The following is a 72089-nucleotide window of genomic DNA, read 5'->3' as shown; positions in this document are numbered from 1 at the left end:
ACAAAGAAAAGAGCACTCTCGAGGAATAAAGTAAAGCAGGAAGTATATAAAGATAAGGAAGGCAAAGTGCTGAAAGACAGGAGAAAGATGAAGAGGAATAGGAAAGAAAAGAATAAAAGGCAACGAAATGAGAAGATTGAAAGAAGAGAGATAGACAGAACCAGAGTTAGAAAAATCACTACCCATATATGAACAAGAAATGTGAATCCTTAGAAGAGGAGTACAAACCAAAAAGAGGAAAACAAGAAGAAGACTAGGGAAAAACATACGTATACAAGAAGAAAACGAGAAGGAAACGGGGGAGGATGGAACCACATGGGTGAGGCAGAACATCCAGGGTCAGCCAGGCAGGGAACCGGGAAGACATTATCAGACAAGAGAAAGTTCCTGTGAGGGCGGGGGAGAGAACATATGATTAAATTACGGACATAAGTCAGAAGAAGGGTAATAAGGACAATAAACAACAATGCAAGTCAAAGAGAACAACAACAAGAAATAGAAAAATCCATAAAGAGAAAAAAGGAGCAAAATGCAGCAGTGCTGTAAGAATACAGAAAAAGAGAAAAAACCAACAGCTCAGCCAGGAGCATCTCAACCAGGAGCAGAAGAAGAAGGACCCCTAAAGTCCATGGTTGAAGTCTTATGAGTATTAATAAAGCTCTGCAGACGAACCGGATCCTCGTAGGTAGTGGTTTTGTTGTTATAGGTGACTTTGAAGAGACAAGGATGGAATAAACCATACCTTGCACCCATTAAGCGAAGGTCCTCTCTCATGTTCAAGAAGGCTTTCCGACGGTTTGCTGTAGCCTTTGCATAGTCCTGGGCAAAAAATAAAGAAGAGCCTGTCCATGTCAGGTTTGAGGAGGATTTGGCAGCTGTTAAAACCTTAAGGAGATCAGTATATTCAAAAAAATAGAGAATTACACCTCGCGGCCTCTGGGATGATGAAGAAGAAGTAGAGGGGCGACCAAGTCGATGGGCACGTTGGATATTAAGAGTCGTACCTTCTGGCAGATGAAGCAACTTAGGAAGAAAAGATCTAAAAAAAGCAATCGGATCCGAACCCTCAAGATTTTCCGCCAAGCCGTAAATGCGGAGATCATTCCGCCTATTCCTGTTCTCCAACTCCTCCACCTGTCTCTGGAGAGTGGACACTTGCGAAGCCAGGTGCGGAACTTTGGAGCATGTTTCCTGAATGGATGAGACTGCATGTTCAACAGAAGAAACTCTCGTATCAAGGTGGGACCAGTTATCAGTGAGAGTTTGGAGCTTGACATTAGTTACCTCCATGAAAGGGTGCAAAGCTATGATTTCCTCCAAGAAAGGGCGAAACGATCTTATTTCCTCTAACAAGAGCTCCATTGAAACAGGTGCGGGCTGGTTGGGAGGTGAGGGAGGATCTTTCCTGTGTCTCTTAGTGTTGGCTTTCTCTGGTAGAAGTTGAGAGGATTCCATAGTGGTATCTGACCCAGAAGAAGCAGGAGGATCGTCGGGTTTAGATAAGGCAAAAAAGACTTTGGAGTTTTTCAGAAAGGCAGTAAGGCAGTCTTCGTAGTAGTGTTAGACGAATGCGCCATCCTCGTAAGTCTGCCCATAAAGCGAAGGCAAACAAAAACAACACTATGCAGAGAGCACTGTATGCAGGTAAGAATAGCGTGTAACAAGGAGATGGCCACAGCACAGTCCCAGATAAATTCAGAATAGAGAGGAGAGCTCCAAATAAACGTATTAAATACTTTGCAGATGAAGCACCAGTGCAATTGCTAAACAAGAGCAAGACATGCTCAAAAAATGAGAAAAAATGAGAAACAATGCAGTCATCTCCTACGCTATAACAGTAAGCTGTGTGAGGAGACGTCTGAAGACTCACAAAATGGCGGTCGGGAGAGCAGTGACACGGCAGCAGTGCAAAAGCATTCCCTCCTAAGCTGAAATGCAGAACCCCAAGTCAGAAAGAAGTGTCATATAGGGTCCCAAGGTAACAAAAATGAGTCAGTCAAAAGGTGGAGGTTACAGCAGGGAGAGCTCCGTGCGCTGGCAAGGAAAGTCGGGTCCGCGCTTTATCTCAAAATGGCGGCTGCGACGGCATCCAAGGCCAAGCAACTTACTATGAGGAGGCGCTCCGTCCCCAAGCCGTTTAGCCGCGCTTCAAGCGCCACAGGAGAGTCCAGGGATGTTCCGACGTCAAACCATGTCCGCCGACCAGGAAAATGCAGGCTGCAAACAGTAAGTCTCCCGTTGTCTCTACAGAGCCTTACGTGGGCGCCGCCATCGCCGCCGGGCACCAAGCCACGCCCCAGAAATATTTCTTTTAATCTCAAGGTGCTCTATCAATCACAGCTTCACCTCTCGATCATAAGCAACTGGTGTATTTCACTGTGCCTCTTTATCTTTTATGATCACATTTGATTTGATGTGAAGATAAAGGATAAAGGGGGACAGTGAAATAAGGCAATTGCCTAGGATTACACAATGTAATGATAAAAGGGCATAGAGGTAGAGTCAAATAATGCAATTGCCTAGAAAGACACAATTTGGTTAAGCAAGGAAGCCGGGATTGATGCCAGATTTCCTGGTTTCACAGAGTGCAATTCGGCCACAAGATGGATATTTTCAAATATAAAACAATCATGACCCCTATCTCACAAATGATGATTCCAGTAATAAATGGATAGACGAGTCAGTTATCATGTGCACCTTATATGTCACCTAGATTGTTATCAAACATGAAGCAACAGTATAGTCTCTAGTACAAGATCTACAAGAGAGATTTTTGAATAGTGCACATCTTGAACTGAAGTAGGTCATAGTACTCTCAAATGTGAAGAAAAAGGAGACGGAGGCAGATGTAGAAATAAGTCAATTCTCTGGGATCACACAATTTGGACAAGTCGGAACAATGGGATTGGCCCAGGTTTCCTGATTTCACATTGAGCAATTCTACCATTAGATGCTTTTCTCTGTCTTCTTCACATTTCACCCTAAAGGGGATGATCCCAAACCCTTTTGCCTGGTGATCACACCCTTGGGTAGGTCAAATTAGATTGACAAACTAGAAATTGTATGTAATAGTTCATGAATTTTCCTTTAGAAATGCCTGTAACAACATTTTTTGTCAGTTTTTTATACAAATTGTACTAGAAAATGAATCAATTTACAGCAAGTTTTATGCTTTTTTGTGGTGTGGACACCACTAAACACCCCTCGGAAAAGTCCAGCTCACTCACTAAGCTCACACGTCAAATTTAATGAATTGATCTATGCCTCACCACTTTCAAACTACACCAGCCGCCACTGGTTGCTGGAGTAGGCTTTCATCCCCCTCAACCTGGAACCCAATTTCTCACAACTGCTATAGCCCAAACCTAAAATATTGCAACTTGTATACCGCTCTCTGGGGAACAGTCGCTAATAATAACCAACAGTCATTGATATGGGGTGGGGATTCTACTTATCAGGGCAATCAGCACAGATGTCCTCAGAGGTAGACCAGGCACTGCGAACAGCTTTTACAACATAATGCAGGAACATAAAATATGTGATGTTGGAGATACAAATATCCTCTTGGTAAGGAGGGCACATTTTATTCTGCTATACATAATATGTGGTCTCGGCTGGATTTCTGGCACATTACACTTGACCTGGGCACCTGGGTGATTACAGTACAACATCTGGCCCTCTCCCTCTCGGATTACTCGCCTGTCTTGATGCACTGCCATGCGGAGGACAGTGGAGATTAATCTCGAGCGCCTGGCAGATCACTTATTCTATGAGGAGGAGGGCAAGGCAATACTAGAATATTTTAAGCATAATGTGGGCACAGGGGAACACTGGGGCACCATATGGGACATCTTCAAGGCAACAATAAGGGGGCTCGGCCTAATACATGGAATACGGAGTACAAAGGAGACTCTGACAACATCTAGATAGGCTGGAGGGTGACATTAAGCACTTAGAGGATGAATTGGGTGAACTGAGATTGTACATTTACTGCTGCAGATCAGACAATTGCTCTCAGAATATAACGGTATAACAGAAAGAGAACGGAAATGTCAGGGTAAATATGCCAGAGCCCCCTCCTATGCAGAGAGTGAGCAACAGGGAAGTCACTGGCGATGTTAAAACGCCCATGGGCCACAAACATTACGGAAATGAAAGATAAATAGCTGTCATCACCAGACACCGATCAAATATTAACCACTTTTGCCCTTTATTAAACCGATCTTTATTTCCCCAAAAACACTGGCTACCCAGCCGATATGGCGCATTACCTTGAGGACACTGCTATAGCAAGGCTGGGGCACAAACATAGGGCATTCACCCTGCAACCGTTTGAACTTGCCAAAATACGAGCTACCCTAATGGGCATACAGACTGGTAAGGCCCCAGGAACCAATGGCTTTCCGGATCAATTTTATAAGAGATATAGTAAAATCCTGGCACCCATATTTACCAGAAATATATGAAGACGTTTGTAAGTGGAAAACACCTGCTTCCATCTATGCCGAAGAATACATAATAACTCTCCTAAAACATGGTATATCTCTCCATCAGTGTGCATCCTTTCAGCCGCTCACAAATCAACTGTGATACAAATATTTTACCCACACTTATTGCAAACCATCTCACCTTGCTCTTACCAGACTTGGTTAGAAAGGATCAGTCTGGCTTTGTCCCCGGCTGCACCAAATCCCATAATCTGTGCTCCCTGTTGGCGATGCTTAATGACCTGGATCCTACCACAGGCACCATGGCAGTCTTTCTAGACTGGAGCGACCTCTTCACTATCCTCAAGCGCATGAGACTTCCCAGTCCCTTTGTTGAGTGGATCCAGTTACTGTGTACTGTCCCATCAGCTTGCCTTCGCATTAACAATGCAAAATCTCAGCCCCTGCCAATTACCCAGGGAATTTGCCAGGAGTGCCCGCTATCCCCAATTCTATTTGTCTTAGCCCTCAAGAAGCTTGCTGGGAAAATCCGACATTATAGAGTGTGCACTTTGCTATTGGAACCGTCACATATTAACATTCTTTCATGCGGATGACTTGACACTCTACTTAAGGAACCTGGATAGTAACCTGAACTGGGTGATGCAAGAGTGTGTTTGTTTTGGGCCATTATCTGGAATCAAGATTTATTAAACTGAATTCTGGATCTTCCCACTCACTTTTACGACATAATGATTCACACCTGATTACCAGTTAGTGGTGCAATGACACTGAAACATACCTGGGCATCACAATTGTGACCTACAATCAGTCATTATTGAGAATTATGGGGTAGCAATGTCCCAGATCACTGACCTGGTCACGTGCTGGATCGCCCTTCCACTATCTTGAGTGGGACGGATCAGTCTCGCAAGCATTAATAAACTACCCTGGCTTCCCTACCTCTTCATCAATATTGTCTGCTCCCTAATTTAAAAAAATCCACACACTAAAGATGCAGCTGATACACCTGATGTGAGCGAGTAAACATGGAAAAATAAACTGGGACACATGCTTCCTACCTTTCTACTTAGGTGTCTATGAAGCACCTGATCCTGTATTGTACTCTCTAGGCGCCTAAGCACATTATGCACACTACTGGCTTTCACTCCACCCCTCATGTGGAGCATGCAGCAGTTGAATCAGGCAGTGAAGACCACACTTTCATCATCCCTAATAGGCAAACCGATCACTCAAAATTGCACGTCAAGATCTCCATGGCCGCCTTCAAAATCAGGGCTTGGGAGAGGCTGCAAAAATGAGAGGCATGCAGCATTATCTATTCCCCGAAACTTACCTCACGTAACCACCCACTTTTATGAGCAACACATGCACCTAATGCTTGGTCACAGCTATGCAGGCTGTGGATCACACCATGGGGCGACCTTTACAAAATTAGGAGCTTCCGGTCACTTGCTGAGTGGGGTGACTACCCAACCCCCGCCCAATAGACACATTCCTTTACTTTTATCTGCAGGGAGTGAGTTGGCTCATTGACCCAGAGTTCCCTCAGAACCGAAGTCTATCTTTTACGGGATGTGTGTTGCATGATCTACATTGCAAACGCTTTCAGAGCTTTGCGCAAGCAGTTTGCTAGCCCATCTCTAGCCATGGTAGCTATAGCTCCCACTGTTTAGAGCCTGTATCTCCACAGTAACTGGTCTTAGCCAGGGCAATAGAAGGCACAGTCGGCGGCATACCAGACATCTACTTCCCCACTGGGAACAGCAGAGCAAGCATGATCAGGAGTGATTAGCCGATGGATCTGAACTCAGGAGCCAGGAGTTTTGTTTCAGCAAGCATCATTAACTGCAACACAGAGCAATTATTATGCAGGAATTGTAGCGATTATTTTCCCTCTGGATATATTTATAAATCAGCAGGTAGCGAAGGCTCTGACTGGCCTGCCTATTACATTGGCTAATGCCATTTGATACGAGACATATGTATTTAATAATTTATTTGACTTTCGAAATCAGATGGATTACGTGATGTTTAAAGTGATGACACAAAACTGGTTAATTCAATCAAACACTTTCCCTAGATGGGCTGTTCTAAGGTTTGTCAAGCAACACCTGCGCCTGTCTTTGTTAAACTTGACTCACACTGAAGTTTTGGGCTTAGTTTGGGCTCTTGTATAGTGTTTTGGTAGCTTCAGAGCATTCAAATAAATGAGCCATAAGAAGCCTACTTATGGACCCCACTCCGTTCTTTAAAAACTTCTGTTTCGGACACTCCTCCCGCTGTCACTTGCTCCCTCCTGCGCCCATGTGGCTGCTTGCCCCATACCCCTCCCAGACTCATAGGGTGTTCTTTGATATTTCCCTCCAGCTGCCAGTCGTCGTTTAAACCTGCAACCGTTTTTCAGGTCGAGGACCTAAAGGCTGCGCTTGCGCAGTCTCCGGTCGGAGACTTAATGTCTTTCAGTACGGGGCTTGAACCCGCCTCTCTCCTCCATTGGCTGGCTTCCTAAACGGAGGCCAGCCATTGGAAGAGAAGGGAGTCACTCCAATAAAGCCCCGTCTCTTTCGGATTCGGGGGCGTGTTATTGGCGTTCCTTCGCCCTGTGACGTCACCCGTCACTCAGAACGCCAAAACACGCCCCCGAATCCGAAATGTTCGGAAGCTTGCGGCCGCCATTTTTTTTTCTGCGGCTCAAGCAGGATCCAACGAGGACGCCTCCCTACAGCTTTGCAGCCCAACAGTCGTGTGGAGTCTGACTCGGGTAAGCTCTCCAGAGGTAGGCAGGGCACAGTTGCACGGACCGGAGCAAGATGCTCTCTGATTGTGCCGTATTTCTTGTTAGGTGGGTGCCTTAGAAGCATGCTCTCTGGCCGTCTTCTCGCCTCCCCCCCCTTCCCTCATCACGGTGATTATGAGCCGCAGGACTTAAGGCGTACTATCAGTCAGGACTTAAGGCAGCACTTTCCCTCTTCGCCGTTCTCTTCCCTCTCCCGTCTTCTTGCCCCCCCCGCCCCCCCTTCCCTCGTCACAGTGATTATGAGCCGGAGGCTCTTCTCCATTGGTGACTGCTCGCTACTTTCAGTGCCACTATTTGTATACATTGAGACTGCATGCACAATAACACCACAAATTGTTACAGAAAGTGTGTTGGATAAATTGTTCCTGATTCTGCGGTCATGTATTTAGGTCTCGCATGGTGTACTATCAGTCATGACTTAAGGCAGCGCTTTCCCTCTCTTTGCCGTTCTCTTCCCTCTCCCGTCTTCTCGCCTCCCCCCCCCTTCCCTCGTCACAGTGATTATGAGCCGGAGGCTCTTCTCCATTGGTGAGTGCTCGCTACTTTCGGTGCCACAATTTGTATACATTGAGACCGCATGCACAATAACACCACAAATTGTTACAGAAAGTGTGTTGGATAAATTGTTCCTGATTCTGCTGTCATGTATTTAGGTCTCGAGTGGCGTACTATCAGTCAGCACTTAAGGCAGCGCTTTCCCTCTCTTCGCCGTTCTCTTCCCTCTCCCGTCTTCTCGCCTCCCACCCCCCTCCCCCATCACAGGGATTATGAGCCGGAGGCTTCGGCTGTTCGCTCTGAGGCTCTGAAGGCTTCTCAAGCCTTCTCCCAATGTTCTGCTTTCTGTGAAATGCTGCCTAGTGCCTACAGGCTAACCTCTTCCAAGGCATACATTTTCAATGTATGGCCTTACTTTGTACGCTTTTGTAACCTGCACACATATCACTTTTTCCTTCTGTAATGTACCGATTGCTACCTCTTATATTTTGGTTGCTCGCTATTGTCACTTTTGTCTCATGTAACTTAACGTTTGCTTTTGTAATTTGTTCACTTGTAATTTTTTCCTCATGTATCATTACTGTTCCTATTGCGATTCGCTCTGACACCTTCGGGTAAAGTCCGTGCTATATAAAATCGCTTAAATAAAATAAAATAACAAAATGACCTCGCGAGAGTAGCTTACTGCATAACTAGCCATGTTTTTTTTTTTATGTTCATTTTGACGTAATGCTTTGCTTTTGGTGCCACTTAAACCAGGCCTCTGTGGAATTGCAGCTGGTCACTACCGTTATCTATTGCTCTTATGTTTGTCCTTTGTATGTCGCTGCTGCTCCGGAAATACAACTGTTATTAGTGTGAATGATTATATTGAAGGTCCTGTGGCCAGTTAAACAGTGTGCATGCAGGTCACAACGCCTTCCCCCTGCGTCTCACTGGTCGGGTTACTGCTGCTCCATGGCAACCAAAGAGGCGCGTGCTAGAACCTCGTGCTTTTATACTGAAACCCTGCAGTTTCACTTGCAAGTCACCAAGGGCACGTGCTACTCAACCATGCATCATGAGCACGTGCTACTCAACCATGCACACCCCAGTGCAAGCCCCGCTGCATGACACGGAAGCGCGTGCTGCTCCCCATGCACGTCATACTGCCAGCTTAACTGTTTTCCTTGCACGTTGCTGCCCTGTACCTGACAGTAAAAGCCCTAGCTTTTTGGTTTCAGGAACCTCCCTGTACAGCGTTACTGCTATTGCTGTCATAAAGTGCGAAGGCCTTGTGTTCAGCACTGACTGTGGCGCACCTCCCTGCAGTACTTGTCTTCACTGAGTAAGTGCTTCACAAGACCAGGAAGCCCCTTACCCGCCCCAACGCCCCCCCTCCCGGATAACTTGAGGGCCTGTTTATTCTCACCCCCCCACCCCGTGAACCAGTGTTATACTACATGCCCTTACGCTTTGACTGCACTGTGCACCCTCGTTAGAGGCTCTGGTACCCCGTGCAGCCACCGCTGAGCCTACGGTTCTCTTTGGCCCTGGCTCTCCCATGCTCCTGCCTGCCCCATACCACCAGAAAATAAAAGGGGTCAGCTTTCTTTTAATAACTTTTCCATGTGTATTATGTGCGTTCCCGTACCACATGCATGACGCTCACAGCACACACAAACACTCTATTTCCCACCATTATTCATGTTTACGTGTCCATCAGACCTGAAATAAAGCTTACAATTCCATCCTAATCTTTGGTATGTACTTCTATTGGGGCCGCAGAGCATAAACAAATATAAATCCTATATCCAAACATCTACACAACACTATCCATGCTAGATCGTACATCCTAATGTCCACAGAATATTGGCAAAGTCGTCAGCACTACCAGACGATGCATATTTTTATAGAATTTACGTAGCTCAGTCCCTGCTCCCAGGCAGCAGCAGCACGTTATGTTTACAGAGTCTGCAAAAATGGAATGCATGAACCACTGGGGTGGCTTAAGTCATATAGTGAAGCATGAGAAATAGTTTGCAATTATGCCCAAAATAAACCCCAGCTGTGTGTGTGTGGCTCTGTGTCTGTGTGTGTGGCTCTGTCTGTGTGTGTGTGGTTCTGTCTGTGTGTGTGTGGTTCTGTCTGTGTGTGCGTGGTTCTGTCTGTGTGTGCGTGGTTCTGTCTGTGTGTGTGTGGTTCTGTCTGTGTGTGTGTGGTTCTGTCTGTGTGTGGGTGCATGTGGCTGTGTGTTGCTCTGTGTGGGTGCAAATGCAATAGGTCTCGCATTTGCGAGAGATTAAGCTATTGGCATTGTAAATGACAATGCCATTTATTTAATGATTAAGCTATTGGCAATGTAAATGACAATGCTATTTATTTATGATTTAAAAAAAAGAAAAAAATGTCATGAGCAATGCCAATAGCTCTACCTTTAATAATGCAGACCCCATTGCATTGTAAATGCTTGTTTCTCCTTACTGTCTGCCAGCCAACTGTGGTGACGCAGTTTCCAGTTGTGCTTTAATATTCTACCGCATTAACTGCCATTTGTGAAACACATTTCAACCTTCCTTTCATCCGAACAGACGGCGCTTACCTGTTGTGCCATTTTTGGTACGGGCTATAGGCGAGGGCATGCAATCAGTGAAAGCTAGCCATAATTGTTGTCCAGCATTCCCTGTAAAGACAAGATCACAATACTGGCCAAGAGGGTTCTACGGCGGCAAGCGGCACTGACCTTCCCCTCAACCAGAAAGGAACCCCCATGCCTTTCGCAACAAAGCATTACATCAGTCCCCACCGGTACAGCTGAGCATTCTCCCCCTTTTACAGAGCCGTGTCACAAAAGATTGAAGAGGGCAGGAGCCATCCTTGTGCGGCCACCATTCTACAAATGGTACCGCTATTCTGCAAAACGGTATAAAAGAGTGTATTGGAATTTTCAAAAATGCTCTAGTAAAAAACATTTTAAAAAGACTGCGACAGTAAAGAATTCTAAAAACCATCGTACACATTTTGGACACTGATGGTCAAATGTATAACCTTTTTAAATGTTTTTCAACTCCACTCTATTCAATACCATATAAATACAACCCACATACATCTACTCTATGCCACATAGCCACAATGCACATAAATACAGTCCACACCATGCTATATAATTCTTCTCTCCACACAGTTCCATGTCACACAATTCAACTCCACACATTTACATCCCACACCACATAATTCTACAAACCACATCATTCCACAACACAATTTCACTACATACCACATACATCCAATCCACACGACAGAATTCCACATCATTCCACACCACACCATATAATTCCACAACACATGCCATTCCACATAATTATACTCCATGACAAACCACTCCACATAACGCCTGTACTTAATACCACATAATTACTATCCACATATTTCAACTGCATACCATGCATTGCACCACTAGCGAGGCGGCTGGCGTGGTGCGATGCAGGAGGTGCCTTTTATCAAGCTTATGTGAGTATTCCTAGGAAGTAATGACTCCGATATAAGAGAAGGCGCATTTAGGAAGCACTTTGCCCCGAAAACAATATATTTAAGACAAGCACATCTAAAAATCCCTGTTGGCCTACCGTTCCAAGTATCATCTCCAGAGTGAAAGTTCACCTAGGCGGCTTTTGAGTCCTTTTAATTAGGAAAGGCCCTTAGTCTATGGATACACCATACCATCTGTATAACGTCTAAAGGCTGTTACCAAACCTTTTTCAATTCAATCGTGTAGGCTGTCTACATCTGTCCCAGAGACCTATGACAAAGCAGTACATTCATAGATCCCCTATCACTCACCTGCAAAAGATATACTACAGTGGTCCTGATGAAGGTGGATGAAAGTTGAAATCCCCATCGAAACGTACGTCGACCAGAGTGAATGTTATCCCAGTTGGCAACACATTCACGGATGGTCACGATATATCATCCTTTGTGATCACATCAGTGTGTGCTGTTGAAGGCTGGGTTATGAGTGTATGTATGTGAGTTGTGTGATAGTGAGCATTAGCGTGATAGGTGAGGATTTGAGAGTGGTTTAATCATGGGGAAATGGTAATGATTTCTATGTACATGTAAAATGTAATTAAAACAAAGGAAGCAGAGAATACATTTATTTGAATTGTCTGCGCTAGTAAAATGTTTGGTGATTTCATGTTTTTAATATTTGTATAATGAAAGGATATATTTTTTTGATATGTTTCTAATTGTAAAAAAGAAAAAAATGAATTAATAAAAAAGTACTAAATGGACTAGAATTTGAATTAAAGACTGAATGAGCAAGTATGGCAGAGGTTGGCCTAATGAGCTTATTTGAGCCCATGGAAAAGAAATTTAGGTCAGTGGGAGATTGTCAATTTATTGGATAGACGAAATTACCACACTGAAGTTCATGCTCGCTTGCGTCATTGCACTAGATCCTAGGGTGGCCCTGCTTGACTGGACCGAGTAAATTATCATCACTCTTAAGAAACTTCTCGCGCTAGCATTACCGCAGGTAAAATACTTAGCTGCCTGCTACTGGAGCAGGGGTAGTGTCCCACAATACAACGGCTAAACGCACTGATTTACTACAACTTCAACTATATGAAGAATTCCTGCCCCAGAGATATACTAGGCCCACTTAAACTCTGCCTCTTCAAACATTAAGATGAGGACGAGGGGACACGTAGGAGCATTGCCCGAGCACAATATTGGTGAATGGGCTGTCTTAAACAGGATGTATACTGTCAAAAGAATATGCATTAATGCATGGGCGAGGCGGTAGAACGGGTACTCCAGGCAGAGTTTGTTTGCTTCTTTAAACGCTACACGTGTTCCGCTTAGTAGTTTTGTTACTTGCCATCAAGTGTTTCTTTTTCCTGCTACCAGTGACGACATGTGCTGCCTGTGCTCCGCAGGATGCTTAGTGTGCTCACTGTTTCTCCCCGCATTATTTTTCCACAGGCATCTTGTTGGCTGTGATTTGCCTTCTGGTTGAGCCTTAGTTTGTTATGAAGCATACTTTTCTTTGAATTATATGTAAAACAATTTAAAAAATGAATGATATGTAGAGTACAAGTGTGGGGAGAAATAAGTCAACAGTACTTGAAATGGAATAAAGGACCGTATTAATGTCCACAAATCACGGTTACAAAAATATCTGGGTAATCAATGCCAAATGTGAGTTTGCAGCACAATATGGCTGGGTCCAAATTGGGATTGCAAGATGAGCAAAAAAAACAATAGATTTAACCTAGATCTGTAACTGGGGGTAAATGTTGGACAATGTTCAGCATTCTGTCCATCATCTTTTTATGTTGCTGAACACAACAAAATGGCAGTGAGCTAGGTGGTAAACCAGCTATGCTCCACGTGAGGACAGTCTAAAACAAATAAAGACAGAAAGCAAGGATATGAGTTACAAAAAAAGACAATGGGTGGAATGCACTCCTAGGGAAGCTTTCATTAGGTCTTTGCATCCATACTGCTGTGCAGTTTGGTAGCCTTGACCTACTAATGTATGTGGGTACTTCTGGGAACCTTCTCCTCATTGAAGTCAGGAAGCGGAAGAATGATGGGTAGGTAAGTAGGGTTTTTTGATCATACAAGGTCCCAAGAGACAGGGGTAGTGCTTGTGTGAAAACAAATGTGTGCTAACTGAACTCCAGATATACATAAACAATAACAGAATTGTCTTGTGTTGGGCACGCACGAGTTAACAGAAGAGTGCTTTGAAATTAAACAATATAAAGTCCCTACTAAAAGGACACTATGCAAATAATGGCTAATTGCAACAATTGTGTCTTTTTCAGCTTGCAAAAATGTGTTGGGTGAAACAAAACTGACAATCTTAACATTTGCGGTGAATAAAAAGTAGTCTTGAACGAACAATTCCATAAATTCACGCCTGTAATCCAGATTTCAGTCCATCTAATTCTGCATGCAATCCTAATGGCCAAAGTTGAAGTGCTCTGTACAAGAACTATCAACAACTGCTCAATGTCTGGTGGCAGCGTCCTGGCTTTGTGCCAGCCAGCACGAATTACATACACTAATGGCGAGGAAAAAAGAGGGGTAACTACCGCTTAGTACTTCAGTTCGTGGCACAAAACGTGTACAGCTAGATCGAAGATGTTTAACATAAGAATACAATACTTAAAAACAATTGAAAATAGTTTTTCCAATACGGAAATGACATATTCAAAACAACCGAAATTTTAAGTGAGACTCATTACTGGTTCAAGAAAACATTCACACATATCCCCTGACTTAAAATCCCTGGAATGGCTGCCTATTGAAGCCAGAATACAGCTGAAAATTGCCATCATGACACACTCGGCCGTACACCACAAGTCACCCAACTACCTCAATCAGAAGTTGACTATATCAGGAGGTTCGAGATCCAATAGAAGTACAAAAAATCTACTCCTGAAACCTCGTAGATTCCGGAAGGAAAAAACATACAAACTCTCCTTCTCGGGAATGGCACCCAGGATCTGGAATGCACTCCCTCCTGAAACTAGGCTTATCTCCTCCACTGCATTGTTCAAGAAAGAGGTAAAAGCCATCCTTATGGCCAAGTTCACCTGAACTCTTTTGTTGCTGGATCAGAGACTCTGCACCGCTTTTGTATCAATTGGATACATGATTGTTTATTGTTATTATATTTTTACATGATTGCGATCCTATTATACTACTCACTTCTACTGACTACTATATTGTACCCAATAGCTTGTTTAACCACCCTCTTGATGCCCCTACCCCGTATTTTTTCTGTAATTTTTAAGAAAGAGGTATAAGCCATCCTTATAGCCAGAGTTCACCTGAACTCTATTGTTGCTGGATCAAAGACTTTGCACCGTTTTTGTACTATTGGTTACCTGACTGTTTTCTTTGGTATTATATCTTTACATGACTGCTATCCTATTATGCTATTCACTTATTACTGACTACTATATTGTACCCAATAATCTGTTTAATCACCCTCCTGTTTCAGTAAAGCGCTCTGATATCTGCAAAGATCTTGGTCGCTCTATATAAAACTTTAAAATAAATAAATATAGACCCCATTTTCATTTAACCTCAAATCATTAGTTTTACGATTATGTAATCTAGTTCAAGTGTGTTTACGTGCTAATGTAGATGTTTTTTATCCATTTAAAAGAATGTATATTGATGCCTTAGAAACCCAAGCCTGCACTTCTTCTGTCAGCTTTATTGGCTCTATTTAAAAAATAAAACACACTATTGCTGAAAGAGAGCCTGAAGCCTAAAGCACTGGTTGAACCGCTCCGGTCTTTTCTCCCAGCACGTATATGTAGATAGCTGGAAATCGACGTGCAACAGTACAAAGGAAACAGTAGGAGACGGGAGTTTCTATCATTTGTTTCTGACGTACATAGAATCCGAGCCTCCTGCATACTGTTAAAAGGCTGGGGAGGGGCTAGTGCACCTAGTGACATCAAACACCAAGGCTGGTAAATGAAGGATTTTCAACAGACCCTGTGTGTTCAAACATTAACTCAAGTAGACATAGGGACAAAAATGTTTCAATACGCAGGCAGAAGTGAGTGAATCTTCTCCATTGCCGCTACAAACATCACATTAATAAGGCGGCGCACTTACACAATAATTGATTGATGTGAAATGTACATGTTTCGCTGTTCATTAGCCTGCTCATCGAATGTTATGGTAGTTCAACTCTTTAGCACAAAAGGAACTGGGCAGAAAACAACTTAACTCAAATGTTGTGAAGTGAGAGATGCACTAAAAAAGCAAACTACTCCCCAACATGTACATACGTCCACACCTGTGGCCAAGTGAAAAACAATTGCAAATAAAGGCTGTATCTAGATCCTCCCAGTATGGGCAATTTAGGATCGAAGGCCCAGCAAGATCAAGAAATCTTCAAGGATCACAGTTTGGGAAAGTTGGGAAGCCATGATTATAACGCAGGTCTCCAACTCTAGAGCAAATAGCGGCTAATTACAATAATTGTGTGTAGCAAAAAACGATTTGAGCGAAATAAAACTGACCTCTTTCATACATTTGCGATGAATAAAATGTGGTCTTGAACTAACACTTACAATTCCATGAATTCATGTCGTAATCCAGATTTCAGTCCATCTAATTCTGCATGCAATCCAAATGGTCAACATTGAAGTGCGCTGTACAAGAACTATTAACTAGATCACTCAGAGAAGTATTTCAACAGATGCTGCATTATAACACCACACAACAGCAGGTTGCATAACCAACACATAAAAGCACTTGATCACTTTATTGATAGAATAGGGTCTATGTTTAAATGTATGCAAAGCAAATCTGCTTTGACAATTAAATATGATAGCGACAGCAGTGTACAATAAACTCACACAGTCAGATAATTAAATATTTGCAATTCTAGCTAATATAAAATTAAAAAAGGTTGCATGTTCCCCAAACAGCCTGACATAAACACAGCAAGGTAGATGGCCCCTGGAGCGAGTCCACTTTTGCACTGGAAACACAGCCCCAAGCCATTTCTGCATTACACACTTGCATAGCACTGAATCTGTACTATATTAAGAGTGATTTTTCGAAATTTTTAAATACGTTGATTAAAGGCTAAGAGCAATAATAATAAAAAAAATACAGAAATGAAGAAAAAACAAATAAATGCTTTGAAAATATGAATCTATGTTCTGCTAGTAAAAATGCATGAAATGCAATAATCTGCATAGTGCAAAGTTATAGTCCAGGGGTGGCATCAAAAATGCTTGAGCTGGTTGCCATGTGTGACTCAACGACAAGATGTGTATCATACAACCTTCCTGTATACCCAATAAGCAAGTTGCGAGTGGAAGAGCTACATTTACCACCTAGTTGAAGAACGCACTCTTTGGAAAACACTCATACAGCTTCTGTTGGAATGAGTCACGGGGATAGACTGAGGATGTGACTTCGAGTACCAAGCTATCCAGGACGCATGGTTCTACAGAGGCTCTGCCATTACAAATGATGATAATGGTTTGTTTCGAGGCTGCTTAGCCAACATTTCCTTGTTTTGGCTGGACAGAAATGCTTTAAATAAAAAAAAACTGAAAATGAAGGCCCTACCGGAAAAATAATGATCATCACCACCAGGATTCTTAATTTCTCTTTTATCTGAGGAAGCCCCCAGCAGCTTTACAGATGTTGTATTCGCTGATGTTTTTGTATCAGTTATGGATGCCGCTTCCAGATCCCAAAGTAAAGAGTCACAGAGGAAGGCCCAACCCCTGCACTGGCACTCTAGAATCCCAGACACAGACATCACCGCTCGAGAATGAATAGGTTCGTTTTTTCAGAGATCTATGAAGTCTTTAACATTAAACAACAGGTAAGGCAGGATATTGTTTTAATTCAGTAAGAAATGTCAGATATTCGTTTTTTAAAAAGAGTAATAAACATTAATCCCAATGATCACCAACATCGGGATTAATATGTTACTAAATGATCCATGAACTACAAGCTTTATTTGCCAAATTCAACATTCAAGTACTTGATGAGATGAAAGCCAGTGTTTCTATAGTCCGGTTGTATCAGTAGTCTGCCCAGCATCTGAGTAAGGGCTTCACCCAGTAACTGTTGACCCTGTAATTACATTTCATATGAATACAGCAAGACAGTGCTACTAGGCTCAAAAGATGGGTTTCCTGGGCAGATCTCCAAAGAAGTGTCTCTGTAAAATAAATATTTTTGACAAACAAGATGAAATTATGCTCTACAAATACGACATCCATTCTAATATCTGCACATGACAAACATGATACAGGTAACAGACTCTCACCACCATCCACTTATGGTAGCTAGGGTGATATTTGTGAAGAATATAGTTTCGCCTTTTGTGTCTTCACATGAATACTTTAAGTGCTGTTAGAAATCATTTTCCAGCTCATGACAGTGAGAACAGATAACCCACCAAGTATGATACACCTTTAAAGTGGGTATTAATCAGAAGTTTTCATGATCACTCTAAGTGAGCAATCCTTAGCACAGGAAGCCTGGTTTAAGAATTGACATATTCCTTGGCAAAGGAGTGTTAGCAATTAATAAAAAATTCAACTACATTTGAAGGAAAATATATTGTAGGACTTTAGGAGGTTTACAAAAGGCCCCAAAAATGTCTGCACTGAAAAGCAGCACGTTAAATTGACGTTTACCGATTCTAGAGGGATACATATGGATAGCTCAACATATGAATACAAAATAAAACACTTTATTGCTATGATGCATATACAAGTCAAACATGGGAATCAAGGCATCATGTGGTCACTATCTAACCCCTAGTGATGTATGGGGGTACCGTCCGTAGTGACATATCACCAGCACAAGAACTTTAGTTTCCAGTGCTTCGTAACAAGCATTGCTCCCCACACTGGTCTTCTATCAAGTGGATCGTTTCTGACCTAAAGAGTTCGGAGTGATATCACAGCAGCCTTGGGGTCATTTTCGCACCTCAAAGTTTAAGTGAGTGTCGTTAGCACATCAGCTTCTTCATCCATCTCGATGTTACCCTGAGCATAATATATTTTATCTGATCTTTGCAACCTAAATACATACAGGCGCATTTAGATATAAAAAGATTAAAAGTAGTCTCAATCTAAAATAGGTATTCCTGTGTTGAAAAAGGCAGGAAAAAGCACAGAAATTCAAACTTCAAAAAGAAGGAAAAGAATTTAACAAGCTGAGGTATGAACAAGGAAGAAGCAATAATCTGCACACTGGTTGAAATACAGTACATATTTCAAAACCCAGCTTACTGTTGGGAGGTTTCTCATATCATTTTGTCCCATAATAGAGCTGAACAGAGAGGCCAATACACAGGACAGACACGAAGAACAGGACTGTGAGATGTAAACTGAAAAGCAAGTAAGAGAGGAGACCATTCACCAGCATGGAACAAGAAATGATGAAGAGCCGGGTAATGTTGCTGCCATGCTTCATAACGGCAGACATGATTAGCCCATTCACAGCCTGGCTAACTACAATCACAACTAGCCACACAGAGAAGCCTTCGAAGAACTCACGGCTCTGGCCACTCGTCATGTGCATCACCAGGTTCATTGCGATTCCAAAAGAGTAAAGGAAAATGTTCTGCAAGTTGAGGGGCAGCGGCTGAGTCTTCAGAATGAGCTCTGTGTAAACAGCTGACAGCCCAGATATCAAACAGTAAAGGAGCATCATCCCCAAGCCAGGCAGGGTTATGTGGAGCTGGCTCTCTGGAGCGGGATTTTGTTGGTCCTGCATACCTCCATATGTGTACATTATACCAGCAATCATGAGCAAACACAGTGCCATCCATTTGCGGAGAGAAAGTCTTTGGTGCAGGAAGATGCTGTAGAAGAAGGCAGTGCTGCCAATCTTCAAGTTGCTCAACACTTGATAGGTGCTGGGGTCCATAAAGTGCTGCATGTGGACGACCAAGTTATTGTTTGCACCATAGAGCAAAGCAGAAATTGCGAAAGGAGCAGCAAGGTGCCAGGATAGTGAGACTGCGGGAGACCTCTGGTCCCAGATCAGCAAAAGCACAAGTGAAGTGAGAAGCTTCACCAATTCTATGAACAGCACCACAGAGGAGGAACTGAAGGGAATTTCTCCATCAACTTTGCATAGGTTTATGAGTGGGGCATGGGAGCCATAAATCACAACAGACAACATAAGCATAAACACCCAGAGAACTCTACGTAAGCTGTGACCCACTGAGCGGGGCGGGGAGCTATCGGAATCAACATGGTCAATTACAATCATTTTTAAAGAAACTGAGGCAAATCAAGCTGCCTTATCTTTTCATTTAAGATCTAAGCCTTAAAGTCAGCTTCCAGCAAGTTCTCTACATAATTTATTAAGCTGAGTAAGAAAAGAACAGCACATTTTATTGCAAATTCAGACCTGTGGTACAATACGCTTTGTTTTGTAAGCATGCAGACAGTTGTGATAATTCTCGGCCAAACTTAATACAGTCAGTCCTAAACCTTAAAGACTTCAAACTGAAGACCTTGAAATTCGACCCAAAACTTCAATGCTACAATAACGGAAAGGCACCAAACCACTTGGCCAGTACAGAGCAGGAGGGATTCTTATTTGCAGCTTCTTACAGAACCATATTCTCATGAAACTAGGCGACAGAAGTTATGTTCCCAAACAAAAACACTGAAGCATAGACGTCATAGCATTGAGAAGCAGAGTGCAAACCTGGCTGAAGTAGACCCACAATCACCTGTTTCGCAATTCAGAGCTACTTGAGAATTTAAGAAAAAGCATCAACAACTTGACCTTTGGAAACCAGTTAAAGTAATGTACACTTTCTATTATGAGAGATTCCTGCTGAAATAAATCCAACTTGTTCTTTATACATCAACTATTAAAATAGTACAACTATATCTTAAGAGTCTTCAGGTAAGAAAAGGAAATGAAAAGGCTCCTTAGTTCCAGTTTTGACCCCCAAACTAAGTGTCCTAAATCATAGTGTGTGAGCAGACCGGCTGAGTTATTAAACATCTTTCCAAGTCAACAGTAAAACAGCATATCATTCTCTCATTAAGAAGGTGTGCACATATTTCACTGTGCTGATTGTTTAAGGTTTGCAGCATGAGAGCTGCAATATCTGGGGTGCTTTGCTAGTCTGGCCGCCCTTTCTTGAAAGAGCTAAGGTAATCACGGATAGTTTGCTCGACGTTTGGAACAGCATAGTTCTGAGCTGCATAGATCCCGGTGCAGGCACCAATAGCAAAACCTAGGACAGCTGAGGCACGGAGCTTGGCCACCACATACCCCGCGAGGAAGCCCTTCAGAAATGGAGAACTTAGCAACGAGCCTTCCTGCAAAGAAAAGAAAACAGAAAGAGTCAGATTACTATCACATAACACGTTCTCAATAAAGAAAAGAATTAAGTATTTTGAAGATCTGGTATCTAGCATTTTGTTCTAGGTTTCATGCGAAAGTGGCATGAGCTTATCACTCAAACTGTGCACCTTTAAAGGGGAAAGAAGATTGAACATGCAGTTCTTCCCGACTAAGGGGCCTATTAGGATGGCGGACAGACCGGCGTCCGTCCGCCATCCCCGAGGTGGAGGGACCGTCCGCAGGGGCAGCGGCGGTCACTCCGGTGCAATTAGGATGTGACCGCCACCCTGGTGGTCACATTCTGTATTTTTAACTTTGCGGCAGGTGCTGCTTGAAGCAGCACCTGCCGCAAGGTTAAAAATGCATGTTTTACATTTACATGCACAAAGCGGCAGGCACCGCTTTGTGCCTGCCGCTTTGTGCATGTAAATTCTGGGGGTACCATAGGTACCCCCCATGTGCACCCCGATACCCTGGGGGCTCGCAATGGGCCCCCAAACACCAAAGACCATATGCTTTTCCACGGCAGCATGTTTCCATGCACATCCTAATTTGGCTGACTGTGTCTTGCAGACACCCCCACCAAATAGCCCTCCACACCCCGCGGATCAGCGGCGGACGGACCTGCCATCCGCCGCTGGTCCCACCGCAATCCCACCACCACCCTAATCTGGCGGTGGGTGATGTCTGTGGCCGCGGCGGTGAATCCGCATCCTCCAGGCCGGCGGTGGCTTCCGCCGGCCCGGGGGATGCGGATTCACCGCCATCCTAACCGGCCCTAAGTTTGACAGATCTCTATTGTTAGCATGGAGTTGAGCTAACACTCACAAACTTTGATCAACGTGAGTTTCAAAGAAGAAACATTGCTGATTTCGCAAATCGCTCACATATCATTTTACAAATTAAAGTGCATCATGTTCAATGCTTGACTGTATCACTTGTTTAAAAGCTTTCCTATCAAACAAGTGATACAGTCAAGCATTGAACATGATGCACTTTAATTTGTAAAAAAAAGCTTTCCTATCGGTTGACTTCCGAACGACGGAAAGGGAAAACATGGCGGCCGCTAGCTGAGGCGGCGCGCTCGTTCCAGACGAAGCTCCCGTTGAACATGCCCCAGAGCTAGCTGAGCCGGTCTCTGCAGTTCACTGAGCGGAAAGGAGCGGAAAGAAAAGGAAGGTCTGCCGTGCGGTGAGGTGAGGTCAGCCTGAGCCTTCTGAGAGGCGGGTGTCGGGCAGCGAGAGGTGAGCGGGCTCAGGCTCCGGAGGAGGAGGAGGGGAGGAGAGCGCGAGCAGCCGTGCTGACGGAGCACCGCCGGTCCGCAGTGTGTTGTGGTCTCTCAGGCTGATCTTGAAGCTGGGCCGGCGGCGGAGCAGTGGTGGTGTCGGCTGCGACGTTCAGAGGTGTGTGCTGCGTACCGTTTGCCGAGCGGAGAGGCAGCAGTAAAACAAAAGCAAAGCGGGATCAGGCAGGGTCGGGCCTCGGAGTGGGAGTAAGTGCAGTCCTCCGCAGTCTGTCCACAGTTGCAGCCCGTCCCAAAGAAAAACATAAAAAAAAAAATAAACACAGAGCGCCCCGAAAACATCAGTAAGAGTCGCTGATATCCGTAAAGGGCCACCGTCTGGTATCAAACTTAAAAACAGTTTGGTCTCTTTAGCAACCACCAATCGCTCTGCTCGAGTATAAGGGGGGTAGAGCTGCTAAGGTTTTAGGGGGACCCAGAGACCGCGAGAAAAGCAGAAGAAAGTGAGAAAGCTGAGAAGAGAAGTGAAGAGGAAAAGTTACTAGCCCTCTCATGGTAAAAGGTTGAAAAAAAAAAAAAAAAACTCTGTAAGACTTGGCAACATAAGAATAGCCTCAGAGGCAACAGTGCTGTCTGAAAATAAAGGTGGATAGCGTTGCAAATGTGTAGGGGACAGATCTTTATCTCTGTACCTCACCGCTGGGGGGAAGCAGCTGTGGAGCTCCGAAGAAGTAGAAATGCTACGGTATACAACTCCTCTGCAAGAAGAGCAGTAATAACTACTTGGCGCGGTAAAGGGGACCAACAGAGAGGTAGGGTGTCGAGCCCTTCAGGAGGGGAGGGGCGGACTGTTAAAAACCAGGTCTCCACAGATACACCCGACCGCTACTCTCCACAAAAATCAGTCCTTGTGCCTAGAGTCTTCAGATTTAACGCTCGGCTACAGGCTCCTTCTCGGCCACCGAGTGAGACTTTACATCTAACTACTGCTAGAACCCTGGGGAAACGGAAGGCCAAGGGAAAGGGTAAGGGCAACAATAAGGACAAAGAAGTTGCCGCTCCAACGGACCCCTGTGACACAGGTCAAAAACAAGCGGCAGAAAGAAGTTCAGGAGAGTTGTCCTTCATAGAATCCGAGCCGGAATTCGAAGACGAGGCAGCAGCTGAAATACCAAAATCCCCAATCTTAAGGGCCTCAAAAAGGGGGAAGGAACGACAGCTACGGTATACTGCCCCGAAGGACCTACCACATAAGGCTAGTGCGAGTAAGGGGGGTGCTAAAACAAAAGCTAGCTCCACTTCCCGAGTTACACCCTCCTTGAAATCATACTTTAAGGTCCTCCCCCAGGTACTAAACTTAAACCAGGAGACCCAAAAACCTTTTTGCAGTCAAACTACATTCGCATTAGTAGAAGATATTGGTCTTTCAACTAACTCTATTTCTTCCTTTTCTGCCTCCGGGTCTCTTGGTAATCTGGAGGAAAGGGAGGCAGAAATAGTAGGGGCAAGAGACTCACTCTGGGGCATAGAGATGGAGGACCCTGCTGAGCGAACCGCCAATGTAACCACCCCACAAGACCAGCAAACCTTGGCCATAGGATCTGCAAGCAAGAGTGACTTAGATCAAGACACTGGAGGTCGTAGAGATAATAGCAGCGATGACACCATCCAAACTATACTTCTTAGCCTGAGGGAAGAGATCAGAAGCGGGTTTGAGGAATCAAAGAGGTGCTTTGAGGAGTCTAGACACACTCAGAGATCCGCACAATGTGTGAAAGCCTGGAATCTAAGGTAGATAGTCTCTCACTAAGAACTGGAGGAGTAGAAAACTGTGTTGAAGAGCTTAAGGCTAAATTGGAGTCTGCTGAGGGGAGGATTCAGACACTGCGTCGGGAAGGCGATTCAGTTAAGGAGAGAGTCGAGTCTCTCGAAAATTTCTCGAGAAGGAACAACTTGAGACTGTTAAAAATACCTGAGGGAAGAGAAGGAGGAGATCTAAAAAAATTCGTTGTAACCCTATTAAAGGATTCTCTAAACCTGGATGAAACCTTGACTGAGATAGAAACAGATATCCAGAGGGTTCATCGGGATCCGTTCCGTCTTAAACAGGGTAGGGATAAACCAAGGAAGATCCTAGTGAATTTCTTAACATACTCTCTGAAAGAGAAGATCTTGACTGCAGCCCTGAAAGCTAAGACGCTGAAAGCTTCGGATTTTTCCTTTGAAGTGAGATCTGACCTCTCTAGAGCAACGTTGGATAGGCAATGGGAACTAGGGCAAAGAATGGAGAAGTTCAGGAGCCTGGGAGCCACTGTACAGCTGAGATTCCCCGCCTTTCTAAGGATTATGTACAACAATAAAATGTACAATGTTAAGTCCCCTTTGGAAGCCGACGAGCTACTTGCCACCATTAATGTACATTCAAATCCTCCGGGTTGTGGATGAAATCTATTGTCCGTTATTTTTTTGTAAATAGTTAAAAGGGAAAAACTAGATAAAAGAAGGAAAAAAGGGAAAGAAGGGGAAAAAAAAAAAAAAGGGGGAGAGGAAAAAAAAAAATATATATATATATATATATATTTGGGAAGCAAGAGAAGGAGATATAACAAAGAAATAAGGGGAAAAAAAAAAGAAATAGATAAGGAAAAGAAAGGGACGAGGAAAAAAAAAATGGGAGGGGGAAAGGACACATAATTTTGTAATTAAAACATCATCGGGTGATACATTATACATTATAAAAAAGGAAGTCTACATTCTTCACCCCCACACTATCCCCCCAAACCTAGTCTTGTATATCAGTGTAGTATTTACTGAAATTATATTTCACAGAACACTCACTAGATAAGAGACTTATAACTTGCATTCTATGGATCACCATTGTTTATATATTAAACACAGGGACCGGTAAAAAAGATTGATAACACAGACACTAGGGTATGGAACGGGAGCATGTCAGGGACGTTAAACTGGCAATTCATCATGCCAGAGTAAAGTGGGGGGGGGGGTTCTAGGGGAGGGAGGGAGGGAGAGGGAAAGGCAAAACATAAAAGTCCTCATATACTGAGTCTCATAATTACGAATACTATGAATCCAACTGCATCTCCAAGTGACCATCTAGCTAAAACAAAAAGAGAAATAGCTAAGGATAAGCCGCTTTAAAAAAAAAAAATTTGAGTTGAGGGACCAGAAAAAGTGTTAAAGAGTTTTAAAACTAATGTCAGACATTAAATTTTTATCCTGGAACGTAAATGGACTGCGCGTTCGGGCCAGAAGAAATAGAATTTTACAATACTTACGAGATTCACCCGCGCAGATCATTGCGATCCAGGAAACACATTTGAATAGACAAGAGATCACGGACATATTCAAAAAGCATAAATGGGTCGATAAATTTATAACTACGGATCACAATGCTTGCATTCGCGGCAATGCTATATTTTTTTAAAAATCAGCGAAGGCCCAGATAATGAGTTGGAAAACTGACGCTAGCAGCAGATGGTTGTTAGTTAACACTCGATTAAATTCAAAGCTTGTCACCATCATTAGTTATTATGGACCTAATCAGGATGACTCCTCTTATTTGAATACCTTGCAAAATCAGCTGATCTCTTGCTCTGACCCCATCATATGGGTTGGAGACTTCAACCTTGTTTTAGATCCAAAACTAGATAAATCTGCAACTTCTAGAGCCATAGTACATAGTAATATGAGGGATACACTGCTTAGAAGTATGTCGAATCTCGGCTTAATTGATCTATGGAGACAAAGAGCTGGGAACGCTATGGGAGTCTCATACCACAATTATAAGTATGGTCATAAATCTCGCATAGATTATGCCTTATTTAGTCTTTCAATCAAGGATCAGGTTAAATCTATAACTTATCTGCCTCTACATTTGTCAGACACTCCGCGATTTTTTTCTCGATACAATTGGAGCAGAAAACTACTCATCCATCCTGGTCTTTCAACCGGACAATTCTATTAGAGGATGAAGAGAAAGAATATCTGACGCAGGAAACTGTCTCCTTCTTTGAACAAAATTTAGGCTCTGCCTCTCTAGTCATTGTATGGGAGGCTTGGAAGGCCTTCATTAGGGGATGTATCACAGGTAGGGCCTCATTCAGGAGGAAGAAATACGAAGAGGCAATTCGACAGATAGAGTTGGAATTGACTCAGCTAGAATCGTTAAACCAGCTCCCCTCTGACAACCAAGAGGAGAAAAAAGAACTAAAAGCCAAGCTAGACACATTATTACAGGACAGGATAAGTAAAAGATGGCAGGCAAGCAAACTTGCCCATTTTGAATATGGTGAATCCGCTGGGAAACTCCTGGCCTGGAAAATTAAAGCTGACCAATCCAGAAACTATATTAAGGAAATAAGGGTAACAGGGGAAGCCAACATTAGGTCAACAGATATAGCTATTGGGGAAGCCTTTAATGAGTTTTTTCAAAATATTTACATCGATGAACTTAATATAAATCAATATGAAAGAAGTGAATGGCTGAATAATATAACTCTCCCAAAGTTGGTAAGTCACCAAACCGATAATATAGATAAAGCTATAACAGAGTTAGAAATTTCCAATACCATTAAACAAGTAGCACAGGGTAAAGCCACGGGCCCAGACGGTCTCCCCGGAGAACTATATAGGGTACTCAATACTACTCTTACCCCATTTCTTACAAAACTTTTTAACAACATAATGATCAGAGGGGTAACACCACCAAGCTCTTGGGGCGAAGCTAATATAGCCTTAATATTAAAAACAGGAAAGGACCCAGCTGAATGTGGGTCATATCGCCCAATCCCCCTTCTCAATAATGATTACAACATTTTTACTTCAATTCTAGCTGCGAGATTGGGAAGGGAGATTGGGTCAATTATTCACTCTGATCAAAAGGGGTTTATCTGAGACCGGCAGCTGGCTGACCTAACTTATGATTTGGTGGGAGCTGTGGATATTGCTTCAACCTTTGGCCTACCCCTGGCCATTATGACCCTTGACGCAACAAAAGCGTTTGATAGGGTAAACTGGGAATATCTGAATTTAATAATGGAAAAATACCATCTGGGCCCCAAATTTTGTCGAGTCATAGGCTTACTATATAACAACGCTAGAGCATCCATACTAATAAATGGCACGCGAACATCTCCTTTTAAAATTAGCCGAGGAACAAGACAGGGTTGTCCATTATCTCCCCTTCTTTTTAATTTATATGTAGAACCGTTTGCACAATCTATAAGAGAAGATACTAATATCCCACATTTTATTTTTTCGGGCTGGGAAAAGAAGATTGGCCTATACGCCGACGATATAATATTATACACAACGGATCCTGTGTTAGCATTCCCAATTATCATAAAGAAAGCGGAGGATTTTGGAAAATTTACCGGCTATGAAATTAACGCAGAAAAAAACGAAATTATGGTATGGAACATTCACAATCTCCAACTTCCGGTAAAAAACTCATTGAGATACCTGGGAATTACTATTACTATTACCAAAGATCTAGAAAACTTGGCTCAAAATAACCTAGCCCGTATCTCCCGAGAATCTCAAAGCTTGATGAAAGCTTGGTCCTTCCTCCCGCTTACCATCTATGGGAGAACCAGTTTGATGAAAATGAGTATCCTCCCAAAATTTACTTTTATTTTCAACTCTATCCCGTTAGTTTTTGACACTAAACAGCTTGCAAAATGTCAGCAAAATATTAATTAACTTGTCTGGGGGTATAAATCCAGTAGATTAGCCTGGAAAAAACTGAGAAGGAGAAGAGAAAAAGGGGGGCTGGCACTGCCAGATTTGGAATACTACGCTTGGGCTTTCCATCTGACCCATTCCCGGATGTTATTAAAGACCCCCTGGGAAAATGCAAATGGGCTTATGTACAAGGCAATGCTTATGGGTTCGGGCCTCTCAGTCAACGGATTTCTCTTTAAGTTCGGTCACCAAAAGTTCTTTAAAAAAATTAGATTAAAGTCATTATTGAGTATCTTAAAAGAATGGTCCCAAATAAAGTTTAAAACCGGTATAGGATACTTATCTAAATATGCCCCGATTTGGGACTTACCGGGATTAACATTACAAGACACTAACATTATTAAAAGAGTTTTGCTAGACGCTGGAATCACACAGTGGGGCGATCTTCTGGTGGAAAGGTTAATCATAAGTTGGGATATTTTTAAACTTAAGGTGACATCACCACTCTCTTGGTTTGCATATTTGCAATTAAGTAGCTGGCTCCGGATCCAAACTAAGAAGAGAGCAATGATGGGAGATGAGAGTGGGCTGGAAAATATCCTAGTTGGAAGACCCCCTGGGAAAAAGGAAGTAGCACTTTTCTATTGGCATATCATAGAGGCTGGGGAGAGAGACTCCAACCTCCCAGAAAAGCTTTGGGGTGTGGAGGGAGAACCACATATGGAAGACATATGGGAGAAATCTTTCACCCTCCTTTATAAAATCATTAAACCAGCATGGCTGAGGCGCAATCATTTTTTCACACTTCATAGAGCGTATTATTCCCCTAAACGCCTGTCGAAATTCCAACCAGGGAAGTGCTGTTGTAAATGCTCTCTTCCAGCTGCTTCAGACCTCCACATGTTTTGCGAGTGCCCGAACATCGCTATCTTCTGGAATGAAGTGAGAACAACACTTGAATCTATTCTTGGTTTACCTATCCCGCCTTCATGGCCTTTAATTATTTTTGGAATAAGCGACAATATCAAAGGACTAAAGAGAGAATTTTTGTTTTATGCCATTCTATTGGCAAGAAGAGAAATCTGTAAAAACTGGGTCAACATAAATTCTCCAACACATGCAGAATGGATGAGCTCATTATATGCTACGTCAAAACAGGATCTATCAAGAACATGCAGTCCTCGATCTTTGAAATTTTGGGAACTTTTGATTAATTGGAGAAGAGACAGTTAGTCAACCCGGGGTTTTTTTTTTTTTTTTCCCCCGGGTCCGATGATTAGGCCTAAGATCTCTCTGTCCAAATGGTGCCCTCGAAATAGATATTGGACAAGCGGACCGAACTGGTCTGAAGGGAGAATGCTCGTCCAAGCTCTGTCTGCGACGCAGGGACCGACTCTTTGAACACCTGGAGCTTAACATTGGGCTTCTTGGTGTAATAAGGGGGTCTCTCCTCGGGTCTGTGCAGATAGGAGTACAGTTGGATTGATTCAATGGCTAATGAGGACAAAAACACACACACAAAAAAAAAAAAAAAAGCTTTCCTATCTTTCAAACTGAATTTATGCACATGAAAGCCCGAGATTAAACAAAGCTATGTGGATGAGTAGCCTGATAAATATGGATGAGATTCGAGAATGTTAATTTTATTCTGTTAGGCCAAAACGAAAAGCAGACAGTACTAAAAAGTACTGGCAAAGCCAATAGGTCTGGAGTTGACGGACAGCTTTCTAGATCTGTCCCAAAAAAATGTGTTGTCATAGTTTTTGTAAAATGTTGTTAAGGGAGTTGCTGGATCGATCTATCTATTTATATCCTAAATGCAAAAGTCCTGGCAATGAAGGAAACTACTTTATGTGTGGATGTGCTCCTTGTCAAATAGCAGAATGCCGTCACTCAAGCTGAAGATAGCCAATGACTGAAGTGGACTGACCCATGCTGTATGCTATAGTGGGCAGAAGAAAAATGTGAACTACAAACCAACAGACGAATTGATGACAAAGAATAGATCATTTTAGTAAAATCAAGAGGCCTTGGCTAACGCCAGACTTACAAATGTAATTCTTCATTTCGCTATGGAATATGTGCAACAGTAGAGAAAGCTTAGCCAGAACTGCTTTAATGGGTAGCAGATCATGCAGTAGAAGCTCAGCTTCTCAACCAGTCTCCAGTCTTTCAGAGTAGACTACAAGTTAAGGGGTCCATTAGAGATAGTATGCTTTGAGGACCATCAAGTGGACCAATATAATCAAAAATTCTCATGCAGGTCTCCTACCAGAATGCCAATGGCAATGATTCATTGGCAGCAAGCGATCTGTCTAGGAGGGATTCAAGCAGTTTCTCGTGATCGTTATCTGACCCAAGTCCCAACTACCCTTAACTGGAGGTTTTCATCAGCAAATCAAGGCACACATATCTCTTGGTATACACAAAAAAACAAGAAAAGGCTGATTCATTTGTACACAGAGTACCCCCCCCCCCCAAAAAAAAACTCATCAGTGAAAGTTGAAATTTGAATGTATATTCATCTTTCACAAATCTCTGCGAGCGAAATTCATGTAAGTCACTTTGTTTTTCAAAGAAATTACAAATGTTGATTTACGTGGAATAATAAAGACAGGTTACAAACTGTAGACTTTGCTTTACACTAAGTGTTGTGTGAGCTCACATTATATTCACTAAACGCAAGAAGAGACCTATCGAGTCAGTGCTGGCTTCAAAACAATATGTGACTGATAGAAAAAGCCCTAAACTGAGTATTCTAATGCATTTATGACGGACCAAGACATACAATATCCCCCACATTCCTAACATTATCAATGAATATGGAGGCGTTTCCCTCAGCAGTCTGACTCTTGAAGAAGTAAATCTTTGAGTGTTTTAAAGGTGGCAACTATTTTAAAGAAATAGTTGAAACCCCTAAAATCTTACAATCTAGGTCTCATCCACGTTTGAGAGTGTTCTGCTCAGAAATATCCTCAGGTCAGACTCTAACTCTTACATTTAGGAGGGAGAGATTCCACCATACTGACAGATTTGGAAGCGCACTTTCTAGACATCACATTGCACCATTTTTGATGTCATGAATGGGATTGTGAAATGTACAATCTGAAAATGCTGTTTCTATACAGCAAAATTTAAATTAGGCGTACAAAGCCTTTTGTGAATCAGTCTTAATCATACTCTAATAAGTGTGAACTGTGCGAATGAGTATGCTTAGCCACAAAAGGACTTGATGAGTGTCAATACATTTTCTTGAAGGAGCACCCAACATTTTGCTTTAAAATTTCTGAACAACCCAAATTGAAAGGCTCACTAGCCCTGTACTATACTGAAGTATTCATTACTGTCAAAATGGGACCTGCACATCTCAGATTCAACATATAACATTTTACTGCGACTTTTCTGTTTCTCTTTGCTAAGCCCATCACATTTACATGTTCGTGGGCTATTAGACTAACAATAGATACAAAAACAGGTTTCTTGATTTAGGTTTATGTTGCAATTTATAAAAAATGTCAATGAGGCACACACCTGGCATACCCATCTGTGATATTAAAAGGAATAACTGAAATGTTAGGCAAACTGAGATAAAATACAATTACCCCCGTGGTTATGCATGAAAAAGCATAGTGCTTTTAAGTAGCCTATACATGCGGATCCCAACTATCAGCAAGAACATGTGTCTAGAGCCATATGGTCGCACATTCAGAAACAATTTGAAGCCTTTATTACATACAGGGTACTTTGCTCTGAAGAATAGTTAAAAAAGATTACAAGCTTCAATACCAAAGTGACAAGATCATGGAGTGGTTTTATGAAAATGACTTCCCATTGAAGGGAGGACACAATCAACGAAATATAGGAACATAGGCAACAATTACAAGACAGGATAACATTAGAAACCAAATATGGTCTGACTTTGTGGGCCTATTTTTTGATCCAAACAATCTCCTCTGCCTATTCATTCTTCTGTGACTTCATCTCATCTCAGTGCCTAGCTCTGCATCTTATGATTATTATCCCTACAGGCTGCTTCAATCAAACGCTGAAAACGCTTTCTGCTGCATTCATGGTCCTGGCTGAAGTATTCTAGTTTATGCCAGCAAAAAAAGACAAGGCTATTCTCAGAACTTCAACAAAATGTCCACTTACATTTTCTGATGATTGCACCTTGGGGCAATGTCGTTTAACGTAACCACTATGCGAAGTGTGAGGATTTGAAATGGATGCACCCTTAGTAATGCACCAGTTTGTAACAACGTGCAAGATTGTTAAAAGTCATGACGTGCTAGATTAGACAAACTTCTTACTTCAACAATCTCATACTTGCATTCTTCATCAAAGGCAACTTCTCCCACTTTGTTGCAGCTTGGTGCAAAGTCATCGAAACATCCCTTAAATAAGGTTATTTTTCAGAGTACCTAAAAACTTAGCATTGATTTAGCCCCCTACTCACAAACCCCGACTTCAATTCAAAGCTGACAGCACACTAGTGGTACATCTGCAAACTCCCTAGCAAGGAAAGATCATACAAAAATGCATCTCTGTACAGCGGAGTATATCAGTGACAAACATCTACTAATAGGGCTTCAGAGTGGGTCTTGGAATCAAAATTGAATTGTTAAAAATGCTGGCTGATATAGATTGAATGCTGTGTAGCAGCTATTCCCGCCTTCTTGTTCTGTGCATCTTACTGCGGCTTTCAACATAACTGTTTTTTAATCTAAAGCTCTTCCTCCTCGAAAGCCATTTTGAATTTAAGGCCGCTGTTCTCAAATAGTTCACCTATTTTCTCTCACACCATTCTCAAATAGTAACAATTGAAGGCAATATTTCTCAACCAACTCCTATGGTCAATGGGTTTGTGCAAGGTTTCCTTGTGTACCCTACCCTCACCAACTTATACTTGGAAACGCTCTCTGAACTTTGTAAAGGGACAGGTGTCTCTATTTCCCAATACACAGTCGACACTCATCATTCAGACCCAATGAAAGAAAAGTTCCTCACCCTCGGACAGACAATGACTTAGTTAATTCCATTCTTTCCTAAATACAAAATGTTCTTCAGTCCTCACCTGCTGAAGCAACAAAATATTGTCAAATACTCGCTCTCTCATTCACTCATTGTCTCGTTTCTTACTCCTACGCTGGACACTTCCTTTTTTATGATAACCCCACGTAAGGGAAATATTACTTAACCTGTAATTGTCTGTTTGTAGCTTGTACTGTTGTAGAGTCATATGCTCTGTATTTTCATGCCACCTAATGTTGGGTGGGAACTTTTGAAGTTGTTTATGTGAAGACATTTTTGTTCACTAGGTGTTTTGTGGCTCCTTCCCATATAGTCTATGCTTGTGTGTCTTTTGCTTTCTCGCCCTAAGTGCACCAGGTATGAGGTACCAGGTAGTGAGCCCAGACGTGGGTCTGGGCTCACTGTGCCACTGGAATCAAGCTATCCTGGCTGAAGAGGGGTGAAACCCCGAAACCGGTCCTAGGATGCTTGTTTCCAGTCCAGGGAGGACCTGGCTTGGCAATTCGGGCTGGACTGTTCCCATGAGGCACACGGTCAAGACTGATTTGCATAAGGCCAGGTCTCAACTGGGGTGGCATGGTGAGAAAAAGAATGATGGATTTAACCCAGATCTCTTGACTAGGGGGTGAATGTTTTGATTTGTTCTGCATTCCGTCCATCAATTGTCTTTTTCATATAAAGCATATGCCAGTTTTCTTGGCACTGTGTTCACAATGCACCAGGACAAACACTCCACCTCAATCAGTGGAGTGGAGTGAAACTAAGACTACCTGTGCTGTGCATTGTGAAAGGATGGAAAGTGGAGGCGGAAGCGCACGTGAATTTTCAGTAACATTTGCAAGCTACAAACAGATGGTTAGAAGGCAAGATTTTCCATTCGTAGGAAGTATTGCTGTTGAATTTAATGCTCTACATAGACTCAAAAAAAAAAAAATAAGTACCTTCACAAAGCATTGGTTAGCGAGTGGATGACTTGCACCAACAAGACGTGGGCAGTCCTTTTTTGATGTATTTTTATTTTATGAGTCCATCCTGACAACCCTACTGGTTTGTTTTTAGGACAATCACACAAAGAGTTTTCACTTCAGTGGCATGCTTCATCATCAAGTCCTCGCCATGGATACTGCAATCATATCTGGTTGGGCATAACTTTGTACAAGGGAGCTCCGAGTGGAAATTTTCCGGAAGGGGGATGGGGTTAAAGATTCTAAAACTGCCTCATGGTGCCCTTGCACGCAGTAGGGCAAACAGTAGGGGAAACCGCCAGACAAAATCTTTAAAGAAAGTGCAACTACAAGGAACTGCCCTTCCCCGCTGTCCATGGGGCAATTAGCAGGAATCTAGAAAGAACTGGACTGGAGAAGTACCTCAGAAGGTTGTGTAAGTGTGTAGCCTGCAGGAATGAAAGAATGTGTGATGCAGTAATTAGGAACAATACCTCTATTTAGATAGACTATAATAATTAGGGATATGACGAGTTTGATCTTGAAGAAAGCCTAGAGACCAGATTAGGGCACTCTAAGGCAGAAACATGTAGACCAGATTTTGATGCAGAGTATATAGTGAGAACTCTAGAAGCCTCGACAACTTGTTTTTAATCTTGTCAAAAGTATTTGCGGGCACCAAGAGGCAATTTTAGAATATTGGATTCCATTCCCCTTCCAGGCACACAGGGGCAATTCTGTTGATTACCCCAGGGATATAAGAATAGCCCTCAACTGTTTTCAACCAGAGCAACTGAATAACTTCAAAATTTTGATGAAGAGGTATTGTCCTACATTGATGATCTATACCTAAAGGCCAATGAATTAATGGAACACTTGGACAGAGTAGACCGCATAGTTCTGTTGTTTGCTCTCATGGGCTACAAATTTAATTAAACAAAAAAACTAAAATAGCCTATCTTAATGTCCTTTTTAGGATATAATTTGTGGATAAAGACAAAATCTTAGCCACCCATTTAAATCCAACCTCTAATGACTGAAAAAACTACAATCTATTTTATGATTTTTAAATTTTGGCAGAACATACATTTTGGATTGCACAATGTGTAAAGCCACTCCATGACTTGATTAGACCAGACTCTTCAAGCACACATTGGACACAGGAACACACAGATATTTTGAGTTCCATACAGGTGGATAGGATGGCTTTAAAACATTTACACATTCGTGTAAACCCACAAATCTGGCAATCTGCGTAGTCACTAGACCGTCTGAGTACACTTATGTCACATTCACCAAAGATGAAATAGTACCAATAGCATACAAATCACATTTATACACAAATGCATGAATGAATTTTGCATCTACTGAGAAAATACTCATCAATACAGACTGCTGTAGTGAGAGAGGACTAGCACAGGATAAATGCATAATTGTTGTAACCCAACCTATACCGACCTTAGAGGCCATCACCAAAGCGACCGTTCCGAATGCCCAAGCTTTATATTCATGATGTATACAGAAGGGCTTACTCTCTCACTGCAACAGACGTAGACTACTTATTTGACTCTACATTACAACCACAAGCCTTTTTGCAGTATGAACTAGAATATCCTCTGATGAATGAAATAATCCCTCTAGATCAATATGAATATATCATTTATACTAATGGGTCTGCCCAAACTGTCGTAGAGACAAAGCACCAATATTCGGCTGCATGCACAATAGTTAAGGGGCGCATGCATGCTGGGAAATTCCATCCTAAAAAAACATACATTCTGTGGGAGACTGCACAGTGCAGCTGGCAGAACTCAAGACCCTGGTGCTGGAGAATATGGATCATGGATTCCCCACAATTATAGTGTGTGATTTGTATTATTGTGTTGAGTCATAATTAATACCTTCACTAATGGGGCCAAATTTAGATTTGAGATTCTGAGGGTTGCACGATCAAGCATAAGATGTTTTGGGAACAAGTGGCAAAGCTGAATGATTGCTAGCCACGGGCTCATGTAATGTATACCTTGACTGATCTACGTATTGGTGTTTACGGTGTAGGGAATACTTTGGCTGATTAAGCCGCTACAGCAACAGTTTGCTGCAATCACTCGCTCTAGTATGAGGATAGACGGAGACATCTTGGTGGCTGTCCATGCTATGCGCAACAAGACGCACATGCTTAAAGGCATTTCACTCTAGTACTTCTTTAAGTTAATTTTTTTATATACAGATTGAAGTACAGCTGTGCTTCAATCTATATAAAAAAATTGAATAAAGAAGATCCTTTGGACATTACTGGCTCTCCTGAAATAATTGTTGAGTGCACCTCCTTCTTTCTTTGGAACTCTTTGTATTAGTGGCACCTATCTTCGGCAGGTTCTGGGAGTTGTAGCACCTAATTTCTATAACAATACATTTGGATTAAAAGTGCTTAACCTTGGTTAGCCGTTGTGTTCTTTCATGTAAATACGCCTTAAAGTTCGATGCACAGAACATACCATATACTTACATTCCAGTAGGGGGGGGGGGGTAGAATCATACCCAACACTGATTGCAGACTGGGGGTAATACTACTCATGAGGGTCTGGGTTCAGCACACACAGGGATTACTCCTACAGTTTCATTATTGCAGCAGCTCTATTGGCGGCTAGGTCTTACTAAACAGACCAAGGACTTTGTCCTCAAATGTGACATCTGCCAGTAGATGAAGGGCTCCACCATTGCACGTCCACCACAGACACCTCTATTAATTTCCAACAAGCTTTTGTGTCTATTTGGGTCACTACAGCCCATACAATCTGACGGGGCTTACAAGTACATCTTGGTGGCATTCATGCTCTAGATTCCTGTGGGTATGGCTACAGCGGTCGGCTGACGCCCGAACTGTTATCAAAGATTTGCGAGTCTTCACTGGGACAGAATCAATATGCACAATACATTCCAACTGGGGCCCGGCATTTGGCTCTCGGGCTTACAAAGAGGCCATGGGAAGTTTGGGTGGAAACTTGTGGTACTCCTTACCCTATCATCCTGAGGGAAATTCGGCAGTCGACAGGAAAAACCATGGCTTAAAGAAGTCTTTAACAGCAAGGGTACTAGGCTCAGGTCGCAGTTGGGTACATCACCTGTATGGGGTCCAGAGGGCACTCCATATGAAATTCTGTTCACTGTGACACTGTTGGTCACAGGCCTCGATAATGTCGACATAGAATGGCAGAAACACCATTTGACATCAACAAACGTTTGGCTGCTTTACAGGAACGAAATTAATTCCAGGACGAGCAAAGCAATGTCCAAGTAAAACGCACCGCCACTGGTGAAGTAAAGGTTGTCCCACAAGACCCGGTTGCGTCCCGAAGATTGGGGATCTAGTCTGGGAGAAAAATGTAAAATTAAAAAAAAGAGAGTTTGGGCAGTCACACAGAGCGCCTGTACCTGTCCTGGATGTCAAAGGTACCAGAACCGTATTTCTTCTGCCCCTTGACGGCCGAAGAGACAAAAAGATTTTCTCTATTGATCTGATCAAGCCACAATATGTGGCCGATTCTCAGCAGTAAGCCACTTGGGCTCCTGGGCAGCCACTGCTCTCCTCTTGCTACTAATGGAGGTTCAGATCGAAGCTTTGATAACTAAAGAAGATTCCTCTCTCCAATGAGAAACAGTAAACAACAATGAAGTAGTTCTTCTGTCTGTCGCCATAACAATCAACTAGTACAGATAGGCAAATTTTGATTCTACAATGTGATGACAATAAAAGCTACGTCAATATGCCACAGAGTCATCATCTGGTTCTACAAAACCTGCTGAGCTGCCAAAAATAGATCGAACAGCTTCTGGCAACTTCATGGACTACGACAACTTCTCATCGGATTCAAATGATCCTGAGACACTACTGCAGTTGCCTCTCCCTTTCAAGCTACAAGTACATGCTCTCTATCTTTGGCTGAAAAAGACATACTTTGTTACTCCCTGGTTGCACCTCTGAATAACAATTAGATTACTATTTCTGGTCCTCTGGATTGATTAGGTGACTGTCTTTTTCCTACTTCCGAATGGACATTATCGCCCAGAACACACTGCAGTACAACATGTTGAAGTTGGTGTTGAAACCACATGCATCATTGCAATGTGAACAGAGAGACCTGTCACTGGAGAACATTACAGCCATACCAATTCTAGAAGGAATACTTTGGGACAGGGTATCGTATGATGTGTATGGACCTTCTGAACTTTTCCAAATTCCATATTTGTTTAAAATTTCTTTGGATTAGGTCATCACCGCTAGTACTATTTCTGATGATTGGGACATTGATACACTGCATAATTTACTGGCAGATTTAGAACAACTGACTGCATTTTCTTCTGATGAATTGTATGATGGTACACCTAATTACAGTGATATGTTCAGTTATCAACATTATGATTACCAGTTTGTGTATAAAGAAAGTATCCCAGTTCTGAAGGAGTAGTGTGGGACAGGATATCGTATGATGTACATGGTCCTACTTAACTTTTACAAATTCCATATTTGTTTAAAATTTCTTTAAATTATATCATATCCTCTAATACTACTTCTGATGATTGGGACAGCTATACAGTGCATAATTTGCTAGAAGACTTAGAGCAATTGTCGCCATTTTCTTCAGATGTATTGTATGATGATGCATCTAATTATGGTGATATGTTCTGTTATCAACATTATGATCACAATGTTTTGTGTAATGCAAGTATCCCATGTGCCATTTATAATTACACCAAATGGGAACACTGCCCAACTACACAAAAAAGTAGTTTGAAGATATTTGCGCAGAAGTTTGCTTATTTTGACACATCAGACTGGGCCTCATGTTTTTACAGGCTTACACCTACATCTGCTAAGAAAAATATGCTAACAAATAAAAAGCCGATATATTCTGCTTCTTTTCTTTCCCAGCTCACCTGTACAGGGTTTTGACTTTTGGAAAGACACAATAGATGTTACGTTCGTTTGGGGGACAAAACATTGGCAGGTTCATGGAACGGAGGCCTTCCTTAGAGCATGTCTAATACCACATCAAATGATTTTCCTGAATAAGACAGTGCAACAAACATCATGTCTTGGAATAGCTAAGATAAAAGACTTGAACAGACCACAAATTCCCGCATTTGCACGTTTTGAAAATTGGCAACACTTTACCCGCTGTAATGAGGATACACTAGAAGCCATGATACGCAATGGCTCCTACAATTCATCAGACCCCCAATTGGAATGGAAGGTTGGTTTGGGTTTTAGACACTAATTTGTGTCAGTCTTGATTCCTTGGTAACACTGAAGGGTTTAAGATCAATAGACCACACTAATGATATGTACAATCTGAACATTCGGGGTGGTGACATCGTTAAGTGTTGGGAATTTATGCCTAGATTGGCTAAATACCTCAACACTGTCTCAGGTGAAACAACACTTGTCCCTTCTGTCCGATGACCTGGATCTCAGGGACTTCTTGTTAGGTCCCAGAAACACACATCAAAAGCGCTTCTTATATGCCATATACAATGAACTATGGAAAGTTTCTCAAGAGGAAGGTGCTGAGAGGTTACGTGAAATTGACAGGATTCAATTAGAAAGAGCTCTGGCAGTGGGTGACAATGGCATGACCACGTTATCCTCAAGGACATATTCACTGGGAAACATAGTATCACCTGCATTTGACATAGTGCAGCAATACGGGTCTATTTTACAACATTGGACAGTCGCAACTTTGGTCCATTGTGTTATTAAGCTGGACACTTCAAACCTTATGTTCTGGGCACAAAACTATGGCGATTTATTAACACCTCCAATCTGTTTTCTTTATACAATCTAACTGGACGAAAGATATTGATGGCGCAGAGAGTTGCAAAGTATACCATGTTGCACATTGAAAGACTAGACCAATTACCTTTCACCACTGACAAAACACCGCCACGGATTAGATAATCCATGGATATAATACCCAACCAGTCATGACATTCCAATTCCAAAATGGTCTACAACATCAGCAGGTAGGCAGATATGACGCATTAGGGGAAGGATTTGTGCATGAATACTGGGAATTACCTTTTTAGTTTTGATGCAGGAATGGGGACATTTAAGTTTGTATCAGTGGGTCAGACTGGGAGAATGGTTTGAGTGGGTACTTAGTGTGCAAGGAGATTTCGCTTCATGGGCTGTAAACTGGTCTTGTTATCTGAAGGGTTCACCGGCCAAAGTGATTCATCCAGTATTCAGGCTACTCTAATGGGCGTTATTTGATGGTGTACAATCAAGGCTGCTGTGGAATGGAACCAGGCATTTTGGGGAGTTGGCCCACAATTTCTTTAATATGTCTGATACAAAGGGAGTTAAAGACACACAGATGATGGACGGCATGCTGAGCAAATCAAACATTCACCCCAAGTCAAGAGATCTGGGGAAAATCCATTGCTCATTTGCTCACTATGCCACCCCAGTTTAGATCCAGCCATATGCAAATCAGTCTTGACGCTGTGCCTCATGAGAACAGTCCAGCCCGAACTGCCAAGCCAGGTACTCTTTGGCTTGGAAAAAAGGACCCTGGCACCGTTTTCGGGGCATCACCCCTCGTCAACCAGGCTATCTTGACTCCAGTGTCACAGTCAGCCCAGGACCCACGTCTGGGAATACCCGGCGTAATTAGGGCGAGAAAACAAAAAACACACAGATGATGGACGGAATGCAGAGCAAATCAAACATTCATCCCCAGTCAAGGGATCCGGGTTAAATCCATTGTTCTTTCGCTCACCATGCCAACCTAGTTTAGACCCAGCCATATGTAAATCAGTCTTGACCCTGTGCCTCATGGGAACAGTCCAGCCCGAATTGCCAAGCTAGATCCTCCCTGGACCGGAAAAAAGCATCCTGGGATCAGTTTCAGTGAATTACCTTTCATCAGCCAGGCTAGCTTGAATCCAGTGCCACAGTGAGCCTGGGACCCAAGTCTAGGCATATCCGGCGCACTTAGGGCGAGAAAGCATAAGACACACAGGGGTGAATGTTTGACATTGTGCAGCATACTGTCCATCAATTGATCTTTTTGCATTTGTCACCCCAAGTGGGACGGGTATGCCCACAAGAGGGTCCTGTGCTCTCCATGCTAATGGAGTCAAGCTAGCCTGGCTGATGAGGGTTGATGCCAGAAACCGGTCCCAGGATGCTTGTTTCCAGACTAGGGAGGAGTTGGCCTGCAGTTCAGGCTGGACTGTTTCCATGGGGAACAGGGTCAAGACTGATTTGCATATGGATGAGTCTGAATTGGAAAGGCATGGGGAGCGGGAAAAAACTATGGATTTAGGCCCAGATCTCTGTACTAGGGTGAATGTTTGACACTGTGCAGCATTCTGTCCATCAATTGTTCTCGATACAAAGGGAGTAGCACACTTTTTTTTAAATGAATTGGCTCTGTATGTGTTGGTACCTTCGGAGTAATGCTATCGTTTATTCACTTCGTACTGGGAAACATTTTTGGAGGTCTACCGCTTGTCCCGATTCTTGTGGCTCGGATTCTTATTATAATTTTTCTGCTCTGCAATGGATGTCCCAGTTCGAAACGGAAAGGAGGCAGCAATGCAATGCGCATGATACACCACTCGGCACACCTCAGCTTCGAGAACTAAATTAGCATTGTTTCTTATCATTTAGGCCTGTATGGCCTTACTGCTTACAACCTGCATTCCGCTGTCTGCTGTGCACTCATGAATGTGCACTGGATTTCTGCCTTGGATCGCACCAGGTTGCGCAATTGGACATTGAGGTACTGATGGACCCTTTAAAGGCCCATGGGTATAGTTGTCCCTAGCGTATTCCATTGCAGCTAAGCGCATTCCTCTAGGCACCCTGGCATGCTTTGGCTCCTAGTGAACTGGATATCAGCTCTGCGGAACGCTTACATGATGTAGTCCCTCCCTTGGGCAGTTGCTGTGGGGACTGGATGGGAACACCTTTGCTCTTTACACCTGCTTCGAGGTGCGCCTTTGGGAACGTCGTCTGTGGTTGCCAGAAACAGCAATTTAGCGACTACCTCTCTGAACACAAACACGTAGCTATTCCATTTGGTGGGAACTGTTCATTTGGCATGTTTTCGGGGAGGGGGTGGGGTGGGGCGTGGGGAGTAAAAAAGGGAACAAAATCATGGTTTGTTTTTTTCTCTCTCTCTCTCTTCTTTGCCTCTGACACATTGGCTTTCTGTGTGCTTGGAGTTTCAAACTGCCAGAGGGTAATTTTTAAATGATTGTTTTTAATAGTTTTTTTTAGATTACTTAAAGGTGCTTTTTAAAGTGCTTTTACATGTTATAGGTTGTATAATGTTATATGGCCTGCTGTTTTAAACAGTTTTAGGTCGACCCTTAGTATAAGGATTGGGTGTTATGTGCCTGGGTTAGGCCCATATAGCAATGCTGCACATTTTCTTGCATGGTCTTCTTTCTGCAGTATAACATTTTACGATAACTATTTGCATATATTCGCAAGCGTGACAATGTTGGATTAGCTTCTCTGAAGCTGCTTTGCTGACACATTTCGCTTCACGCATCATTATCATGAATCCCTCTAACACAGAGTACAAAGCCTTTGCATATGCTGTACAATATCGTTCTATCTCCATCCACGGGGTGACAGGGCTCTCTGCATACCCCTTAGAATGCTAATTTGTATATATACACATTGCAAGGATGCTTTTTATTATAAATAAATAAGCATTTCGGGGGTTAGCCAGAGGAGACACTTCTGCTGACATCAAGAGGACCCTGCAAGCTGATGCTTTGCCCAGTAGCTGTCTAATACCTCCGTGACGGGAGTCCAGTTCATGACCAAGAGGATTCTTGGCTATACATCCGCACAGACAACCTAGAGACACATAGGATAGGGACTGCATAAGAGGAGTACGCCTAATTCCTATAGTGTTTTATATGCCTGCATACATACACAGTTCCTAGCACCATGGTTGAACTATACCTGCTATTTACTATTGTGGTGCTTGTAATCACTTTCATATGCTTCTGCCTATTGATTATAAAAACACGTGTACTCTATACAAGAATTACTTTGGTTCAATAAATATATTGAAGAATGTTCTATTGCGTATTCTCTGTATATTTCTCTGATAACAAGAGTGAAAGATTGACTGGGCAAAAGGGTTCTGGATCTGTTTCCATGATTCCTGAAGGTCAGGGTGGTCATGTTTAGAGTTTGCCAAAACCCATTCGCTCCCTGTTCAGGTTAGGGGGGCTTATGATGGCACTGTCAGTTAGCTTGTCTATAGGACAACATATACTTTGGGGTGCATGGAATCAGTCTAAGCACCGCACCCAACGTTTATGCTATCCACAAGCGCTCAGGTCCTATGGATTAGTGGGAACTACAAGACACTGGGGCTGCATTTAGGACAAAATCGGAAGGATGATTTCTCTAGAACACCCTCCCTCCTATCAATCTTTTTCGGTAGGACCCAAGTTTGTTCCAGGAAGCTGTGTTAAATCCTACATGGGCACCAATGTGGTAGATGTTCTTTTGTTGCATGAGGTGAATTATTGATAACTAGAACCAAAAGTTCCAGAAAAGATGATGTTGGACCCGAAGCAAAAAAAAAAAAAACCTGAGGTGGAGTCTTGTCCTGATGGATTCTGGACAAGAAAGGAGTCACTAAAGATCATGCCAAAAACTTCTTCTAATAAAAACAACCTGCAAACGTCCATGCCCTACATTAGATGACAAGAGTTTGTAGAGCAGGTGTATCTGCAGTAACTCATGCTACAAACACAAAATTGCCAACATGGCTAACTTTCACATCTACGACTTTGAGAAAAATAATGCCGCTTCTTCCACAGGCTTGTATACAAACCACTGCTCACACACTAATTCTATCATGTGTAGTGATGCCCAGTAACCTACCCCGATGCCTCTTAAATAATGTCTTGCATGGTAATGTATCCCTCTGTCAAGGAAATTTGATCACATCACTTTAACACTAGTTGAGCTACGCAGGCTTCTTATAGAAACCAGAATCAAATTTAAATTGGGTTGTCTACCCTACAATGCAGTCTATTTCATACCCCTTACCCGGCTTATCTGCTCAAACTCTGGCAGCAAAACTACAGAATCTCCCAAGCCTTCTATTAGTCTTTCTCTATAAACGTCTTTTTCCTACATAACTCTTATCCTGCTGAGATCAGGACCAAATTTACAATCTAAAAGCAAATGGTGGAAGGGCTAAAATGTATCTGCCCACTGAGTCATGGTATGGGGGTGTTCTACCCACTCTATTCTACATTACAATTTGGTTACTTGAGACCATACGCACTCACTACTCTTTATCTACCACTAAATACCAACTCATGCTGACCCCTTCACTTACTCAAAACCCTCTTGCTCCCTTATCTTGTCCCTCCCTATTTCTCCTCATCTCTCTTTTTTTCTCTTCACACCTGATCTTGACAGTTCCTACCCGATCTATCCCTTCGCTGCTCACTCTCCTTCCCCACACTCCCTACCTTTCCCTTCCTACTCTATTTACTTGGCTCTTTTCAATGTTACTCATCTTCAGTACCACCTTGCTTTCTCCCACTCTCTTCTCCCTGTTTGCGCCTCTCTCAATCTCTCATCTTCACCTTTTCCTCTTCTTATCCTTCCTGCCTTTCTCGCTCTATCCCTCACCTCCCAAGCGATTCCCCTCACACTCCATGATTTCCTTCTTACCGTGCCCCACTTTCTTGCATGCCGCCCCAATACTTGCTCCTTCTTTTCTTTTTTCAGTACTGTTCTTTAATGTTCTCCTCCTAGTCTCCACTTAACATACGCTGTCCTCTTACCTTTCCCCTCTCTCCTCTCATTCATCTTCTCCATCATGTCTCCTCATCCTTGCCTCCCTGAATCTCTCACCCTACCCTCCCTTCCATGCCATCCCAAACCTTGCTCCTTTCCTCCTCTTCTCTCGTATGCCACGCTCTACTGCACTTGTCTCCTCCTATTATGACACATTTTCCCCGTTCCTCCTCTTGTTTATTACTCATCTTGCTCAATGTGCTACGGTTACTATGTCAAGCGCAACTATACTTCTCTGTGACCATGCACAGCAAAAAACTGCTAAAAAATAAGTTGCCTGATACTGCAATGTAAATCAATATATGTTTTTAATGTTTTTATTAAGTTTCTATGCAAGCAAAAACATTCACGTCCGTGAGGCAAAGAAACAGTGACAGAGCAAAGCATGAACCCTATCAATATAGCTATTAAGGACTGTAAAGCCTAATACTTTCATTCCTTGAAAACTCAGGCAACGTGCAGAATTTCTGTGTGAGAGGCAAGGTCTAACTCATGATATATCTGCTAGCAGCCCCAATTCTTTGAAACATTTCAGAGGAAACCGGGAATCTACATAAACCACCTTCTCAAATGCAGTTCTCAACAAGCAGTTCGTACCCATAATGTCTCAATTCTAGGATGCATATCATTTCCCCATTTCAGGGCTACGTCAAACTGCATGACCATGAGCCCCATATATTTTTTATGATGCCATATCACATCTTGCTCAATCCAGGTCACCCAGCAGCACAGGAATCTGTGCATCAGGCTTCAAATGCTACCCAACATGAGAAAAAACATCACCCACGTTCTTTTTTAACAGAAGGCCTATATTTCATCACATGCCCAAATTGTGTGAATAAAAATACCCTCTTCTGCTAATAAATATGGTTTGCCACAATGCCTCAGGACATATTTGAAGCAGGGGCACTAAGTAGGGGGTACTTTGTATGGCTTACAGTACCTTGGGCACTGTGATCGTTTTAAACAAGGCAGTGCACTCCAATAATGAGATTGGTATCTTCCTTTAAGGATGTGGTATCTTCCTTCAAGGATGAACATCACTTTCAAAACTTGAAAAAAACGGTTACATTCCATCAACTGTGCTATCATATTACTGATTTCCAACCCAAGATATGGCAAGCCTTCTGCTCACTCAACCGAAAACAGCATAAAGGTCTGCTTTTTCACTCACAGATCTGAAGCAGGACGAATTTTGCCCAGATTATATGGTACTTTTACTGCAGCCCATACTCCTTAGAAATGGACACAAGACAACCTACTGACCACCAGGGGCCTGCAAAGTACAACAACAGTAGAGTGAGGTGGTAGCATTAGTACAGCTCTCCAACTAAAGACTAGAAAGCAGGTCCTTCCTAATCCAGCCGGCAGGATCCAGGTTGGAGGTATAATAGTCCTCTTGACTATGCATATCATCACATCTGCTGTAACACAATACCCTAATGTGTAGCTTTTTGTCTGCTCGAAGGTTAGAATTACTTTCATCTATTGTTCCCCAAAAACTTTTACATTCTATGAGTGATTTTGTTAGTCCACTACTACACATTTAGCAAGCATACACTGAACAAAAATGATTACTTATGTCTATTTTAGTGACCACCTTGTTCTAAGGCCACAAGTCTATGGGGCTTTGGTTATCTTGTTATGATCACCGATTTCAACTGTAGCTACACATAAGGTATACTACCAGTATGCTCACAAATTCTGTACCATCAAAGCACACTATGCATGATTAAGCATTTACCACCTTTTTATTGATAAATAAAGGCGGCAGGGGGCATAAAATACACTACCTATTTTACTGAAGAGACATTTTATATATTCAAAACGACTAATAAATTGGACAGTGTTTAGAGCAAAGAGTTTGACCAAATAAAATACGCCCTGCATTGTAAGGAATGCCCAATCGCTGCCATTTGCCAAAGCAGATTGACCACTACATGTGATCAATTGAATTTATGTTTATGAATTAACCTTATGTACGCTAAGGAAATCAGGACAAGCCTTATTACCTGGGTCACGCCAGCTTGCACCTCCTCCTCCACACGACGCTGCAATCCTTCCAACTTATCTTTCAAAAAAGCCAGGTCTTTCAGCTTTGGTGTAGAACCCTGTACAATAAACAGAGGACAATTTAAATCACTCACAATACAAGAAAGTGGAAAATTGAAGCTTTACGGACAAGTTAGAGTGGAATAGAAGAGCAAAGAGATTTTCATCAATATAACATCGAAGAATAAAGAGCTATTTGAGGTTTAAACTCAAAGGAGGTAGGTGTACAAACAGAAAGTACTAAAAACCCTTAGAATATTACGGCAGATGATGTGATTGATCACCTCATGGAATTACATTGGCTCCTTTGCCGAGCCACAACATCTTCAAAACCAGTAACAGGATTTACAAAGCCATCACTATCAGCACCCCATCTTACCTTGCAGACAAGCACACCATCTGTGATGGCCCTCGGCACATCCACAACCAAGACCTTATCAGACTGCATACTGAGAAGTGTATTAAAAAAACGCACCACACAGCAGCAAGTCCTTTCCCATCTATGCACAGAGGACCTGCAACAATATTCCTATATCAAACTATGATACAATTTACGAAAGTGCTTCAAATGAACCTCTTTAAAGAAACTACACTACAATGCATTATCAGCAAACAAACCAGCAATCTCTCTTATCACTCATGACTTTATGCTTGTCATTGATCCCGTACAGTACTCTGCTGCCTTTTGGCTAGGTTTGCGCTATGGAAATCACAGATATGTACAAAAATCAATCTGGAGCTTTAGGATCATAGAATATGAAGGTAGATTTGGAATGCCTCGCACATTCAGTCTATTCACCTTATTGCCTGTTTTAACCACACAAACTACAAAGCTTCCAGATTTACCCTGGCCTTTTCAGTCTTCTTACACCATTCTGCACAAATCCCAAGCATTTTTAATACATGTGGCATATTAAACTTAATCATTTTCGCAGATACCTTGCACCCCAAATTAACACAATGCCAAAGGTAATGGGTGGCATCTGATGTGGACTTTAGGAACACAGCCTGAAAGTGTATCCAATTACTATACCTTTACCAGTTAATTCAACATCGTCCTTACTCTCCCCGTTGCACATTGTCTCTTCACATTGTGATCATGAGATAGGATAGCACAGATATCGCTCTATAATTTGGCAGTCTTCCACATCTCCCCTCTAAAGCCTGTACCACAGATATGTGCATTGACCATTTGGATTCGAGCTTTACTTGCTCCCTTTTTTGCCCTGTCATGGATTATTGGACAACTATGTCTCCTTTTAAGCTCCTCGTAAAGTGTAAATCAGATTTTCAAGAACAGAAAGTGAACAGTATTGAATCCTTATGCTGGAATTCTATCCCCTAATCCAGACTGGTATGGTACGTCATTTTCTTATGAAGACCAGGAAAATGTAAACTGAGCAGACGATTATACAACTCCCAAAATAGAGATTTTGCAGAAGGGAAAACAATAATTGCTACAGTATTATAAAAAACAAAAAGGAAAGTCATGTTTGCCCTTTTATACTAGTCATGATTTTGGTCTTATGTCCCTCTATATCAGACAATCAGTTTTTCTAGGAGTTCTACGTGTTTACAAGCAAAAATGGGGTATAATGTACAGCAGTGGGCAGATGCTGCCTTGAAAGAGAGCTTTTATGATTGTGAATAAAAAGCAATTACACACTTTCAACACACCCTGCTGAATAAGAAAACATGCTTTTGTAAAACATAAGCACCACAAAGGCAGTTTAAAATAGCATACTTGCACGTTCTTGACATCCAGCTAGCTATGACTAATGTTGACGCCTCACACCCATAGTGAGTCATACTTTAATTACTAGCAAGTTATAAACCACAATTAATGACCCACTTTCAACTCAGGGTATTGGTTACGAGTGAATGGGTGTACTTGTGAAAACACCAGCAACTGAATATGCTTCTCCAACTTTCAAAAGTTATTTAGATGGCAACTTGGAATTTTATGTTAACATCGGAGGCTCCCATTATGTTTACTTTCCTTGCTTCAATAGCAGCAGCAAAGGAATTTAATTAGAGATACTACAGTTCCGACAAGGTCTAGAACCAAACTGACCAACCAGAAAGAAAACTTAGTACAGCAGTACACCATAGATAAACCATACATACAATACTCATGAATACTCCATGTAGTAGTCCTCTTTACTCGCTTCTCACACTCAAGATAAATATCATATTCAAGCGGTTTACTCAATGCTTCCATGCTAGTTTTCTAATATTGCGTCTGTTGATAGTTAAATCCTTCTGGTTTATTGTTATTATTAACTTTAAGGTTTCATTACTGTTGGCAGAGAGCAAACACTTCAGTTACCTGAGCAGGTCAGTAGCTCAGTTGGTCTACCTCAGTGAGAACACCACCCCGCACCATTTCATATTTCTGCTGGCTGGGGCTGAGGAACTTATCGCAGCGCCCCCTCTCCTCCACCCACCCCCACATTAACACTTCATTTTTTTAGGTCTCGCCTGGAATTAGCAGCGCGCACGAGCTGCCCTCTCCATGCGAGGGCCATTTGGAATGAATATGGATTCCAAAGCGTCCACAAGGATGGACAGAAGATGTGCATGCGGGGATTACAGGTGACCTCCTGTCTCTTTCCACTCCTAACAAAGACATGCGCTACTCTCGCCTGTCATTGCTTCAAAAAAGCTTTCACAGCCTCGTTCACATAGAAACATGAAAGAAACGTGCCCACTGCTGTAACGGTGACGACGTGTGAAGCTGAGGAGATGGAGGGACTTGCAGCACCTCATTCACACTGAGAAGTGCCTTTGCTCCCTCTTGAAAGTAAATGGCTGCAGAAAGAGACTCTCCCCAGCTCACACGATAAGCGCGGGCACCAGGGGCACGCCAGGCCTGCCAGCTTGAAACATGGATTCTTCTTCTCATGGCTGGCTGTTTGTCTGTCCGGCTGCGCGGCACCCTTCTCGTTTTTGTCAGGAAGTTTATATGGTTCCTGAAGGAGGTGGTTTTTAGGTTTCAGTTTAAACTTGAAGTATTGTGTTAGAAGGTCATACGTGGCAAATAAATAAATAAATGAACGTGTCTTCCAAGTACAGAGGTTATAAGAAGGACTGATACTTTAATGGTAATTTGTAACATATCAAAATCTGGTCCCTCTTGTAAGAGGCAATCGAATAAGTGTAACTGAAAGGCAGTGTATCCGCCCATTATTAGATTTACTGCAATGATGTCACCTTAAACATCCATTTTAAGCCAATGTCACCACCGCCGAGATTCGTCTGGGTGTGTTTGGCCCAGATACTGTAGCATTAAATATGAAAGCTTAATCATTGCAAATGCTTGTTTTGTTCAAGAGGCTTGTCAGCTTTTGTGGGTGGTCCCCTTTCAGCGTCTATGTAAATTGTAGAAGTGGGGGATTCTGTGGGGCCGGTGGCGCAACTTTTATTTTCCTGGTATCAATCAATATAAAGCTAGTTAAGAGGACGAGTGCCGGCCTCTGTTTGGTGCTGCATGAACCTAATTTATTCCATGCCATGTTGTGCCAGATGCCACTAAGGCCCAGCCCCCACCACCGCCCCTGTTGCTGCTGTTCCGTTTTAGGCTTCCTAGCACAGCCCGTCCTTTCAGAAGTTAACTCTGCACAGACACTCCCTTTTTAATCACCGGTCCTTCTTGTGAACATGATCCGGGGCCATGTCGTGACACTCCCTACCTATTATCGGGCACTGGACAGAGGCGTCTGTGATGCCAAGAGCCAGCGCTGCACCTATCATTCAAACTTCCTGCACTGCCCCGGGCACCTCTCCTGGAGCAGTGTGTCTTTATTCCAGACGCGCTGTGCAGTTTACACCGTGCACTTCCCTCAAGGTGTTAAATTTTTTTCAAACATTAATCCAGAGGGGTGGTGTTGAGGGTTGGGAGCTTAGCAGTTCATTGCAGTACTTTGTCAATGCATTCACCTCACGCTGTTCACCGTAGAGTCTTGCTTTGTGACCTAGAAGTGTTAGTTATGCATCCACATGCCTTTTACTTTTAAAATATCTGTTTTCCTTAATCGTTGTTTAGTGGACTTTTCAGAATTGCAAATCCAACTGCATTTCAAGGAATGCAAGTATCAGAATGTAAACAAGCATTACAAGTGCAATAGGTCTCGCCTTTGATTATGTTAAAGCCATTTGCTTTGCTATACAATACCATTAGCAAAGCAAATGGCTTTAACTTATTCAAAGGCGAGACCTATTGCATGTTTAATGCTTGTTTGATTGTGCTACTGCTTCCCCCAAAGAAGAGCTATTTAAGCCAGTTACTAAGAAGAATTAATGATGCCTCTTTCTTTCACACGATGTCCTCGAGTTCCTGCTCCGTCTGGCCAATCTATTTCAGTCAGGTCTAGACTGAGGTCTGCATGTCTCTGCCCTAATTTTCTAAGCATTTGACAAAGATCCCAGCAAAGGGGCCGAAAAAGTCTAGTTCATCTGCCATTGATAAAGTAATGGATATGGTAGGGGGTCATAAGCCATCATATTTTAGGCATTGCTTAAGTGCATAGATTGGAGGGTTCTTCTACTGATGCAGATGAATTTTATAAAAAGGCTCAAAGATCGATTTACATATTTGAAAATAATAACGCAGCCATGGCCCACGAACTTAGAAAAGTCTTCTTTTGAAAACTGATACAAAATTGAGTAATATGACTGCTGTGTATGGAAGTATTTAGGCAGATAGAATGCTCTTCAGAAATGTATTAATCAAGGACTTAAGCAAATGTGTAAAAACGTTTACTATACAGGATAAGGCTCAGCAGTAGGCTTTACAGAGAGTCTTCTGCAAACACGTTTTTGACAGAGTCAGCAGAGGAAGGGGGTGCTTTACCAGCTGCTTCCCAAAATTTCAGTCTTTGGGAGGCTTCAACTTTTCTTCCCAATAACTCATGTTTTCTATTAAAAAAGGCCAGGTATCCGCTGCGTCACACCTGGATAACGTTGTTTCTTGTGCTACTCCGAGGAGATTAAACAATCTGCCCAGGATCACCGGATGTTGATTCACACCGAAATCTGAACATTATTCCCCCCCACCCCTGTAAAAAAGTCGGCAGCTTTGAGAACAAGGACCCGTCCCTTCCCCCTTTGTCCCTGCTATTGCCTAATGTTGCCTCACGTAATAACCTTGTGGACCTAAACCCCATTTATTAATCTGCAACTCCTAAACTGAGCATCCAGCAGCCCGAGAATCTGTCCTCCTTCACAAGTGTTATCCCTGTACCCAAGCCTTCCTGCGTCCCCCCTTCCGTGTGAATTTTTGAAAATTACCCACCTATCCAAAATTGTACCCAGACATCCCTACACCCCACCTGCTGTCTGTGCGCATTGAACATCACAGTAGTACTCATAATCTCTCACAGATTGGAACATGTTAGTGGCCTGAGCCCTGCAACCATCCATTGCCTCTTCAATCCCCGCTGTGCCATCTCCAGGTATATGTGCATACCTGCTTTGCACTGATAATGCCCACCCTACCACACTTTAAAGCAACCAGATCATGCCTACCCTCTGCTACACCCCTCACCACCACACATCATGCACATCTTCTCGAGCACTAGTCCTGCTGCCTTATGAACTTTGAGCAGGCATTGCAGTCCTCCATGCACGCGGCTGCTGGGCCTGCAAACTGGAACATGGGCTAAGCCTCGGGTGCAGCCGCATCCTACCGCCCAGCGTAATTCTGCAAATTCCTAAGAGTAAATTTATGACTGTGCTACCCCAGCGCCCTGATCCACTGCAGCCCTGCCAAGTACCCTGCATCAGCGTTAGGCTAATGCAGTTCAGTGTTGTACTCCGCATTACCACACTCAAATGCATTGTCACACATATGCATGTGTTAAAATCTGGATTGTGGCGTAAACATTATCGGCGCCATCTTGTCCTTTTCAGATCCATACGTGCACGTAAGCAGCAGCCATTTTGTGTGCCGTGGCCTCCCTGCCCAGCGCCGCTAGCCAGCGCGTCTCTCCCTCTGACCTCGCAAGCATCCCCCGCGCGCTGATAGCCCCCGCTCTCTCATACCTGAACCATAAAACTCCCCTCCAGCGCGACTCTGCCTCGGAAATGCATTCCGCTCCCGGCCAACACCTCCCCATCCTTTGATGGACCCCCTTTCCTCTGTGCCCAATCGTCCTGCCCGTTCCCAGGGCGCCACCTGGCCCTGCGGACACCATTTATTGGCCCCCTTACAGTAAGCAGCTGCCCCGATTCAAAGGATCTCTGACTGATCAAAGCCCCCCCCCACCCCATGAGATCCGATCAGACTCACATTCCGGGAATCGACGGAATGTCCTGGTGTGCGATAATCATCACCTACTGTGACCGGGGTGGGGACTTCTACTGTAAATGTGTGTGGGAACAGGCCCGCAGTGAGGATTCCGAGGATGTCTTTCCGTACATCAAAGTATTGACAAGAATGTGTTTCATGTAATAAAGCAATAAACCTGTGTATAAGAGGCCAGGCCTCAAGGATGCGTTTAGAGCACCTCGAGAAGATACCCTGTTGTCTGATTTAACGTGTTCTGCTCCGTCGGAATAAACTCCTGTTTCCTGCCTTCTGTCTCCAGCGCCTGCCTCTTTGTTTGGTAATCTCGAATGGTATGAGAGGCGGCTAACGCCGGGCAAATACTGAAGGGTTCTTGGTCGACATCGGCCCTACCTTTCTACAACTGGCGCCCTACGTGGGGCCCATCAGCGACACGTGGATCCAGTGGGAGAGGTCCCAACGACAGAGTGAACGACTGCAACGATCGGGAAGAGCTGCTGCCCGATAGACCCTCGTCTGGCAGCCGATCATCCGAACTTCACCGGTTCTGAGCAGACCTCTCTCGAGTGATCTACGGTCCTGACTAGGAACCATCAGGAGTGCCACAGCAATTACGGAGAATAGAGGATGTTCGAGCTGGGAACAGCCCTTTATAACAACAAGACAACACCCACTATGCTCGATAGCTTCGGCATGTGGGGCAAAGAAACAGAACAGCGGAAAAAGAGAAATGAGGTCAGCTTAGAAAAGGAATTACGCAAAGCAGCTCACCTAGCCGCTAACAAATTGAAGGAAGAAATAAAAGAAAGAGAGGAAACCAAGCTAAAACAAGATTCCGAATCATCGGGCCAGTGTCCCGTCAGGACACCCTCTACACTTTACCCCGAGCTACCTTCGAAACAGCGAACGAACGATGATTTACTACTAGGTCCACCGATCATCTACATGCCCCCTCCATACGCCCCTTCCCAACCCTTAGCGCAGCACCCGCAACCCCCACCGACAGGCGAGAGTAGTGCCGGAGCCTCGATCCCCATGGCCTCTGCGCCGACCGAACCCCTCGCACTCAGCGCAGCGCGAGCAGCGACTTCAGATGATCCCGAAGCTGGGAGGAAAGACCCTGCGAGATCAAATAGATTAAGTAAGGACGAACGAGCTGGGATCGATAAGACTGTAAAGACACTGGTGGTGCGAAAGGAAAGTGAGGATTATATAACGGATATGTACCATACATATGCCAATAGCCACAGGCGACACTTTGTCGTACGCCTTTGTTACCATACCCTTAATGCCTACGAAGACTGCTACCAAGGAAAAGGCCCTGAAAACCTAACGACTCTGTATAGAAAAGTTGATGTCGGAGATGGGGACGAGTGTGATGTGACGAACCTCTTCGCGCGTACGCTTGAAGTTTTCCGCCACCTCACGGAACAGAAACCAGAGACTAACACCACGACTCCTGCAGTAACTGAGGCCGGAGTAGAAAAAATTGACACGATGATGCCCATAAAGGAGGTTGCTCCCTATTGGGTCCCCCCACGAGGACAGGGAACACACGACGATATTAACCACCAAGATGCGAGAGGGAGGGTAGTTTACAACTTGGTTTACCAACCATGGGATCGGCAAGACATCCTGACTTTCCGAAAGTCCTTGCCTGATCTGCGAAAGAACCCCACAGCCTTCTATACAGAATTGGCCACCGCTTTGGGTTCAACGATTATGACCCTAGCGGATATCGATTTGTTTTTTGGGTTATGTCTGCCAGCTGATGTGTGGAAGCAAATCCGGAAAGTCGACCACCTTGAGCTGTTCGGACATACCTGGATACAACTCGGTGATGTAGACAAACAGCGAGAGCCGGGGCAGAAACCTTTGAAAGCCATTCTAGACCTACCAGACAAGATCGTGCAGAATTTAAAAACCTTAGTCCCAGAAAGGAAGGTGGACTGGTCGGTAGTAACGGCCTGTCGCCAGAAAGCCCAGGAAGACGTATCAGAATACTTCTCCCGGTTTGAAACGGTGTTCTCCGATTACAGCGGCCAGGACATGACCACTGCAACCGGACATCACTTGTTTGTCCAGAACTATGTGAAAGGCCTGACACCAGAAGTCTCGCAGAAACTACAGACTAGCGAGAGTAGTTGGGCGGCCTCCAAGCCCCCAGCTATCCTTCAGATGGCTCAATACTATGAGCGACAAAAGAACGAGAACGATCAAGCGACTGAGAAAAAAAAAAGGACTTGAAAGAGAGGGTAATGATTGCTCAGTTGTAAGGGGTGACTATAGGAAGGGAACAGTATAGAGGGAACTACCAGTCGAATGCCCCTAGAAATCCACCCCCTAGAGACCGCACACCCGCACCCGGCGCTCCACGAACAGACCTCGATGAGAACCAGTGTGCGTTTTGCAAAGGATTTGGCCATTGGAAGTCTCAATGCCCAGTTCTGCAAGAAGCACTCAGAAATAAAGACACGAGAGACGTAGCGGGCGGGCCAAGAAATAGAGGACAGGGACGAGGGCACACAAACGACACCAACAATGACAGACCTGGCAGACCGAACACGTTTGACCGTCCCCGACAGAATCAGTGCCAACAGTCTGACTGCGACAATGCCCACAACTTTGCATAGGACTGCCAAGGGCAAGGAAGGGATCCAGTCGAGCTCTATGTTGACCAGCAAGGTCCTTATGTCACCGCTAAGGTCCTAGGTACGAAGTCTCCATTTCTGGTAGATACTGGTGCAACACGTAGTGCGTTGTCTAAACGATTGATTCCCAGGGCACCCTTGTCTGGCTCACATGTGACATCAATAGGTTTTGATGGAACGCCCTCCACTAATCCCTTGTCCACACCGATCTCTTTTAACTTGGACAATAACACCACTGACATTACATTTTTGCTCTCCTCCAACACCCCCGACGCCATTATGGGACTTGACTTGTTGAAACATTTTCGAGCTACTATTAGGTGTTCGCACGACGGAGTTCGAGTCATTCTGTACGACAACCCAATGCTGCTCGGATCTTGTCACACACAATGCATGTTTTCTATCACTGACACTGACTTGTCCTTACTCGACACCCTACCTCTGTACCTATGGGCAAAGACTGACTCGGACGTAGGACGCATGATGATAGACCCTGTAGACATAACTGTTCGACAGGACGCAGTACTCCCCAAACTCCCGCAGTATCGGATATCGCCCGAAGGCGAGAAGGCGTTGGTAAAAATCATCCAGTTCCTGGTAGATGCAGGAGTGGTAGAAGAAGTAGTTAGCAATGTTTGCAACAGCCCTATCCTACCCATTGTGAAGAAGCAGGGTGAGGGAGATGAAAAAGCGTACCGCTTCATCATCGACCTACGAGAAGTCAACAAAGTGGTTGTACCCCAGTACCCTGTAGTCTCAGACATCACCACCATTCTGACCCTGATTCCTTCCACTGCCACCACCTTCACGGTAATCGACCTCAAGAACGCATTCTTCTCCATCCCCATTCACTCGGACAGCCGCTACCTTTTCGGCTTCACTTTAAAATCCCGCTCATACAGATTTTGCAGAGCACCCCAGGGCTACACTGAAAGTCCAAGCATCTACAGCCAGGCCCTCAAGAGACAGCTGGATGCAGTCCAATTGCCGGATGGAGTGGTGTTGATACAGTACGTCGATGATATCCTTTTGGCGGCCGACACCACTCCACTTGCAGTCACAGCCACCATCCAACTCCTGCACTTCCTCGCGGAAAATGGCCACAAGGTCTCCAAGAAGAAGTTGCAATTCTGCCAACCTGAAGTCACTTACCTAGGCCACCTCTTGTCCAAGGACGGGAGAAAACTCACACCCGATCGAATTCAGGCTATTCTGGAGACCCCTATCCCTAAAACCCCGAAGCAAGTCCGCTCTTTGGTAGGCCTCACCTCCTTCTGCCGACAATGGTTGCCAAGTTTCAGCCTCATTGTGAAACCACTACTTTCCCTACTGGCTAAAAATGTCCCCTTCTCGCTCCCTTGGACCCCTGAATGTCAATCCTCCTACAAAGAACTACGAGACGCCCTTTGTTCAGCGCCCGTCCTAGGAACCCCTGATTATACAAAGCCCTTCTCTCTCTACACCCACGAAAGGGAGGGATGCGCTTTGTCTGTCCTGACTCAGACCATTGGCCCCAAACAACGACCGTGTGCCTATTTCTCTGCCACTCTTGACCCTGTAGCAAGAGCTTTGCCTGCCTGCCTTCGAGCAGTAGCCGCTGCTGCGGTCTCTATCCGACAAAGTGAGGGAATCGTACTCTCGAATTCCCTCACGGTACTAGTGCCTCATGCTGTTGACACCCTCCTAAACCAGACCAAGACACAACACCTGACCAGCGCACGACTGACTGGATATGAACTGACACTGCTCGCACCTCACATCACGTTGAAACGATGCACCACATTGAACCCAGCCACCTTGCTGCCTCTGCCTGAGAACGATCCCGATGTGCCCCCAATACATGACTGTGTGACCCTCACAGACGAACAGACTAGGAGTAGAGTTGACCTCCGAGACACTGCCTTCCCAAACCCTGACGGAGAGCTATGGGTAGACGGCTCTTGCATTAAACTCCCCGACGGCACCACCTCAGCTGCCTATGCAGTTACCACAGCCCGAACTGTAGTTGAAACCGCCCGCATCACGCAACGATCCGCCCAGGCGGCAGAACTGATTGCCCTCACACGAGCATGTATCCTAGCAAAGGGGACGACAGCAAACATTTACACGGACAGCCAGTATGCCTTCGGGGTGGTTCATCATTTTGGGCTTTTATGGAAGGAGAGGGGATTTCTGACATCTCATGGCACACCCATCCTGCACGGAGATCTAGTCTCCGCTCTGACTGAAGCGGTTCTCCTCCCCAAACGACTTGCCGTAATCAAATGCCAAGCACACAAAAAGGTGACAGACATCATTGGACAAGGAAATGCACTGGCCGACATCACTGCCCGAAACACAGCTGAGAACAGGACGACGACTCGCATGTACGTGACTAGGTCACAAGCAGAAAAATGGACGGACGCTAGGGAAACTATTAAGGACATCCAAATGGCCAGCTCACCACAAGAATTGACTGAATGGGCACGGGTGGGATTAAAGGACGATGAAGGCTGCTGGCGGACAAAAGACACGAACAAATGGTTGCTACCCAACTCGTACCTGATCCCCATACTGACGATGGCCCATTCCCCTGCACACATAGGATCTGCCCCTATGGCCGAACTTGTCTCCCGAGTTTGGCATAACGATAGAATTACAGACTCAGCCAAACGATTAGTCCAGCAATGTCTAGTCTGCCTGCAACACAACCCTGGGAAAGGTACTGTCGTACCCCGGGGAGGGTTTGGGGTCCCAAACCATCCATTTGAAGTCCTACAGATGGACTATATCCAGTTAGAGAGATGTCAAGGACTGAAGTATGTACTTGTTGTTGTGTGTGCTTTTAGCAAATGGGTGGAAGCCTACCCGACGCGTGACAACACTGCTATTGCCACTGCAAAAGTACTACTGAAAGAGTTCTTCCCTCGCTACGGCCTTTGCCGTATTTTATGGAGTGACAATGGCCCCCATTTTGTAGCCGAGGTTATCCAGCTCATCCTGAAAGGACTGGGGGTACGACAGAAATTCCACGCAGTTTTCCACCCCCAATCTGCTGGACTGGTCGAGCGGCACAATGCCACATTGAAACTAAAACTGGCAAAAATAGTGGCTACCACAGGACTAAAATGGCCAGACGCTCTCTCCCTAGCATTGCTGTCAATGCGTTCCACCCCCACCAAACACCACTTGACCCCTTACGAGGTTGTTTTCGGCCGGCCCATGAGTATCTGGTCCGCACCCAAACCGACATCTATTCACAACGTCCCGGACGTCCTAATGTCTGACTATCTGTATAACCTAACTAAAACACTGTCTGTTATTCATCATCAGGTGCTGCAGGCCATCCCCGATGCTTCCAGGGGCCCCGGGCATACCATCCAGCCTGGAGATTTCGTCCTGATTCGGAACTTCCAGCGGGAGAAGAGTCTGGAACCCCGCTGGACGGGCCCCTGGCAAGTCTTGATCACCACCCGAACAGCTCTTCGAGTAGAGGGGAAGCGAAATTGGCTGCATGCACATCACTGCAAGAAAATCTCTCCGACCCTGACATCGACCGAAGACGTGACCACCCAAGAAGAGCTCCTGCACAAAGACCGACCATCCCTGAGCTGCTACCCTGCAACAGAGACACTCGAACTGGCGAAATTCCCTGATCCCACTGTGCCATCCAGAGAAGGGTATAACCTGCGACGAAAGGAGGGAGCTTCGGTTAAGTAGACCACTGACTAAGTTATCATTCTCAGAGCGGCGGCCTAACACTACAAAGGCTGCCAGGAGAGAAACCAAACGAAGTCTGTGGCTCTGCCCACTACCGAGCACCTTGAAGATGATGGAAGCGCCCGATACGAAGATGATGGAAGCAACCGGACATCCGAAGACCCACTACAGAAACCCGAAAACTGACAGGTTGCACAGCTCAAAGACTATTGCTCTTCTTATCACTCTTCTCTTTTGCCTCCTCCTCATGACTACCTTCTGGATCGTGGAAGAGAACGCACCGGCTCATAAGACATTTCTAACGACTGCACAGCCTACCACCTTGAAAGAACACTACCTGGTCTCTCTTTCACCTCAAATCCAAGAAAGGCGTAAGGAGTTCTGGAACAACTCCTTCGTACAGTTGCTGCACCAACACAACCTTGCTGCCAATGCCACGAATTGCTGGATCTGTGGGTTGATACCACATGCCACCGGACATTCCATCCCCTTCATCCCTTCACCTTTCTCTGTTCATGGTTCCTGCCTTGCTTGGCTGATCCTCTTGCAAGAGAGCTACAGAGACAATGTCACTTCCAGCGAAACTATGTCGCTCTTTTATCATGGGGTCTGGCTGAACAAAACCGGAAGAACTGCTGCTCCCTTCTGCCCTCTATCCTCCAATGCTTCTGTTCACATGGACATCCCCGCCAAAGAAAGGGTGGAGATGCAAGTATTCAACAATCCAGCCAGACCCACCTTCTCCTACCTCCGGAAACGAACGGCTGCCACCCTGACTGTGTACCTATCTGTCGTCAATGTCTCGGGCCTTGTGTGCATCACAGGCCATGGGACACAACTGGTGGGCCACAGCGCTTGCCGCATCACCAGAACTTTGGACTCAACCGACCCCCCCTCTTTTGTCACCTCTCCAAACATGTACTTCGTCTGTGGTACAAAAGCCTACACCTGGCTCCCAAAGGGCTGGGGAGGTACCTGCTACATTGCCTTCATCCTTCCTCCGAACTATGTAGCCCTGGCAAACCATCACCGACAAAAACGAGCAAAGGACATTGAGCAGGCCGACTCCACTGGAGCACAATTCTTGGATGCAATGAAGGGACTTGTTCCACTTTGGGGTCCGATGGCGAACAGTCGTGCCATTCGGCATTTGTCCCAGGCAGTCGAAACAACGATGAACATTACAGCTGGTATCCTCACAAACAATACAGCCGAGCTTCAGGCGGTCCGTCTGGTGGCTCTTCAAAACCGCCTTGTTCTAGATGTGGTTCTGGCGGACCGTGGAGGAGCATGCCGTATCATCGGGTCCAGCTGTTGTACCTACATACCAGACAATTCGCCCTCAGTCTACAAAGCCATTGAACACCTCCACAAACTCTCCTCAGAAGTTCATCAGGAACAAGACGGATGGTCACTTGGGAGTTGGTTCTGGAGTGCTGTAAAGGACTGGGGATGGAGGTTGTTCATGATCGTACTGATACCAATCGTCGTAATATGTGGACTCTGCCTGGGTATTCAATGCTTGCCGCCTCTGTGCTCACTGTTTGCTAACTGTATTTGCCCCAAGACTCCGAACTTCGAAGCTGAACGTATGAAAGCTTTGTATGATATCGAAATACGTAATATAATGGGGATACATATTAATTGACAAGCTGGCTAGATATGTTGAAAAGGGAGGACTGTTAAAATCTGGATTGTGGCATAAACATTATCGGCGCCATCTTGTCCTTTTCAGATCCATACGTGCACGTAAGCAGCAGCCATTTTGTGTGCCGTGGCCTCCGTGCCCAGCGCCGCTAGCCAGCGCGTCTCTCCCTCTGACCTCGCAAGCATCCCCGCGCGCTGATAGCCCCCGCTCTCTCATACCTAAACCATAAAACTCCCCTCCAGCGCGACTCTGCCTCGGAAATGCATTCCGCTCCCGGCCAACACCTCCCCATCCTTTGATGAACCCCCTTTCCTCTGTGCCCAATCGTCCTGCCCGTTCCCAGGGCGCCACCTGGCCCTGCGGACACCATTTATTGGCCCCCTTACAGTAAGCAGCTGCCCCGATTCAAAGGATCTCTGACTGATCAAAGCCCCCCCCCACCCCATGAGATCCGATCAGACTCACATTCCGGGAATCGACGGAATGTCCTGGTGTGCGATAATCATCACCTACTGTGACCGGGGTGGGGACTTCTACTGTAAATGTGTGTGGGAACAGGCCCGAAGTGAGGATTCCGAGGATGTCTTTCCGTACATCAAAGTATTAACAAGAATGGGTTTCATGTAATAAAGCAATAAACCTGTGTATAAGAGGCCAGGCCTCAAGGATGCGTTTAGAGCACCTCGAGAAGATATCTTGTTGTCTGATTTGACGTGTTCTGCTCCGTCGGAATAAACTCCTGTTTCCTGCTTTCTGTCTCCAGCGCCTGCCTCTTTGTTTGGTAATCTCGAATGGTATGAGAGGCGGCTAACGCCGGGCAAATACTGAAGGGTTCTTGGTCGACATCGGCCCTACCTTTCTACACATGGTGTAAGTGGTCAAGCACCACTCAATACGAAAATAAAATCTACAAACTGTTTGAATGCCAATATTTTTACACCAATTATATAACAAGGTATAGAGAGCAGAGGGATTTTATCCACTTGAGTGGACGGAAGGGTACTCCCGTTCCCCTGGATAGGTAGCTATTCAACAAATTGAGGAGTACCACCAAAGATGAGGCTACGCAGCCGATATTGGTGGAATGAGACACTAGTGTGAAAGAAGAAGTCCTTCCTTGTTTTTAGGAACCCCTCACTCACCGACCTGGTCGGTGACATGCTTCATCATCGGGGCCACCTTGACAGCAGAGTGCCGCCAAGGTGTGCTGCGACACCTAGAATACAGTGGAGCGGGTATGTGAATGATGAATGTGAAAAAAAGGAAAAAAGTCAGTGAGTTAAAAATTGTCCTGGTATGACTTATCAAATATTATTTATTCCAAGGCTACTGGACAATATTAAAAACAGTGTGTGTTGATACAATAAAGGCTTTAATAGGACCTAGTGTATCTATAGTATGTGTAGGTCTACATGTTTCAAACCAAGGTGGGAGTTACCGGTTTTTCTTCAGGACCAAAAGGATGTAAAAGGAGTTGGGTGGTCAAGGTACACTAACACCCTGCCATACCTGCAACCCTTTCAGGACCCTAAATAGCGAAATTGCTAAGTGGGTAAGAATAAATTGTAACCCAAAAAGTGGTTACTACAAAATAGCAAAAACCTGGGAAAGAAAGGAGAGGATTATAAGTCACAAAGATTCTTTACATGCCTGTAACGTAGTGAAGTGACGTAGTCCGCTCTATCTCTGAATCATTCCACATTCATTTAATGCGAGGTATCCATATTGTGGTTTATCAGCATTAATTATAAATAGGAGCTAATTGATCCTGAGGGGGCACACCTATCAATATGGGTGTGAGGGTGAAAACGCACATATAATCCTATATTTTAAGCCAGTCTTACACAAGCTAGTTTGTGCGTGCCTAAGTCATGATTCTGTATGACTAGTGCCAGGGATTACCGACGTGCTAATATGTCAACTTGATCCAGAGTCACATACAACACAAGACAAACAACACTTAACACATATATTGCCAAAAAATGCTCACTCCGTAATGGAGAAATGCTCGCTGCACGGGGTTTTGAGGGGAGAGGCAACAGAGCGCAAAACGTATTCTGTAGAGTTAAAGGGAAATGGGGATTAGAAAAAAAGAATCAGACCATTGTAAGTTTCCTTCTATTTTGGTGAAGGAGGTCCGGAAACAGAAGCGTTTCCAAAAGTCTAGGGTCTACTTACAGTTTCTCTGCTCAAAAAACGGCATTTAACCTACTCAGCCCCTCCGCGCTCCCGTGTGGGACAGAAATGCAGCGCCCGAGTTAAAGGCAGCCGCCATTGCGGGCGTGGAGGGCGTGGCTGGCCGGCAACGCGTCATGACGTCACGTGGTCACGTGAACGTCTTACGCGCGTCGGGTTGCCAGGGGGACAGGATGTAAACACAAGCCTCCGTAAAACGGAGTGGGAACGAGCCGTCTGTTTGGATTAACAGGGGGCTGAGAACGGGGAAATAAAAGGAGTGTTGACGGTTATACCTCGGGTGTGATTACAGCAAACCTTATGGAATGGGGGAAAGAAAGGGGTACGTTAGGGACAAAAAAGGGGGGACAACAAAAGGAGGCTCCGTGTTTGGAGTCACAGTGAACCCATAATGGAAAATAGGCAAAGGGGTTCAAATGCATTCTGGGGACTGAGTGAATGCTATTTAATTGGGATGCAGGGTTTGAGGGTAAGATATTCTTTTCCATACTGTTCAGGAGAACAGTTATTGTTCGTAAAAATTCCATCATAGTTTGGGAATTCCTGCAGAATTCCTTCAAGAAATCTCAGAGCCTGAAAGACACCCTTGTAAATACCAGACCAAAGACAAAGCCGACCCTTTCCTCTCCGTCTGGAATGCTTCTCTACACTATGGCGTTTTCCCTACCACCTGGAAGGAAGCCTTGGTGATCCCAATTCTAAAAAAGACAGATGCCGATCCCACTGTATTCTCCAACTACCGCCCTATATCTCTCCTTCCCAAACCTGCTAAAGTTTTGGAGAAAGCCGTGCAGTTGCAACTCACGGAGTACTTGGAGAACAATTCACTACTGCACGACTCGCAATCTGGATTTCGGGCGGGATACAGTACCGAGACGGCTCTGCTGGAGGTCTCGGAGACCATTCGAGAGTGCGTGGACAGAGGCGAGGAGGCCATGTTGGTCCTCCTCGACCTGTCCGCGGCATTCGATACGGTATCCCACTCCATTCTCCTTGACCGACTTCGGCACATGGGCATTGGCGGCACTGCCATCAGTTGGATTGAGTCCTTCCTCTCTGGAAGAAGTCAAAGGGTGCTGTTGCGGCCTTTCAGATCGGAGGAAAAACCCTTGTTTTGCGGCGTGCCACAGGGCTCGGCCCTCAGCCCTCTGTTTTTTAACATATATCTTGCCCCACTGGCCGGCGTGGTGGAGTCCTGCGGAGTCAGGGTGGTCTCTTATGCTGATGACACTCAGCTGGTGTTCTCCTTTAGAGGCCACTCTGACTCCGCGTTCTCCAACTTCCGCCGGTGTCTTAACATCATCAGCGATTGGATGTCTGAAAACCATCTAAGACTCAACGCGGACAAAACAGAGGTGCTGTTTTTTAACCAGAAGAACTCCATCCCCTCCTCCTGGTGGTGGCCCGCGGCACTCGATCCCGCCCCCTCTCCCGTCCATTCGGCCCGCAACCTGGGCTTCCATTTCAATGATTCCTTATCATGCAAGACTCAGATTCAAAAAGTGACATCGGCCTGCTTCCTGAAGCTACGCATGATCAGGAAAATCCTCCCCTATCTCCCTTTGGATTCCCGCCGGACAGTTACCCACGCTCTCATCACGTCCCACCTGGACTATGCTAATAGCCTGTATGCCGGTGCTCCCCAATACCTTATTGACCGGCTGCAGATTGTCCAGAATGCGGCGGCGAGGCTGATTGGTAACATTTCTTATCGTCAGTCAGTCGCCGCATATCGTAGGGAACTGCACTGGCTACCTGTGGCCAGCCGAATTCAGTTTAAGATCCTTACCCTGACTCATCGAGCCATTAATGACCGCGGACCAAACTATCTAAAAAAACGAGTCTCTATATCCCGGTCCATCAGATCCTTGAGATCCAATGACCTATGCCTTCTGATCTCCCCCCGCTTTAGACTTTCCAGAATGGGTGGCAGAGGATTCAGCGTCATTGCTGCAAAACTATGGAACTCCCTGCCAGTTGAGCTCAGATTCTGCCCCTCTGAATCTGTTTTCCGGGCCAGACTCAAAACCTGGCTCTTTTCTAGACTCTGATTTATCATGTCACTTCCCCTGTCCGTTCCTTCTCTCCCCTCTAAAGACTCAGGTTCCAGCGCCGGGACACCCCTCATGGGGTAGCTGCGCGCTTTATAAGCTACATAAAAATAAAATAAATAAATAAAGAAAACTCCCACCACAACCTCCATAACCTGGTCCCGGGCCGTCCTCTGCTCTCGGGTCTGCCGCCTCTAACCAGTGAGCCACACTACTTCACTGTGATGTACAGTACTTACAGGAGATACTCTAAGAGAACTGATTGAACTGATTTTCCTCTATACTTTGTTAATTAGTGTGGGTGCGATTGTGCCATTTCTTTATTGTATTACATTATAGACTGCATGTTTGAAGAACCGAGGTTTGCTTATAATTTAGTGACAGTAATTAAGCTCGGTGAAGAGAAGCACATGCTGGCTCGGTGTAATCAGGGGTGTAATCTGGCCGAGTCTAGGATGTTTGGGGCCCTGGGTATAAATGGAATGTGTGAGCCCCCCTCTAAATAGCAGAGATATGATGCATTCAGGGCTGTTTGCATGTGAATAGATGTCGCTGCTCCTGAACCTTCAGCCCCACCCTCTCAGTCACCTTCGAAGCACCTCTTTAACAGGTCATCAAGAGCTGGAGGTGTGAGGGTTGCCATCCCGCTGCGCCTCTCCAATGCTGCTGAGTATCTGAGGAGCTTTGGTACAGCATCGGAGTGAAGAAGGGAGGTGGGTGCAAGCTGTGCCGGCTTTAGGGTGAGGCAACCGGTGCCCTGTTAAAATGACGGAAAAATGGCGTCCGTTAAAGAATCCTTCACGGACAACGGACAGACGGCCGAAATTACGGACTGTCCGTGAAATTTACGGATGGATGGTCACCCTACCTGGAGAACCATCACGCCGTAACTTCGCGAGAAGTGAGCATGCTCACATCTTTTTAACACCAGTGCGTATGCTCAACTCACCCACTACTCAAAATCGGGACATTTCTATGCTCAACCAGGCCATTATTAAAAAGACCGGGATATTTATGCATTTTGGAGGAAAGTGTCGGGACACTTCACCAACACCGGGACTGTCCGGGGAAAACCGGGACGTCTGGTCACCCTATCCTTGCCACTCCTTTACTTCCTAAGTGCCCTTCCATTTCTGGTGCTATGAAACAGTTTTAAGATCTTCTTAAGAGTTTCTCATTGCTCAAATTAGTGTAATTTCTGATATTTATATGTCTGCCTCGTCCTCATTGCTTGATTTTGCTCACGAAAAAGTGTCAAATAGTCATTGAAATGTCACTCATAATTACACTGAAATTATGAAAATGTCACACACAGCAATCTGAAACCTTAGCAGCTATGCCGCTGGTCCAGCACCTTCCCTGCCTCCATTCAATTGTCCCGTCCAGTCCGGGTTCTGCTCCTTTGGGGGTGGCCTCCACTAAGGCCCCCAGGACGAGCCACTAGTCCCCCTCACTTTGTGGAGGGGGGCCGAACCAAGGGGCAAAAGTTGGGTTGCGGCTCGTTCAGTGAGGTGCTGAATTAACGCATGATACATAGCGAGACCACGACTTAATAAAGACAGAAAAAGTACTCCAATGCAAGTTGGAAAAAAAAATGGTGAGCTCGCGAAGACCGCGAGCCGCTATCCAACCCGTCTAACGATCACTCGGAAAAGCTTCACACGGAGAAAGGTGGCCTCTCTCTGTCGTTTATTGAAATCGTATTAAACTGCAGATTTACTCCCATAAAACCAGCCGTTCCCAACTCTCACCTTGTCGTCCGCCATCTTTAACCGGCAAATTGTTAGGCGCATGCTCCAATCGGTGATCATGTTTTAGTGAAGGAGCGAGTCGCAGATACCGCGTCAGATCCAAGCAAGCGTGGCGGCCATGTTTGAACGTTAAAACTTTTGCAATTAGTTATCAAACTGATGCAAAACAGGGTATATCTCAACTCGTGAAGTAAAATTTCCATTGAAAGATTGCGAGACTCTATTTAATTACGTTCATTGTCACATGCTTATTTTGAAAAAGTTTAGTTATTAGTGAAACTTTCGCTTGCGGTTTGAACGGTGCCGATTGGCCCAGATACACAAATATTAGACAAGATGAGCAGCGATAGGTATTATGTCCTAGTGTTTTAAATGAGCATGTACTATCACGTCTTTAATTGGGAAGGAACAGTACATGTCAGCAGCGGACAGGTACTCTGGGAGCAGAAGTACCCACACTTCTATAATTCCATTCCATCCAACGTTCTGTCTTAAACACGGGGGGGGGGGGGGGGAATGGTGCTCACATTAATGCCTCTCTGTAGTGCACGTTGGTGAAATTATGCCTGAGCGGATTCCTTTTATGCAAGTAAATGTACTCACTGCTATATTGCAGACCTGCCAACCCTTTTAACCTGTAAAATGGGAGATATTGTAAACAAAAGTGGGGAAATGTATTTTCCCCATCGACTTTGTAGGTCTCGCCTACGGTATCGCGTAAGCGATGCATTGGCAAGATATTAACCGCATCGCTGCGGCGGCTTTTCCCGCTGTACGCGGTAATTTTTAAAATACCGCGTTACATGACGAGCTCAGCTCGTCATGAGCGCACGGCAGGTTACGCTCATGACGAGCTGAGCTCGTAATCAGCGTGGAAGAGGTTAAGTAAGGGGCTTTTAAAAGTGCTCCCAAAGGCTACAGGCGGATCAGGTACAGTGCTTGTGGGTGCGCGCACCAGTTGTCCGCCTGCTGATCACTTTCGCGCCCGCTTTGATATTCTCAGTGAGCCGCGCGGCCACTGAGAACATCAAAGCGACCGCGAAAGTGATCACCATTTGCGCGTGCACCACTTGCGTGCATTCTGGTAATGTTCTCATGTACTCGCCTGTCAGTGTATTTCAAATAATGTCTCCCTCTTCCGTCGCTCGGATGAGCAGCCACCCTTAACATCCTTAATTTTATTCATTCCTTGCTTCATTCTCCATCTATTTTGCCTATCTGCTTTCTTCTTTCACCCCGACACCCTGTCTTCCATCTTTCTTCCCATCCCCTTCCTCTTTCTTCTTTTCTTCCTCCATCTAATGCCCCTTTCTTTTCTGTCCCTTCTTATCTAATACAGCTGGGTCTATCCTTAGCCACTTTCTATTTTCTCGGCGATTCTGCGCTTCTTCCGCTCATTCACTTTCTGTTTCTCCTTCGCCTCCCACCCCTACATTTTTGTGGTTCTGTCACTGTCGCTCAATTTTTATCCACCTCTGTATTTCTGGCCTCTTTCTTCTATGGCCGTTCTTCCCTCATCTCTCTTGCCCAATAATTTCCTTTCCTCTATTGTGCTCTGTTTTCTCTTCACACCTCTGGATTCATGTCTCCAAACTGCCTGGCTTGTCTTTCTATCACTCTATCTCTTTCTCCCCAGCTTCTACGAACTCTCTCCTTTCTTTCTGATGCACTTTCTATTTTCTCAGCGATTCTGTGCTTCTTCCGCTCATAGTGCCCACATCGTCATCCGCTCCCGCCCGTTCGCACACAACACAATCCCTACCCAAATGATACTCTGGACACATGGTATGGGAAAGAACTGTTGCAGGTTTATTTTCATACAACAAACGTATGACGTTTAGGTGGGTCATCTTACAGGCGATCCAAAGCAGGTAGCTCCTAGCTGACCCGCATGCCTAAAGAGCCGTCTTGCACGGTGAGTCGATGCTCTGACGGTGCAGCACATTACCATCTTCGTTATACTTCCGCCCCCCCTGTCAGGGCGGAGCGGTGTGGCACACCCCCGGTCGGTTCAGGCCCCCCAACCGCCCGAAGGACTAACGGGGCGCCATCGCGGTTTCCCGGAACCTCCTGCGGCTCCTGGTCCTTGGCTCTGGCACCCTTACTGTGCCAAGCACAGGTACCCTTACTATACCATTCTGCCGCAGAGGTACCCTTACTGTACCCGTCTGCCTCCAGATCGCCCTGTAACTCCGCCTGCAACACAAAAAAGAAAATTACAACATTCTATCCAACGCCCGCCGCTCGAGCTGCTGGGTCAGGGTTAGGGAGGGAACAGCGCCTGGGCCGCGGGCGGACAGCTTGCAAAGAGGCCGGGCCGAGGGCGAGCTGTGGTTAAATAGGGGAGGGGGGAACGCCCCTCCCAACAGGTGAGCCCAACTCCTTGGCTGGTGTCCGGTGGACGCGGGGAGGGGCCGGGAGCCCCGATTCATCCTTTCTCCGCCCTCCCTCACCTTGCATTGGCTAGCGCTGCGACGAATGGCACTATAGCGCTGCCTTGCTCATGTTCCCCTGCGGGTCACGCAGTCAGCGGCATAGTGCCCACACCGTCATCCGCTCCCGCCCGTTCGCACACAACACAATCCCTACCCAAATGATACTCTGGACACATGGTATGGGAAAGAACTGTTGCAGGTTTATTTTCATACAACAAACGTATGACGTTTAGGTGGGTCATCTTACAGGCGATCCAAAGCAGGTAGCCCCTCGCTGACCCGCATGCCTAAAGAGCCGTCTTGCACGGTGAGTCGATGCTTTGACGGTGCAGCACATTACCATCTTCGTTATACTCCCGCCCCCCCTGTCAGGGCGGTGCGGTGTGGCACACCCCCGGTCGGGTCAGGCCCCCCGACCGCCCGAAGGACTAACGGGGCACCGTCGCGGTTTCCCGGAACCTCCTGCGGCTCCTGGTCCTTGGCTCTGGCACCCTTACTGTGCCAAGCAGAGGTACCCTTACTGTACCATTCTGCCGCAGAGGTACCCTTACTGTACCCGTCTGCCTCCAGATCGCCCTGTACTCCGCCACAGCTCTGGGGGAGGCCCCCGTCGAGGACAGAGCCCCCCACCCACTCAGCTACTTACAACCTGCCGCTGTTAGTGCCTCTTGTACATCCAGGAGGAACATATCCATCCCTAATCCAGACAAGTGCACCCCGTCTCTATCGTAGTACCCTTCGGTCTTTTCCTGTATGAGTGCATGCCTAATGAAACCCAGGCCTCTCCTTTCCATGAACTTCTGCATGGATCTGTTGACCCTCCTGCGGGAATGTTCTATCACAGCTGGAGATCTAGCTCCCCTCCATTCTCTGCTAGGGACAATTTCCGACCACAGAAGCTCAGCAGCTCCTAACCTGTTGCTCACTGCTACTAAGTCCCTCTGCATGACCTGAATCAGGGCCCTTCTCCCAAGTGTGACTAGGTCGTTCCCTCCCAAGTGGATGATGAGGACATTGGGGGGGGCGCCCCTTAATGCAAGGTGCTGATCAAGCTTGGACCTCAAGTTGCTCCATTTCATTCCCGGAAGGCCCAACCATACGATCTGTGTTCGTGCGAAAGCCCGGGTCCACTTCTTGAGTGCTGCCCAACGTTCCAATCTGGCAACATAAGAATGTCCCATCACCCACACGCAACAATCAGCTGTAAAGAGAACAAAATACCGTTCAAATAAAAGGGGAGAAGGACGCCATATTGGTAGCACACGTGGTTTAATAGTTCCCACTGCACACCGTTTACTGGACAGATGTAAACGAACACTCGGTTAAATGGTATACACTGCACAAAGTTCACTGCAAAAAAGGCGTGGCTGAATGGTAAACACTGTACAAAGTTCACTGCAAAAAGGCGTGGCAGGGATCATCAGGCATAATTTCAGACCCGGTCCTGAGAGTCCAGCTTTGGCCAGAGCCGCCCCCATAATGCGTTCCAGCTGGAACCTGGTTAGTGGTGACCCATCAGCATGCATGAGGAAGTGCCCAGCTAGGAGTGGCCTGATCTTCAAATATTCCCTGACCGTGGCATCCGGGCAGTATCTGGGGTCCCCCAGCGCCTGAAGCACTATTTTTGAGCCCCTCCCGGCCTGATCAGTCTTGAATTTGCGAATGTGGAGCACCAGGGCGTCTCTAGCACAGACGTCCAGCATATCCAACGCTGCCCCAGATCTATCTGTTTTGGCCTTAGCTACTAACTCGCTCACCCTAAAGGCGCCAAAAAACGCCAGGCAGAAGGCCGTAGAAAAAAGCTGAGCTTCAAATGGAGAATTGGTGACCATTGGCAGGGCATCTATCATACGCTGTAGTGCGGGGAATTCAATCGCAGCTCTCTTGTCCGCCGGCCTTGTCTCTTCCCACGCCCACCCCTTGAGTGCTGCCCTTACCCTGAAGGAACAAGTGGGGTCGTCCGCCCCGTTCAGTCTGGTATCATGCTTTAAGGCTGCCAAGTGGCCGCACACCCATGAACGTGTCCTGCCATTCTCCCTGGCCCATACCACAAAAGTCTCAACCTGTTCTCGCAGACCCAAAGCAGTTGCTCCTAAGGACACTATCACTGCTCTGAAAGTAGTGAGCTGTGCAGCATATCTTCTCCGGGTGGCCTGTGCCAGGGATCGTTGGCCCATCTTCTTCAATCGTTCCCCCACCGAAGGAGTCGCCACAGTGGTGCCAGGAATGGTGTCATCGCCGCCTTGCCCGCGGCCAGGCCTCATGGAAACGGAGCCACTGAAAGCGAGAGAGAGCGTCAGCTACCACATTCTTCAAACCCTCAATATGTCTTGCCCTAAACTCAGTGTTATTCTGTAGACCCGCCCTAACTAATTCCCTGAGCAAACTCAGAACCAAGGGACAATTGGCCGATAGCCCATTGATGGCCTGAACTACAGCCATGTTGTATGACCAAAAGACTACCTTTCTGTTGCCAAGCCCGCCTGGCCACAAATGCACTGCTGCCACAATGGGAAAAAGTTCAAGAACCGTTATGTTTGCTGTTACCCCCTTCTTCCGCCACGCATTGGGCCAGCGCATCGCACACCACTCTTCACCAAAGATAACGCCAAAACCTTCCCTTCCAGATGCATCTGAAAACAAGCAAAGTTCTTGGCTGCTTTCCCATCGTGCCCTCCAAATCACTGTACCATTAAAGTTCTCTAAAAATTCATCCCACATTTTCAGATCTGCTTTTAGACCAGGACCAAGGCGCACCAGGTGGTGTTTCTTACCCATGTTGGCTGTAGCCTTCGCTAACCTGCGGGAAAAAACCTTGCCGGCCGGTATGACTCGCGCTGCAAAGTTCAGCTTGCCTAACAGACTTTGTACCACCTCTAAGGTAGCCTTATCCCTTCCAATCAATGACCTAATGTCCTGCCTCAAATCTCTAAC

The 72089-nt window shown here is 44.9% G+C and overlaps 2 protein-coding genes across 2 annotated transcripts; both read right to left on the bottom strand.

Annotated features, from left to right (window-relative positions):
* Positions 1-16005: 16005 nt before the first annotated feature.
* Positions 16006-66778, bottom strand: LOC144769374 (SLC35A4 upstream open reading frame protein). Its single transcript, XM_078653430.1, has 3 exons — positions 66721-66778; positions 46399-46497; positions 16006-20585 (listed from the first exon to the last, which is right to left on the bottom strand). The coding sequence occupies exons 1-3, from the start codon at positions 66760-66762 to the stop codon at positions 20385-20387; spliced, it is 342 nt and encodes a 113-aa protein (XP_078509556.1). The 5' UTR covers positions 66763-66778; the 3' UTR covers positions 16006-20384.
* SLC35A4 (solute carrier family 35 member A4) lies at positions 18547-19515 on the bottom strand. Its single transcript, XM_078653429.1, has one exon. It carries the CDS (start codon positions 19513-19515, stop codon positions 18547-18549), a length of 969 nt encoding a protein of 322 aa, XP_078509555.1.
* Positions 66779-72089: the final 5311 nt, after the last annotated feature.

Source organism: Lissotriton helveticus, chromosome 7 (assembly GCF_964261635.1).
Source record: "Lissotriton helveticus chromosome 7, aLisHel1.1, whole genome shotgun sequence".
Classification (NCBI taxonomy): Eukaryota; Metazoa; Chordata; class Amphibia; order Caudata; family Salamandridae; genus Lissotriton; species Lissotriton helveticus.
This window is presented reverse-complemented; position numbering and strand designations above follow the sequence as displayed.

Excerpts from the sequence above, each read along its gene's own strand:
- SLC35A4 (XM_078653429.1), bottom strand. The coding sequence starts at position 19,515 with ATGATTGTAATTGACCATGTTGATTCCGATAGCTCCCCGCCCCGCTCA.
- LOC144769374 (XM_078653430.1), bottom strand. The coding sequence starts at position 66,762 with ATGCGCCTAACAATTTGCCGGTTAAAGATGGCGGACGACAAG. Across the intron at positions 46,498-66,720 it reads TAAAGATGGCGGACGACAAG|GGTTCTACACCAAAGCTGAA; the intron begins GTGAGAGTTGGG and ends TTTATTGTACAG. Across the intron at positions 20,586-46,398 it reads TGCAAGCTGGCGTGACCCAG|GAAGGCTCGTTGCTAAGTTC; the intron begins GTAATAAGGCTT and ends TTTTCTTTGCAG.